Source organism: Lithobates pipiens, unplaced genomic scaffold (genome assembly GCF_037356315.1).
Source record: "Lithobates pipiens isolate NorthernLeopardFrog02 unplaced genomic scaffold, aLitPip1_a1.2 Scaffold_16, whole genome shotgun sequence".
Taxonomy (NCBI): Eukaryota; Metazoa; Chordata; class Amphibia; order Anura; family Ranidae; genus Lithobates; species Lithobates pipiens.
In genome coordinates, this window is record NW_027507748.1 from 207,940,868 (window position 1) to 208,012,956 (window position 72,089).

The following is a 72,089-nucleotide window of genomic DNA, read 5'->3' on the forward strand; positions in this document are numbered from 1 at the left end:
AGATGGACACTTGCTGCTAGTGGGAACAGAGGTGACATTGCAGGCTTTGGTTTCAGGTAAGTGACACATACATTATGCTTTACCTTTGCAGGGAAATAAAGAGGAAGTAAAACCCACCAGGGTTTACTTCCTCTTTAAACTGAACTCACCCAACCTATCAAATATATATATATATATATACATATATATATACATGTGATAGATAATACAGGTATATTGTATACTTATGTGCCTTCTAAAAATGTAAGACATTGGCAAAACACAACGCCACCCACACTAAAAACAATGAAAAGTTATCCTTCTACGCAGGCGCCTGAGCTTACAGACAACCAAGTGATTACAACCCCTCCTCCCGGATTTAGTGACGCCGACATGCATTCATGCCCGCGTGCGTATATCCCCTAACAAACATGGCGAGAAGTTCGTCACAGCAGAAAAAAAATAGACATGAAGTCCCAACGTCGTGACGTTCTTGTCCTGACAGAGCTCCAGCAAGAAGCTGATTGGCCAGAAGAGGTCGGCGTCCAGCGCTGCCTTGGATGTGAGTGGTGGCGGGAGAGAGAGGCGGAGTTTCTGATTGGCTCGGAAAGGTTAGCGCGCGAATAGGCTGATTGTGGTGCCTGGAGTGTGAAGCGGAATTGCGGGCAAGATGTGGAATAACCACGGTGAGTCCTGTGTGCCGGGAAATATCCCATACATTCAGACTGTGTGTGTGAAGGGTTCCGGACTTGTCTAGTTGCCAGTGTGTTCACAGCTCAGGCGCACATTGCGGGACAGTGACGTATTATTATAGAATAGGGGACCCGGTGGTGTTATAACGTCCCTTCATAAAATCTGTGAACTCTATTTATTGCTGTTATGTTTTTTTTTTTTTAACCGTGAAAATAGTAAAACAAAAACATTGGATGAGGTTCGGTCACTTTGTAGTCCTTTATTAAAGTTGTAGTAAACACTCTGCTTTTATTACCTACAGTTAAAGTGGTTGTTTAGTAAATTTTTTAATAAGGCTTACCTGCAGGTAAAAAAAATATCTCCTAAACCTCCCCTCGCAATGCGCCGCTGACTGCAGCAGCGCATGCGCACAGGGGATTCTTGGCTGGAAGCCCAGGAGACGCCGGACCCTGCTGGGAAGAAATCTGCGTGCCACTCACAGCGCTGGAGCCAGATACCCGGAAGAAACACAGAGGGAACATACACGTTAGCTCCCTCGGCGTGGATCGGGGTATGCGGTGCATACTAGCTCATTATGCCTTTTCCTTTGCAGGTGAGTAAGAAAAAAAAAATTCAGCGCGTTTACAACCGCTTTAAGCTTATAAAGCTTGTAGGTAATATTTAATTAAGCCACTACATTTAACTTGTAGGTAAAATGAAAATGTGCATGTTTAGGCGATATGCTAGACTGTGCACCGCTGGGGGCGGGGGCTTCGTTTTAAGCATACTAGCACATTATGACATACTTTTTAAAATGTAAGGTATGTCGTAACGTGCTAGTATGTGGTGCATACTAACACGTTATGATATTGCCACGCTGACAGCGGAGGAGGGGGAAAAAAAAGCAGATCACCGGCTCATCTTAAAGTGGTTGTAAACCCTTACAACACACTTTGACCTACAGGTAAGCCTAGATTAAGGCTTACCTGTAGGTCCAAGAAATATCTCCTTAACCTACACGGTTTAGGAGATATTTGACGAAAGACGGGCACCGCTGTCTACGGCGCACTGAGTGCGGCACAGTCAACGGCGAATATGCCGCGCGATGCATAGTAGTCCATTATGCTTTACCTTTGCAGGGAATGTAAGAGGAAGTAAACTCATCAGGGTTTACTTCTTCTTCTTCTTCTTCTTTAAAGGGACATCGGTCCCAAAAAGGAAGAGGCAATTATGCCTCATTTATGCCATCTAACAGTGCCCACAAGTGCCACCTTTCAATGCCCACAAGTTGTACCCATCACTGCCACCTATAGGTGCCCATCAGTGCCGCCTCATCAGCGTACATCAATGACGGACAAAAATTACCCATTTTAAAATTTTATAACAAAACTAAAAAATATAAAAAAAAAAGGTCTTTTTACTTTTTTATTTTTTGTTAAAAAAATCACACAGGTGATCAAATACAACCAAAAGAAAGCTCTCTTTGGGGAAAAAAATAATAAAAATTGAATTTGGGTACACTGTTGTATGACCGCGCAATTGTCATTCAAAGTGCGACATCGCTGAAAATTGGTCTGGATAGGAGGGGGGTTTAAGTACCCAGTAAGCAAGTGGTTAATTGCTGTTGAGTTTTTTTATTTTTAGCTAAATAAAACAAAAAGGGACCAAAATTTTGAAAAACAAAACTGTTTCATAGTTTGTTATAAAATTTTGAAAACGGGTAATTTTTCTCCTGCACTGATGGGGCAGCACTGATCAGACACTGGTGGGTGGCACAGTGGGCACTGGCAGGTGACACTGGTGGGCACATCGGCGGCTTTCTGAGTGAGGGACCAATGTCCCTCTGACAGAAGCCGGTGATTCGCTTTTTTTTTTTTTTCTTTTTTTTTTTCCCTCACGCTGAGAGCGTGAGGGAAAAAAAAATTCAGATTACCGATCTTCTGTTTACATCACGTGACCAGCTGTCATTGGCTGACAGCGGATCACGCGGTAAAGGGCCAGGATCAACCCACCCCTTACTCGGATCTGTGATCGGCTGTCTCAGACTCGGTGATCACAGAGCGCGACCCGCAGGGTTGCTCAGACAGCGCTTGCTTGGGAGGATTTCCGTGGACACCTTCCCGACAATTAAGGCCCGCGCTGCATCCGTGTTTCGGCTATATCGCAGGTGGCAAGTCGTTTTCTAGAGTTTTTTTGCTTTATCTTTGTCCTATTGCAGAGATTTCCCATCACTTCCTGTCCCATAACCGAAATGAGAGGAAATCCCTCCAAATGAAGGGAATTCCTTGGGGACCCCAGATCACCAGAACTAGTGTCCCCCATTGGAAGGTTTCCTCTCTCTTACTTTACTGGGGACAACCCAAAAATTGTGTTTTTATGTTACTTTAACTCTCAGTGATGATGGTAAACCAGACAAATGGAGTGGGTGAATCTCTGTAAGACCCCTTTTACACTGTCGCTCAAACTGCCCATAAAACGTTGAGTGTTTTTGTGGCATTGGCAGTGCACTTTTTTTTTATTATTATTATTATTATTATTATTTTTTTATGACATGTCTTAAAACTATTTTGCAGCACTTCCCATTTAATCCAATGGATATGGGCGCTTTTTTAAGTGCTCCAAAGATGCTGCTTGCAGGACTTTTTTGTTTTTTCACTGCTCCCGCCAGTGCACCACCCGTGTGAAAGCATACATTTAAATGAAGGGGAAGCTATTTTTAGCGCAAAAGTGCCTCAGTGTGAAAGGGGTCTAACAGGAGCACAGACAGAAATAAACTTACAAGCATTCCAATCCCTCTCTACAAAACTAAAAAAAAGTTTTGCCTTTAGTTATACTTTAAAGTGATTGTAAAATCTTTTTTTTTTTTTTCATACTTCTCTATGTTGCAGCGGATTTGCACAAAGCAGCCCAGATCCTCCTCTTCTTGGGTCCCTCTTCTGCGCTCCTGGCCCTTCCCTCCTGTTGAGTGCCCCCACAGCAAGCAGCTTGCTATGGGGGTACCCAAGCCGGGCTGCAGCTCCATGTGTCCATTCAGACACGGAGCTGTGGTTCCCCCCCGCCCCATCCCCTTTCTTTCCTGATTAGCTAACTGACTTTAACAGTAGCGGGAGTCAATGGTGCTGCTGCTGTGTCTCAGCCATTTAGCAGGGAAATTCCCGGACGGCCAAGAAACTCGTGGACATCACTGGACAGAGATGGGGCTCAGGTAGCTATTAGGGGGACCGCTACACACAAAGGACTTTACACAATCCCTTTAACTTAAAGACAACCTTTTGTGAGCTACCGCAAGGTAAATAAATACTCCTGCATGTGTGATTACTTGTTACTGGTAAGGGCCTCTTCACATATACTGGTATGACCTGCATTTTACCATGCTGGATGAATGCAGGTCCCCGCTAGGACACAATTGTTCTCTGTGTGCCCTGTTTGCACTGCAACGCAGCCTGTGATGCTATGCAGACATGCTGTATGTTATTACAGCACCCTGAAAGGCACTTCATATACCCAGTGAAGTGACTGGCCTCAGGTGATACAGAGATGAAACCTCCTCCCACATAAGTTGTACCTGTTTATCTCCCCATCACCTTTTTTCTCAGTGTCAGGAAAACTTGTCAGAAGTGACGCTTGCTGATGGCAACAGAATGAAGCAGTAGACAGAAATGGCACTTGGTCATGTGGATTGAGAAACGTATACACTATAGCGGGATATGCTTTGTTCATATTTCATTTCTGTGGTTTACAACCACTTGAATGCAGTTTTACTGTGCACTTGCATTGATCTATGCGGCTCAGCACCCGCTCAGTGAAAATGAACCCCAACTCTTGTTTGAATTCATTTAGAAGCATCATAGCAGCCACACAGATTGGAAACAGTGCTAGCTAGAAAGTAATCCTAGCACAGTTCTATCTTCCAAATAAGCAGAGAGAGCGCCGTGATTGAAGGAGAACCAGTCATCCAATTTTAACCATTTTTGACATGCCCGGGCTCTGTTCTGCCCCCCGTAAAGTGGGACTTTACCCGTAACAACTTGATAAAAAAAATTTTTTAAATACTGTTCAGACGTCAGTGGTGCATGCGTTCTGAAAGTCCGGCAGATTCTGCCGGAAATTAGACTCCTGTGTGCATGCACTGGAGTGACATCATCGTGCCTCCGGCCACTCGCAGTGCCGGAGCCGTGAACCCTGAAGAAACAAAGGGGAAAATGTCCGCTCCATCCGCGGTGACCGGGATGCTTAGTTTCTAAGGTAAGCATTTCATAATGAGCTAGTAAGCAATGTATACTAGCTCATTATGCCTTTGCCTTAAAGGTTGTTTGATTTATTTATTTTTCTCTGGGTATACAACCGTTTTAACAGTGTATTCTGTAAATTGCCTCCAGCATTGCTCCTGTTTCTTCTTGCTGAAGGCTGGATTATTCTGAAACCCAGAGCCCCTGAACAGCAGTAAATCTTTAGGCTGTCAGCAGATTGGCCTCTACAAATTTAAGCAGTGCCGAAAAAGAGAGGGCAACTGAGCAGGGTGTGTACAACATGTAGTCCCTCTCACTCGAATGTTGGAGGCGCCACACATCGAACAACTGCTCTTCATGTAGATCTTTGGCTATTTGTTTGCAAGCTTTTGGCGATATGGAAGATGTTCCCCAGGGCGTATCTACACTAGGGACTAGTGGGGCGTTGAAGTCCTTCCTGAAAGTTGGACAATTTTAGAGTGCATCTTATAAAGGTGTCCTGACAGGCATTCGGGGCATAGATGGTTGCTAGCGTCAACTATGTAAGAGGTTTTACACTATTGGAGCCCCTTCTCTTTTATTGGGTGTACCGCTACATCATTCTGATGACCGGAGATCAGTTCAGCAGAAGCTGTGTATGTGACCTATACCATTGCATCTTGTCTTCCTGGGCCAAATAACAGTGGTCGATTACTAAGGCTTATGTGACCTTCCATAATCAGATGGTCCATACTCTGTGGTAAGAGTACATCTTGACCTTCGTGTTGGCTTTTCACATGGTGGAGGATTTTTTTGAATCTACACTCACGAGCACTCCTGTGTGGGTTTTTTTTTTTTGGCTACACATTCTTTGTCAGGGCTCAACAAACCCCGTGCGCCAGGTCGCATTTGCGACTAGAATTAGCGACCTGGGGCGGCACAGCTGGGGGAGTATCCTGTCTCCATGCACCCCTTTGGTGTGATCGCGTTTGGCCAGGCCGCCACCTGCCGGTAATGAGGCCGCAGCTTCGAGGCCTTCTGCGGTCCTATGCTTCCTTCTGAAAACTGGCGCCTTCTTGTGGTGGCCGTTGGTATGACAACCAGCAATGCTAATGGAGCTTCCCCTGCCTGTTTTCACTGCCTGCCCATTTCCTTCCCTTTACTTAGAACCCCTAAACATTATATATATTTTTTATTCTAACACCCTAGAGAATAAATTGGCAGTCGTTGCAATACTGTCTGTCACACCAAATTTGCGCAGCGGACTTACAAGCGCACTTTTTGGGAATTTTTTTTTTTTTATTTAAAAAAATAAGACAACAGTAAAGTTAGCCCAATTTTTTTTTTTTTTATATTGTGAAAGATAATGTTACACCGAGTAAATTGATACCCAACATGTCACGCTTCAAAATTGCGTCCGCTTGTGGAATGGCGACAAACTTTTACACTTTAAAATCTCCATAGGCGATGTTTAAAAAAAATTCTACAGGTTGCATGTTTTGAGTTGCAGAGGAGCGTCTGGGGCTAGAATTATTGCTCTCGCTCTACCGAGCGCAGCGATACCTGCCACATGCATGGTTTGAACACCGTTTTCATATGCTACTCATGTATGTGTTCGCTTCTGCATGTGAGCTTGGCGGGACGGGGTGCATTTAACATAATTTTTCTTGTTGTTTTAACTTTTATAAATTTTTTCACTGTTCTTTTAAAAAAAAATTGACACTTTTATTCCTATTACAAGTAATGTAAAATTCCCTTGTAATAGAAAAAAAGCATGACAGGTCCTCTTAAATATGACATCTGGGGTCAGAGAGACCTCAGATCTTATATTTACACTAAAATGCAATAAAAAAAATAAAAATTGTCATTTTGAAAAAATAAAAATAAATGTCCATCTAAGAGCTATGGGCATTGACTTGAAGGGAGGTTGGGGGGGGGGGGGGGCTACAGACATCATTCAGATATCGGCATTTTCAGCCATCGATTCCCTGGATCATAAGAACGATCATAGTGGCTGTTCCGCCGCTTGATCGTTCTTGCGGGAGGGGGCGTCCCCTCCCGCCGCCCTCCTTTGCTTCTACTGACTCACCGCTTCCATCGGCGAGTCGGTCACAGGATCCGCCGGCCCCCGGATGGTATCCTAGAGATTTCTGGCGGACCAGATGGTCCCCAGAGTCTCTATGATCGTTCAGAGGCCGGGCGCGATGGTATGATGTCACGCCCGGCCTCTGCATTCAAAATAACGGCACCACCTTGGCTGGGAAGCCGTGATCCTTTTTTTTTTTTTTTTTTTAGACTTCCCAGCCTAGAAGTGAGATGTTGGGTCTTCTTGACCCCATATCTCACTGTAAATAGGTCCGATCATGCCATATTCCTATTACAAAGGATGTTTACATTCCTTGTAATAGGAATAAAAGTAATACATTTATTTTTTTAGTGTCAAACTAAAAAAATAAAATGTAAAATTAACTATAAAAAAAAGAATTTAAAGCGCCCCTGTCCCCGCGAGCTCGTACGCAGAAGTGAACGCATACGCCAGTCCCGCCCACATATGAAAACGGTGTTCAAACCACACGTGAGGTATCGCGGTGAACATTAGAGCGCGAGCAATAATTCAAGCCCTAGACCTCCTCTGTTACTCCAAAACATGTAACCAGTAAAAAAAAAATTTGAAGTGTCGCCTATGGGGATTTTTAAATACCAAAGTTTGGCGCCATTCCACGAGCGTGAGCAATTTTAAAGCGTGACATGTTGGGTATCTATTTACTTGGCGTATCTTCATCTTTCACATTATGCAAAAAAAATTGGGCTAACTTTACTGTATTTTTTTGTTTTTTTTAGCATGAAACTTTTTTTTTTTCTGAAAAATTGCTGCACAAATACCGTGCGAGATAAAAAAAAAAAAAGTTGCAACGACCGCCATTGTATTCTCTAGGGTCTTTGCTAAAAAAAATATCATGTTTGGGGGTTATATGTCATTTTCTAGCAAAAAAATTATGAATTTTACATGTAGGAGAGAAATGTCAGAATTGGCCTGGATGGGAAGTGGTTAAAGCCTTTATGATTCACTATTGATGTTGCAGCTTCCTCAATGTATTTAATGTTGTTATACAAGCACAATATTGCCCACACATTTAAGAAAGGTGTGTATATACAGTGGAAACTTGGTTTACAAGTAAGGCCTCATGCACACGAGACGCAGATGAAACCTCTGTTAAAAAAAAGCTGAAACGCGCGTTTAGAAACGCGCGTTTTGCCGCGTTTGCATGGCGCGTTTAGACGCGTTTGCGTTTAAACGCGTTTATAAAGATAACATCATGTAGACCCTCCCCAAGCTCTCAAAGCATTTTTTTTAACTATTTCTGCTATTTTGATCAGAGTGAGCAGCAGCAGCATAGAGAGCAGTTGTACACTTGCATTTGCCGTGTCACTTGCCACGGCACCTGCCACAAGTTGTGGATTGTCCACTTGCCATGTCACTTGCCACAAGTTGGGGATTGTCCACTTGCCACATCACCTGCCACGTCACCTGCCACAAATTGTGGATTGTCCACTTGCCACGTCACTTGCCACGTCACTTGCCACGAGATGTGGATTGTCCACTTTCCACGTCATCTGCCATGCCACCTGCCACAAGCTGTGGATTGTCCACTTGCCACGTCACCAGCCACATCACCTGCCACAAGTTGTGGATTGTCCACTTGCCACGTGACTTGCCACATCACCTGCCACGTCACTTGCCACATCACCTGCCACAAGTTGTGGATTGTCTACTTGGCGCGTCACTTGCCACATCACCTGCCACGTCACCTGCCACAAGTTGTGGATTGTTCACTTGCCACGTCACCTGCCACAAGTTGTGGATTGTCCACTTGCCACGTCACTTGCCACAAGCTGTGGATTGTCCACTTGCCACATCACTTGCCACGTCACCTGCCACGTCACCTGCCACAAGTTTTGGATTGTCCACTTGCCACGTCACTTGCCACATCAGCTGCCACGTCACTTGCCACGAGATGTGGATTGTCCACTTTCCACGTCATCTGCCATGCCACCTGCCACAAGCTGTGGATTGTCCACTTGCCACGTCACCAGCCACATCACCTGCCACAAGTTGTGGATTGTCCACTTGCCACGTGACTTGCCACATCACCTGCCATGTCACTTGCCACATCACCTGCCACAAGTTGTGGATTGTCTACTTGCCGCGTCACTTGCCACATCACCTGCCACGTCACTTGCCACGTTACCTGCCACAAGTTGTGGATTGTTCACCTGCCACAAGTTGTGGATTGTCCACTTGCCACGTCACTTGCCACAAGCTGTGGATTGTCCACTTGCCACGTCACCTGTCACATCACTTGCCACGTCACCTGCCACAAGTTTTGGATTGTCCACTTGCCACGTCACTTGCCACGTCAGCTGCCACGTCACTTGCCACATCACCTGCCACAAGTTGTGGATTGTCCACTTGCCACGTCACTTGCCACGTCACTTGCCACGAGATGTGGATTGTCCACTTGCCATGCCACTTGCCACGTCAGCTGCCACGTCACTTGCCACGTCAGCTGCCACGTCACTTGCAACGTCAGCTGCCACGTCACTTGCCACAAGATGTGGATTGTCCACTTGTCACATCACCTGCCACATCACTTGCCACATCACCTGCCACGTCACCTGCCACAAGTTGTGGATTGTCCACTTGCCACGTCACTTGCCACATCACCTGCCACGTCACTTGCCACAAGATGTGGATTGTCCACTTTCCACGTCACCTGCCATGCCATCTGCCACAAGTTGTGGATTGTCCACTTACCACGTCACCAGCCACATCACCTGCCACAAGTTGTGGATTGTCCACTTGCCACACCACTTTCCACGTCACCTGCCACGTCACCTGGCACAAGTTGTGGATTGTCCACTTGCCACGTCACCAGCCACATCACCTGCCACAAGTTGTGGATTGTCCACTTGCCACGTCTCTTGCCACGTCCCCTGCCACGTCACCTGCCACAAGTGGATTGTCCACTTGCCACATCACCTGCCACAAGTTGTGGATTGTCCACTCGCCACGTCACTTGCCACATCACCTGCCACAAGTGGATTGTCCACTTGCCACGTCACCTGCCACAAGTTATGGATTGTCCACTTGCCACGTCACCTGCCACGTCACTTGCCACAAGATGTGGATTGTCCACTTTCCACGTCACCTGCCACGTCATCTGCCACAAGTTGTGGATTGTCCACTTGCCACGTCACATGCCAGTCACCTGCCACAAGTTGTTGATTTTCCACTTGCCACGTCACCTGCCAAGTCACTTGCCGCATCACCTGCCAGGTCACTTGCCACGTCACCTGCCACAAGTTGTGGATTGTCCACTTTCCACGTCACTTGCCACTTCACCTGCCACGTCACTTGCCACAAGTTGTGGATTGCCCACTTGCCACATCACTTGCCACCTGCCATGTCACTTGCCACAATTTGTGGATTGTCCACTTGCCACGTCACTTGCCACAAGTTGTGGATTGTCCACTTGCAATTGCAATTGTTTAAAATATTTTTCTAATGGTTTTTCATCATTTGCAATAATTTTTGCGATTTTTAATGTAAAAAAAAAGGTCACCTTTAAAAACGCATATAAACGCAAACGCGGCTAAACGCGGGTGCCGCGTTTAGTCGCGTTTAGCCGCGTTTTGCGTCTGAAACGCAGAAATTTTTGTTTCTGAACGCATTTTTTTGCTTCTGGAAAAAAACGAGACTGTGCATGGACACATAGGATAACATTGAATGAGTTCAGGTGCAGTTGAAAAAACTGTCCAACTGCATCTGAACGCGCGTTTAACTGCGTCTCGTGTGCATGAGGCCTAACGCGGTTAACAAGCATTTTGAAAGTTGAGAAACTTTTTTTTAAAAATTAATTCTGACTCTGTTTGCAAGTGTCTCTCAAAATGAGCAGAACTCAAGCTAATGTGGTGTGCAATACCGCATTTGACCAGAGGTGTGGTGGTGCCGGGGACACTCGGAACGGTTGGGAGCCGCTCGGAAATACTCGGCTCCCGAGTGTTTTCTGAGGTTTTCCGAGTTCAGCTGAGCTGTCCCCGAGTATTTCCGAGGCCCTCTGGCGCCCCCCACCTCTGGCCACATGCAGTACTGCATGTAATAGAAGTCAATGTGGAACAAATTATCTTTGTTTCCATCGACTTCTGTGGGGAAACTCGCTTTGATATGCGAGTGCTTTGGATTACAAACATTCTCCTGCAACGGATTATGCTCATAATTAAAGGTTCCACTGTATATATGTTTTTTTTTCGGCTTGTTCCAAACTGTCACATGATTCAGCTCCCCTGTCAGCAGTGGCTGCAGTGCGGAGGAGGGATGACAACGATGGATGGGCCATAGGAGCCTATAGGTGACATCACACACACACACACACTCCAGGCTTTACTAGTAATTACCACATGTTCTGCTCCCTCCCCTGTAGCCGCTGCTGGCTGACATGGGATCATGTGGGCTGAGAATAGGCAAATATATATACTTTCTTTTTACACAGGTTAGTCAGCATATGTGTTAGGAGGGAGAGGGAACATTTTTAAGACTAGTCGGGTTTAGGTTGGAATTCTACTTTTTACAGATTTTTAATGCTTATATTTTTATATATATATATTATTCAATCTCAATTTATCTGTTTTGTTTTGCACACTAGGTGGTTTTGATGGCGGCTATGGTGGCGGCACAGGCGGAGGAGGGTATATGCAATCACCAGGAGGCTTTGGCTCCCCAGCACCTACACAAGGAGAAAAAAAATCTGTGCGTATAAAAAAAAATATATATTATCTAGTATATTTGCTTACTGTCTCCACCTGCAGAAGACTCTTTAGAACGGGGGTTTCAACTTTCTAAACAAAGGGCCAATTTACTGTCCTTCCAATTTTAGGGTGGCCCGACTAGGACCAGTGGGAGTAGAAAATGTCCTGGTGTCCACTGGGAGTAAATCGTGCCATATCTTTTGCGTTGGAGGACTAGTGGCTCATCTATATCAGTGAAAGGAATACGTGCCATTGTTGGTGCCAGTGGGAGGAATAGTGCCCCACTGTTGGTGTCAGTGGATGGAATGGTGCCCCAGGGGCTGGATAAGGGCAGGCAAAGAATGTTGCTTTAGATTAGAACAACAGTTTTATAATCTACATGTAACATCAAAGTTATGTAAAAAATAGTACAGTTGGTTATCTTCAAAATTCTAATGGTTTAAAAGGGAACAATGGGGAAAAAAAATACAAAACTATATTATAATTCACAGCAGTGTCTATTTTTTTTTTTTTCTTTCTTCTGTCTCCTTTTAAAATTCTTATGTGGCCCTATGAACCAGAGCAGTGTTTCTTATGACTGGAAATGTTTTGAAGGTTTAACCACTTGCCGACCGCCGCACGACGATATACGTCGGCAGAATGGCACGGGCAGGCATAAGGGCGTATATATAAGTCCCTGCCATCCCGGACGAGGGGACGGCCATTCATTCATGGCCACCCCCTCGCGATCGCTCCCGACGAATGAAAATCCTCCGTGACATCACTTCCTCTCCTGTAATGTAAAGACAGGAGAGGAAGTGATGTATTCTCTCCTCCGTGTCGGTATTTTTCGTTCCGGCACCGAGGAGAGAGCATCGGTGAGTTGCACCAACACACCACACATACAGTAGAACATGCCAGGCACACTCACACCCCCCCCTTTACCCCCCCGATTACCCCCCCAATTACCCCTGCCCCCCCAGTCACAGTGACACCAATTGCATTTTTTTTTTTTTTTTTTTGCATTGGTGTCATTTGTGACTGTAATAACTGTTAGGGCAGTTAGGGTTAGCCCCCCTTTAGTTCTAATGTACCCCCCTAACCCCCCCCCCAATAAAGGTTTAACCCCGTGATCACCCCCCGTCGCCAGTGTCACTAAGGCTGGGTTCACATTGCAGCGGTTTATGAGAACGGATGTGATTCGCACCGCACTGCAGTGCAAATCACATCCGATCTCTGTGCGATTCGAGTTCAGCCATACAGATAGTATGGCTGAATTCGCATCGCACCCGCCGCAAATTCGCACGGGACCCTTTTTTTGGTCCGCAGCAGAATCTGATCGCATGGGTGTTCACACCATGCGATCCGAGTTTGCAGATCGCACTGCGATATGCGAACTGATCTGGGGGTGTCATTAACATTTCACTGACACTCCCAGCAGTTCGCATAGGGCAGTGTGAACTGCCGCCGGGAGGCATGCGATGCAGGAACCCGCCACGGATTTGTGACGTTCCTGCATCGCTCCAGTGTGAACCCAGCCTAATAAGCGGTCATTTTTCTGATCGCTGTATTAGTGTCACAGGTGACGCTAGTTAGGCAGGTAGGTATTTAGGTTCGCCGCAACTTTTTATAGCGCCAGGGACCCCCATATACTACTACCCCTGATTGCCCCCTAGTTAACCCTTTCACCAGTGATCACCATATAACTGTTACAGGTGACGCTGGTTGGTTAGTTATTTTTTTATAGTTTCAGGGCACCCGCCATTTATTACCTAATAAAGGTTTAACCCCTTGATCACCCGGCGGGTGTCATTTGTGACTGTAATAACTGTTAGGGCAGTTAGGGTTAGCCCCCTTTAGTTCTAAGGTACCCCCCTAACCCCCCCAATAAAGGTTTAACCCCGTGATCACCCCCCGTCGCCAGTGTCACTAAGGCTGGGTTCACATTGCAGCGGTTTGAGAACGGATGTGATTCGCACCTCACTGCAGTGCAAATCACATCCGATCTCTGTGCGATTCGAGTTCAGCCATACAGATAGTATGGCTGAATTCGTGTCGCACCCGCCGCAAACTCGCACGGGACCCTTTTTTTGGTCCGCAGCAGAATCGGATCGCATGGGTGTTCACACCATGCGATCCGAGTTTGCAGATCGCACTGCGATATGCGAACTGATCTGGGGGTGTCATTAACATTTCACTGACACTCCCAGCAGTTCGCATAGGGCAGTGTGAACTGCCGCGGGGAGGCATGCGATGCGGGAACCCGCCGCGGATTCGTGGCGTTCCTGCATCGCTCCAGTGTGAACCCAGCCTAATAAGCGATCATTTTTCTGATCGCTGTATTAGTGTCACAGGTGACGCTAGTTAGGCAGGTAGGTATTTAGGTTCGCCGCAGCTTTTTATAGATCCAGGGACCCCCATATACTACCGCATAAAGCCCCCTGATTGCCCCCTAGTTAACCCTTTCACCAGTGATCACCATATAACGGTTACAGGTGACGCTGGTTGGTTAGTTATTTTTTTATAGTTTCAGGGCACCCGCCATTTATTACCTAGTCTCACTAGTGTACCCCTAAATTTAGGGGTGTCTACTTTCCAAAATGGGGTCATTTGGGGGGGGGGGTTTGTGCCATCTTGGCATTTTATGGCCTTCAAAACTGTAACGCCCTTAGAAAGCCTGAAGGCGGTGCTTGGTTTTCGGGGCCCCGTATGCGGCTAGGCTACCAAAAAGTCCCACATATGTGGTATCCCCGTACTCAGGAGAAGCAGCAGAATTTATTTTGGGGTGTCATTTCACATATGCCCATGGCATGCGTGAGCAATATATCATTTAGTGACAACTTTGTGAAAAAAATAAATTAAAAAAAAAAGTTTGTAATTTTCCCGCAACTTGGGGCAAAATATAAAATATTCCATGGACTCAACATGCCTCTCAGCAAATAGCTTGGGGTGTCTACTTTCTAAAATGGGGTCATTTGTGGGGGTTTTGTGCCATCTTGGCATTTTATGGCCTTCAAAACTGTAATAGGTAGTGAGGATTGAAGTCAAATATTTACGCCCTTAGAAAACCTGAAGGCGGTTCTTGGCTTTCGGGGCCCCGTACGCGGCTAGGCTCCCAAAAAATCCCACACGTGTGGTATCCCTGTACTCAGGAGAAGCAGCAGAATTTATTTTGGGGTGTCATTTCACATATGCCCATAGCATGTGTGAGCAATATATCATTTAGTGACAACTTTGTGTAAAAAAAAAAAAAAAAAAAAAAAAAAAAAAAAAAAAATTTTTTTGTCATTATTCAATCGCTTGAGGCAAAAAAATAAAATATTCAATGGGCTCAACATGCCACTTATCAATTTCCTTAGGGTGTCTACTTTCCAAAATGGGGTCATTTGGGGGGGTTTTGTACTGCCCTGCCATTTTAGCACCTCAAGAAATGAGATAGGCAGTCATAAACTAAAAGCTGCGTAAATTCCAGAAAACGTACCTTAGTTTGTAGATGTGACAACTTTTGCGCAAACCAATAAATATACAGTTATTGACTTTTTTTTTTACCAAAGACATGTGGCTGAATACATTTTGGCCTAAATGTATGACTAAAATTGAGTTTATTGGATTTTTCTAATAACAAAAAGTAGAAAATATCATTTTTTTTCAAAATTTGCGGTCTTTTTCCATTTATATTGCAAAAATAAAAATCGCAGAGGCAATCAAATACCATCAAAAGAAAGCTCTATTTGTGGGAAGAAAAGGACGCAAATTTTGTTTGGGTACAACATTGCATGACCGCGCAATTACCAGTTAAAGCAGCGCAGTGCCAAATTGTAAAAAGACCTCTGGTCATTTACCAGCAAAATGGTCCGGTCTGAAAGTGGTTAAAGTTTATCTAAACTGAAAGGGGGGGGGGGGGGGGGGGCGGGGAGTAATATGCTAATCCTAAGGCTAGGTTCACACCTATGCACTTCTTGGTGCAGGGGTAGGCAACCTTAAAGAGATGAAAAGAAAAACGACCTTAACAATATGGAAGAAGTCAAAGATCACCAGGCACAGTGTCTCGTCCTCACATCTGGTTTAAAGCCCTAGTTGCTGTACTACTAATCATGTGCATTGCACAGCAATCATGGGTTTCATTCGGGTGGTGAGGAGGCAACATATCGCTGCTTCCTCACCACCTGTCAAACACACTCAGCAAGCGTTTCAGGGAAGCAGCAGTGCCTGCTGCACTTGTGAATGAGCCCTTAGTTGCATTTGGCAGTAGCACTCTTGGGGCTTGTTCACCGGTGGGGGGGGGGGGGGGTCTGCTGTTGAGTTTGGGTTTTATAATCCCCAATTCTTACCCCCTTTAGCTGATGCACACATGCTGCAGCAGGAAATAAACCCCTGTTGCTTTTGGTGGCTGCTACCGCCTACCAATCACGACCAGTTCAAGTAAATGGGGCCACTTTGCAAGCGTCCCGCAACTGCATGCTTCTGCGGAGTCCAAGGGGTTAGGACAGTGGGTGAGAGAGCAATATAACGCTGTATGCTTTAACCCCTTGTTTGCTGCACTGCACAAGGTTGCGGGGCACTTCCAGAGCAGCCTCATTTACATGTATGGGTCATGCTACACCCACCAATCATGACAGGGTTTGTAACTCCTGTGACTGCAACGCGTATGCCCCTGGCCACTGCAGCTAAAGAGGGTGGTGAAATGCATCTTTTCAATGGGGTCTTACCCTCCCCCAAACTGCATATATGAATGAATCCTTACTGTTCTGAATCCCACATAAGTCTTCTTTCACACTGATGGGCTGCGGTTTACCAGCACCGTTGGAGCAGCACAAGTGCATCTGCGACTTTCCTGGCTTCGCTGAGCTTTGCTATAGACTTCTATTATATTCTGCAGACGTGGTGCACTTTCTAAAAGTGCACCAAAACCCCTGCATTCAGAAAGTGCACCAAACCTGCAGGTTATAATAGACGTCTATGGCTAAGCACAGCAAACCTGCAGGAAGAGTGGGTAAACCACAGCACATCGCTGTGAAAGCAGCCCTATACTATTATGCCCAATGTATTGCATGTAGCACGGTGCATTTTTGGCTCCATAGAATTGCTTCAAAAAATGCATGAACATGCAGTTTTGGTACATTTTCCTGCTTGATAACGGACACCTCCTAGCAACGGTTCCCAAAAATGCATCAAACACATCATCCGAACATACATAGATGTGAACCTAGCCTTAAATGTGTTGGCTGCATCTATTTTTCTTTAGGGTCCGATTCACAGCATATGCAGTTGGATTGGTTGCATTTTTCTATTTATTTTTATGGCATTCCCACTGCATTAACGGCATACACGTACATTTAATAACTTGTAGTAGAAGTAAAGTTTCTGGTTTTGAATGAACCCTTCATCTGGTGATCTGCCAGAAACACACTTCCTGTCTTAGGTTATGCTCACTCTATTGAGTCTATGGTGGAGCAACAGGCACCTTTTAGATAGCAACCTGTGGAGAGTGTAGCTTTGGGTGTGTTTAATAATAATAAGTGACCAACAAGCCTAACTCCCACTAACACTTTAGGCAGTTAAAGGCACTACTCTCTGGATCCATTCATGGAAACAGTTTTCGATCAATGTACATACAATTTTTTCAATTCCAAGAAAATTTTATAGAATAAATATTTGAGGTACGCTATCAATGCCTTAGCAAAATCTAGTGAGAAAATGGATGGTGGCAGTAGTTTATCTAAAAAAATACTATGCATTCGCTTTCTGGAGGGTGGATTCTATGCTATATTGAGTGAGTATTCATAATTATAAGTTTTCTTTTCCTTTTTTAATTTTTTTATTTCTTGATCACCAGCATAATATTTTTTATTTCAGAGGTCCAGGACACAGCAAATTGTTCCTTGTACAGTTTCCCAGTTGCTGTCTGCCACTCAAAGTGATGAACTCTTCAAGATAGGAGAGGTGGAACTTTCTCAGGTGTGTAAGGATTGGTTGTGTGACAATGAGAATATGTATAATAGGTTAGTCTGGACATGTCTTGAGCCACTTGCCAAACCAGTCATGTATCTGGTATGACGTTAGACTTCAAGTAGTTATACCAGGATGATGGCTTCAGGCATCAATCAGTACTGTTGTTTTTGTTTTTTTAGAGCTGACAGTTGGCTCTTGTAAAAGCAAGCCAGCGGCTAACTAGACACTGGCTTGCTTTTACAAGCAGCAGGAAGGGACACCTGCCATAGCTTTATCAGGCTCTCCCGTACCATTGGGAGTCCCAATTGACAAGCCAGCACTTCCGTCGGCTGATCAGGGAACCAAACAAAGACCTGATTGGCTTTGGTTGGCTATGATAACTCAGAAGCGATGATCTGACATCACTTCTACTTTACCTGGATGTCAATGGCACCATTTTCAAATATCAAAAGCAGATCTCTTCATAAAAAGTACCTGTCACAAAGGAAGTTTTCATTCCTTGACGGTAGTGGCTCTTCCCCTTGCACGCAAACAGCGCTTGTCCCACACATGTGAGATTTCACTGCGAATGTCAGATCATGGGCAGTAGTTCCAGCACCAGACCACTTGTGTAAATATAAAGTGGTACCCTGTAAAGGCTTTTAAAGCATCGCCTGTGGATAGTAAAATATATGCCGTTTGTTGCCATTGCACGGGTGTGCACAGTTTTAAAGTGTGACGTGTATCTATTTACATGGCGTAACATCTTTTATGTTTTACCAAAAAATTGGTTTATGTAAGCTCAATTTGTGGGAAAAAAGGACACCAATTTTGTTTGGGAACCACGTCGCACGACCGTGCAATTGTCAGTTAAAGCGACGCAATGCAGAATCGCAAAAAGGGGCCTGGCCCTTTGGCTGCAAATTGGACTCGGGCTTAAGTGGTTAATGGGAAACTCTATAAAGAGATTTCCAAGCTCAAACTTGATAACCAGCCAGTGACCAACCGAATTGATCTGTCTAACAATATGCGTTAAGAATGGGTTTAGTTACACACATTTTCAAATAATTTATTTGCAACGAATCGGCCTGCCTTGCATTTCAGTTCAAAATCCCTTATTGGCTGGGAGAAAAAGTCAGAAAATGTGGTTTTAGGACGTGGCATCCTATCCTTGTTGAACCACAAAGTTTTAGTTAAGCTGCCACCTACAGGATGATTGGACACTGGCAAGCATAAACACTGTAGGCCAGCCCATGATAACCCCTTCTTCTACCAGCATACCTCAGGACATATTTTCTTAGTCTACTGTGTTAGAGACTAAAGTGTGTGGTGTTTATTTTTTTACACTAGCACTTGGGCCAGGCTTTCGGAGTACTATGTCTGGGCCATTCTAAACTAAACATTAGGGGATAGCCAGCAAGAGAACCTTGGACACTGGGTTCTATGTAGCGCGCTTTCCATAATCCACTTCGATTTTTATATGTGGCGTGCGTTCCAGGTTGTCTTGCCACATACCGTGTCCCTGAAGGCTCCGTGGGCCAAGCACCAGGAGCTACCTCATTTGCAAAGGTCACTGGGGGGCTTTTATACCCCATTCCTGCCGATTTATTTTTTGCCACGTAAATGGTTAATGCTGTGGGGCTGAGCACTGTCGTACTCTGGAGTGTAATGCACCTGCGCTTTTTCCTGCAATACATCATCTGTTAAGCATCTCCCTGCTGCTCCTCCTTGCAATAGCCACATGGAAAATGTTTTCTACTACCTGGTTACTCTGACCTTGGTTCCATCCTACCCTTGCCGACTATTGCTCCACTGGGTGCCTTCAGCTCAGATCTGGAACCGCTTGCAGCATGCCCACTTGTGGTAGTAATGTCTGCAGCCTGTAGTCATGTTGCCTCTAATTTTAGAGTCTATTCTGTTCTCTGGAGTCCCTGTTGGCTTCATGAGGTGGGCTGCATACTCTGCCCTTTTTGTTTAAGGTCTGTTAGAATATTCTAAATTCATAATTCGGCACTTGTAGGTGTTATGTTATATCCATGGCAAGCTTGCAAGACCTATTTTTGCTTTTATGGTTAGTCATAATAAATAGTATATGTGAATGACCTTGATCAAGTGTTCAGTAAAATATATAATCTAAAGCTGAGTTGGTAATACGTTTCTGGTGTATGAGTATGACATTTAAGGTATCTTGGTATAGAATATCGTGAGAAGACAAAAATAGACATGTATCTACGTAGCCAGAGGTAATATGTGTTCATATTATGTAGATGTTTGGTTATATAACATTACATGTTCAGCACATTATTTTAAGTAGTGTTACATGTGGGCTCCTCCTTGTATAGACAGATTGCTGAAGTTAGCAGAAATGAATGTGGCTCGGCAGGCCACAACATGCTTCAGCTCCAGAGGTGGTCGGTGAGCTTCAGTGCTCCGGGGTATACATATGACCGGGCTACTGCTGTCTGGATCACAGTATACCAGGCCAACAGCTACCCTGTAACTGTGCAGGAGTAGGTCTATGATGGAATGTCTCCCAGCTCTTCGGGACTGGCAAGTACGGCTCTCCCTGCCTCGGTGGGGTGAGCGGCTGGGCATTCCCTGGGGGGTAAATTCGGCGCCACCTCACCTCCCTATCTTCTCTTCCCAAGTCCCTATCCCCCTCCTTCCCCCCTCTAAAGGGGGGTGGCTGCATGCGCTGCAGGCGGTATGTGTGTGATTCGCTGTTTTCTCACATGTGGGGGCTCTGTGCTGCTGGCGTTGGTCCTGGTCTGGGGGGTCCCAAAAGGTGTTTGTGGAGGTTGTTCTGGCTGTAGGCAGGCAGCACATTTTTAATTTTTTGTTCTGTCACTGCATGGTGCTGTCCGGCGGCCATCTTGGATGTGGGAAAGCTGTTATTCCCCTGGTGAGCTTCAGCAGCCATCTTCTTTAGGATCTCATTTTCTTGATGGCAGAGCGATTTTTTTTTTTTAATTTTTTTTATTTTTTTTCCCCCCTGATGGCAAACTTGAAATGTACTCCCCTTCAAAGTCTAGGATGCAGTGTTTGCATCCTTTACCGGCCTTTGTCATCTTCTCCCCAGGTGCTTTTTCATCCTTGATTGTTTGGTGGGGGGTGACATTGACTGATTACCATGGGCATGCAAGAGGCATTCTAGCACAACCAATGTGTGCTGGGAATACACACACACACATTAAACTGGATATTGCACCACAAAATTCAGAGGGCGAACATCTGTGCATTGCGATGTTCTAAAATACAGGTTCTTTGCAGTGTGTTGGAACATCATACAAAATGGCAGTGCCTTGCAGCAAAAACAAATGTTTAACTGTACTTTGCCTCAATGTGAAAAGTTGGGAATCCAGCCCTTATGTCATAGACCACAGTTAGTACCTGGAAATTTTTTTTTTTTTTTTTTTTCTCCCCAAAATTTTGCCAAGTTGGAATTTGGTGTTTTGTTGGGCGACGTTAAGAGTGATGTTGTTGAATCATTTGGAAGGATGCCAAAAATTTCAAGATCTCATGCCTCTTCATAAACTTCTCACATCAAAAGCAATGTGTAGCTTCATTAGGATGGCTCCAAGCTCCTTGCTGACAGTTAAAAGTGCAACATCTTTGGCCATCTTGATTGGCAAGCCTAGGATGATGTTACTCCCATACATGTATGGGAGAGATAATGCATCCTGGCACAAAGGCATGCTGAGAATGTACACAGAGCTGTTCATGCACAAGAGGGCTGCGAGCAGGCAAGTTGGATTTTGCTGCAGATGAGACCTAGTATGTCTCCTTTATAGTAAAAAGAGCCTACCTGCTTTCAGCATCAAGAGTTTCACTTTAATATGTATAGTTTTCAGCCTAACTAGGTAGAACATTGTTAGAGCTTTTAGCAAACCAATAGGTGTTCTGTCAATGTAAGTAACGTTTGTTTTTTATGTGTTTTTTATTTTTCTAAAATTTGTTTGTTTTTTCAGGTTACAATAGTGGGCATCGTGAGACATGCAGAAAAAGCACCAACAAACATCTTGTATAAAGTAGATGACATGACTGCAGCACCCATGGATGTCAGACAATGGGTGGATACAGATGTAAGAACATAATTGATCTCATGGGAATGGTGTGTGTGTGTGTGTGTGTGTGTGTGTGTGTGTAGTGAGATATTTGTGTAGACACTATATTGTCAAAAGTATTGGGACAGCCGTCTTTACATTAATTTTTATGGCATCCGAGTCTTAGTCCGTAGGGTTCAATATTGAGTTGGCTCACCCTTTGCTTTGGGCTTGGCGCCTTCGTTTCAGTGAAGGAAACTCTTAAGGCATCAGCATACCAAGACATTTTGGACAATTTCTCACTCCCAACTTTGTGGGAACAGTTTGGGGGATAGCCCCCCCTTCTTCCATGACTGTTTTACCAGTGCACAAAGCCGATAGAACACCTATGGGCTGAATTGGAATGAAGACTGCGAAAGAGAGGTTCTATTGGGTTTGGTGTCTCCCCTATAGCCGTTTTTTTTTTTTTTTTTTAATCTATATATGTGTGTATATCCACAACACAGCACGCCCCATTCACAAAGCGCTGCAAGGCTCCACTGCCTGTTTCCCTTACCTTGAATGACGGATCTGCCTCGGGTGGCTGAAATCGCGGGCACCCTAGAAAGGTAAGTGCTTATTAAAAGTCAGCAGCTACAGTGTTTGCAGCTGCTGACTTTACATTTTTTTTGTTTTTTTTTTCACTGGCCCACCCCTTTAAGGTTCCTAAGAGCACAGTGGCCTCCATAATCCTTAAATGGAGGATGTTTTGGGACGACCAGAGCCCTTCCTAGAGCTGGCCAAACTGAGCTATCGGGGGAGAAGAGCCTTGGTGAAAGAGGTAAAGAACAACCCAAAGATCACTGTGATTGAGCTCCAGAGATGCAGTCAGGAGATGGGAGAAAATTGTAGAAAGTCAACATCACTGCAGCCATCCACCAGTTGGGTCTTTATGGCAGAGTGGCCCGACAGAAGCATCTCCTTAGTGCAAGACACATGAAAGCCCGCATGGAGTTTGCTAAAAACACCTGAAAGACTCAGGTGGTGAGAAATAAGATTCTTTGGTCTGAGACCAAGATAGAACTTTTTGGCCTTAATTCTAAGCGGTATGTGTGGAGAAAACCAGGCACTACTCATCGCCTGTCCAATACAGTCCCAACAGAGAAGCATGATGGTGGCAGCATCATGCTGTGGGGGTGTTTTTCAGCTGCAGGTACAGGACGACTGGTTGCAATCAAGGGAAAGATGAATTCGGCCAAATACAGGGATATCCTGGACCTAAACCTTCTCCAGAGTGCTCAGGACCTCAGACTGGGCCAAAGGTTTACCTTCCAACAAGACGATGACCCTAAGCACACAGCTAAAATAATGGAGTGGCTTCACAACAACTCCGTGACTGTTCTTGAATGGCCCAGCCAGAGCCCTGACTTAAAACCAATTGAGCATCTCTGGAGAGACCTAAAAATGTCTGTCCACCAACGTTTACCATCCAACCTGACAGAACTGGAGAGGATCTGCAAGGAGGAATGGCAGAAGATCCCCAAATCCAGGTGTGACAAACTTGTTGCATCTTTCCCAAAAAGACTCATGGCTGTATTAGATTAAAAGGGTGCTTCTACTAAATACTGAGCAAAGGGTCTGAATATGAGCTTAAATGATTTTAGCAAATGGCTGCAATATAACAGAGTGAAAAATTTAAGGGGGTCTGAATACTTTCCATCCCCACTGTGTATATACTGTAAATCTGTACTTGCCAAATACGCTGCAGAAACCTCCCTCCACTAAGTCTGGCTGCATCCATTAGAACTGTGGGCAGCCGAAGCTGCTTCCTGTTCACTTTTTGGATTCACAAACAGGCACACCTCCATCTTTGCATCTCTCATTGGACCTCTTATGACTCATCTCTCCTCCCCTCCTGGCAAACTCTCATGAGAGAGCTGTGCATGATGTCTGGTGTTTGATAGCTGCTGGGTCCCCCATATTCCCCCCGGGCTTTGACATCACAGCTGAATTTTGGCAGCTAGTCTCTCTGCATTCAGTTACATATGTAAGTTTCAAAGTTACACTACCGGCTCAGTATGAAGCCTGCCTGTGCCACCTGCCAAAAAAAATAAATAAATCGGCATAATAGACCATCGGCTGCCCTGATTTCTAAATATCGGCATCAGCCATAGAAAAACCCATATCGGTCAACCTCCTAGTTATCTACCAAAGTGGAGAATGTTGTGAAAAATTTGACAGGCTGCCCGTTTTTTTTTTTTTTTTTTTTTTTTGACAGCTGAGTGAGCAGAGAACTCTCTACACTTGTTGCATGAATGAATCCGGAAATTCTGCATAGAGATCGTGAGGGGGGGATGAATCGAGATCACGATTCTTTTAACGATGTGCTCACCTTCGCTCCCAATTCTAAGGGCTATGTTCAAGAGGAGTGCACTAGTTCTTACTGATTTTTGGGTTATATTGTCACCTACAGAACCATTTATACCCTGGCATACCAAACAATTGTAAAGAGAGATGGTGTAGAAATGTCCCTAAACCTCTGAGTAAAATATATATTGATTGTTAAATGATGCACTTGTTTTTAAATTTAGGTACCTATGACTGGGATTGCCTGACAGGGTACTGCTACAGAAAAAGTAACGTGCAAGATCAAAAATGCTTAAATCCAAAATCAAAAAATGCCCAAAATTTTGTGGTGTTAGATAGGGATGCACCGAATGGTTTTTTTTTGGTGCCGAAACCAATACCGAAACAGCATCGAAACCAAAAATGGCTTTTTTATATATATATATATATATATATATATATATATATATATATATATATATATATATATATATATATATATATATATATATATTAAAAAAAATTATTTATATAAAATTGCCTTATAGTATTATTCATTATAGTATTCATATTCAACTGAATCATTAATTTTATGAATAAAAGAATAGTCCAGTAATGTAAAATAACAGTACTTTAATAAAGCAACCCAAATAAATTGGACAGTGGACACACAAGATAAAATCATAAAATCAAATCAAATACAAAATTAAATTATAAGTTACTACAGCATATCCTGCAGTGTAGACTGCAGTCAGTGCACATTGAACCATAACAACAAAATAAATAAAAAAAATGAAATAAAATAATATAAAAATAAAATTACTAAGACTAAGAAGACTTAAAGTCTTAGACTTTATTAATTTTCAACTTAAATCAGAAGAACTAGTAGTAATTCAGTTCTCTCTCCCTAAGGTGTCAGCGGCTGCATATGCGATAAAAGTGTATGTTGTAGCTGCGGGTTACATACATAGTCATACAGTAGACCACACTGTTTTCTGGCCCCCGGGTATGAGCGGAGACATCCTGGAACACAGTCTACAGTCTGGTCTACAGCAGCGGTGCCCAGGCAATTACAGCAAGCAATGTAGACTAGTCTGTTTCTGGCAGTCTCCGCCCATATCTGGAACACAGTGTGGTATAGTACTGGAATATGTAGACAGCCACAGATACAGGACATACAGTTTTGCACATGCAGCGGGCTGAAAGCTTAGGGAGAGACAATCAATGACTGACAGTTTTGTCCCAACAACAAACTATAAAGAATAACAATGGCAGAAGGCTGTTCTGTTTCACAGTAATATATAAGTACCGTATATACTCGAGTATAGGCCGACCCGAATATAAGCCGAGGCCCCCAATTTACCCCCAAAAAAACTGGCAAACTTATTGACTCGTGTATAAGCCGAGGGTGAGACATGCCTGTCCATCCCTGTGTGTGTGTCCGTCCATCCCTGTGTGTGTGTCCGTCCATCCCTGTGTGTCCGTCCATCCCTGTGTGTCCGTCCATCCATCCCTGTGTGTGTGTGTGTGTCCATCCATCCATCCATCCATCCCTGTGTGTGTGTCCATCCATCCATCCATCCCTGTGTGTGTGTGTGTCCATCCATCCATCCATCCCTGTGTGTGTGTGTGTCCATCCATCCATCCATCCCTGTGTGTGTGTGTGTCTCCATCCATCCATCCATCCCTGTGTGTGTGTGTGTGTGTATCCATCCATCCCTGTGTGTGTGTGTCTCCATCCATCCATCCCTGTGTGTGTGTGTCCGTGTGTGTGTGTGTCCAGCCTACCTGTGTCCCGAGCCTCCGTCCCGTGCCTTGCCTCCTTGCCTCCGTCCCGTGCCGTGCCTTGCCTCCGTCCCGTGCCGTGCCTTGCCTCCGTCCCGTGCCGTGCCTTGCCTCCGTCCCGTGCCGTGCCTTGCCTCGGTCCCGTGCCGTGCCTTGCCTCCGTCCCGTGCCCTCTTCGTCGGCGCCTCGGCGGCCATTGTAAAATTCAAAAGCCGCGCCTCCGCCTTCGCCTGTGATAGGCGGAACACTGAATTTCCCAGCAGCCTGTGTTCCGCCTATCACGGACATCGTCTCATCCTCGTCCGTAGTACGAGGATGAGACGATGTCCGTGATAGGCGGAACACAGGCTGCTGGGAAATTCAGTGTTCCGCCTATCACAGGCGAAGGCGGAGCCGGAGGCGCGGCTTTTGAATTATAGAATGGCCGCTGTCTGTCTGCTCGACACGCTGATCGAGCAGGCAGACAGCGATGACTCGAGTATAAGCCGAGGGGGGCACTTTCAGCCTCAAAAAAGAGGCTGAAAATCTCGGCTTATACTCGAGTATATACGGTATGCTAAATGCAATAAATATTTTCAACCTGAGAGAACCGTAGTAATTTTATTTTTTCCCCCTAAGTTCTCTCCCTAAGGTGTCAGCGGCTGCATGTGCGATAAAAGTGTATGTATGTAGCTGCGGGTTACATACATAGTCATACAGTAGACCACACTGTTTTCCGGCCCCCGGGTATGAGCAGAGACATCCTGGCACAGTCTACAGTCTGGTCTACAGCTGCGGTTCTCAGGCAATCACAGCAAGCAATGTAGACTAGTCTGTTTCTGGAAGTCTCCGCCCATATCTGGAACACAGTGTGGTATAGTGTATAGTACTGGAATATGTAGACCGCCACAGATACAGGACATACAGTTTTGCACATGCAGCGGGCTGAAAGCTTAGGGAGAGACATAGTTTGGCCCAACAGCAACAAACTATGTATGGTGTGCGTGTGTGTGTGTGTGTGTGTGTGTGTGTGTGTGTGTGTGTGTGTGTGCGCAGTAATAAAACTGGAGATCTCTTAAATTGAAGAAGTGCAAAAAACTGTAGAACTACTACAATGAACAAGCAACTAATGGCAGTATGGCACAACTAGACAACTGGAACATACTGGTAGTCAGTCATGCTATGTTGTATGTTCCAATTGTCCAATAGTACAGTCCAATGCCAATTCATTTACTATGTTCAACAACATGGTAAAGGAATTGGTCTATGCTACGGATTTATAAATCTATTTCAGTAAAAGTGGCAGATTTCGCTTTAAGAACAAAAGTTGCTCCGCTTTCTCACAGGAGAGACAGTTTCTCTTCTCATCAAGAATATGAGATGCTAGACTGAATAGTCTCTCACTCTCTGTACTGGTGCTTGGGGCAGATAAATATCTGCACGCAATCTGTGCAAGCAAAGGAAAACGTTGTTTGTTGATGCGCCAGTACACAAGGGGATTGTCACTTCTGGGGATAGGCTGTTCAGCTAAATAAATGTCCAGCTGTTGGGTAGCTGCACTTGTTGTTGCACTGCTATGGACCGGGGTGCATTCATGTAGAATTTCTTAAAACATATCGGATATGGAGGGAGTGTGTTCCTCTTCACTTGTATACAACCGTTTCTTCTCACTTTCCTCTGTGCTACACCTCAAAACTCCTTCACCGGATGCTTCCACCACCTCCATCTGTGTCTGTATCATTTCCCGTGCACGCTGCTTTTTCTCAACATTAAAATAATGCTCTTTAAATCAAGGATCTAGAACTATTGCAATGCAGTACAGAGGGTTGGACTCTGTGTCTTGAAACCGGTTGGTAACGGCCTCCAGTAGAGTGGTTTTAGCCGTTTTTACGCCATGGTCTGTTTTCTCTTTTCCTAGCAGACGCTTCAGTGCAGCAATCAAGGGAATATCTTCAGAAATGGAAGCATTAGTTGAGCTTATTTCTTTTGTTAACTGTTCAAATGGAGATAGAAGAGACAAACTATTTTCAACTAACATCCACTGATGTGCACTCAATGTTGCCGGCAGCTCGTAATCTGCAATGTATGCAGCTAAAACACGCTTTTGTTCAAAAAGACTTTGCAGCATATGGTAGGTGCTGTTCCAACGAGTGGCTACATCTTGCTGCAGTCGTTTCGGTGGCATTCCAAACTGTATCTGCAAAGCTTGTAATCTGGAATAAGCAAGCAGAGAATGCTTAAAGTGACCCACAATATTTCTTCCTTTTGATACAATATCAGATATGGTGCGCTGACTCAGCAATCCTTCATTCACAGCCAATTGCAGCGTGTGTGCCATACACGGTATGCTTTTAAGTTCACTGTCCTCCATTGCCTTTGCCATGTTCCGCGCATTATCTCGGACAATCAAATGCACTTTAGACTTCTCAATGTGCCAAGTGTCAAGCATGAATTTTAAAGTGTCAGCTATTGCTGCTGCAGTATGTGATCCAACAAACTCACGTGCGTTAAGTAGGATGTTTTGCAATTGAAATTTGTCATTATCCACTGCGCTGTCAGGCTAAGCATGCTCGTTGGACTGACGTCTGAACTCCAAATGTCGGTAGTAAAACTGATTGCTATGATGTCGGTAGTCATGAGCTCTTGAACGTGTTTTCTAACACTGCAAAACAATTCAGGTAGACAGGTATCTGCAAAGTAGCGTCTGCTTGGTAGTGAGTAATGCGGCTCAATATGTTGCATGAGCCTACGGAATCCAATGTCCTCCACAACAGAGAATGGCTGGTCGTCTAATGCAATAAATTCCATAATTTTATCTGTTATGGCACGAGCTTTGGGACTGTCACTTGCTAATTTTTTAACCTTTTCAAAGACCGTGGCCACAGATGGTGTTGAGCCTGAGTCACTTTTTGGAAGTGGCACTGTTTTCTTGTTATCTGAATGCTGAACTGGATGTCATGTTTTTCAGGTGGTGTGTCAAACCTGTTGTTGAAAAATGCCTTGGCACTGTACCCCCTCTTGAAATTTCTGCTGAGCAAAGACTACAGATTGCAAATTTGGGGTCTTTATCAGAAACTTTAAAATATTTCCACACTGCAGACATGGTCCACCTTTTGGTAGCGCAGAATAATAGCATAGAATGATCTATAGTGGGAGTGAAATCTGAGGGGGAAAAGAAAAAATAGGACGAAATTAATTTAAAAGCTAAACCCCAGGAGGCAGCTTTAAAAAATAACAAACTATCACTTTTTTTTTTTAAACGCTGCAGCTCTTGCCATGCAAGGTAGTTAATATGTCTGCATTGCAGTACATTTGACTTGTACCAAAAAGATAATATAATTGCACTGATTAAATTTAATTGCAAATGGAATGGATTGCTTGCATGCAAATTGCAATTGCATGCTATATTTAATTTTTTTGAGCTATTCTGTAGTATAATATACTATAACTTCATGCGCTTGTTGTTGTCATTGCATTTGTCACCGTAGTATTAACTAAGTTGTACATGATTTGTTGAAACATGACAGTACACAATAAAATATATAATATATAGTTATTAAATATAATATATTATATTGCGTACTGTCATGTTTTAAAAAATCATGTGCTTGCTGTCATGTCAGTGTGCTATACTATACCAAAATGACAAATTCAATGACAACAAGGGCATACATTTTTATAGTATACTAGTACTACAGAATAAATAGCATGCCATTCCATTTCAAATCAGTTTTATATAACATATTTTTTTGGCTACGTCAGATGTACTGTAGTGCAGACATATTTAATACCATACTGCATGGCACAAAGGCGTAAGTAATACATGTTGTTTGACTGCTATGACAGTTTCAGTAGTATAGTAAAATAAATTAGTTGGATTGTTTGGCAGTTTAAGGCAAAAAGGCAATGCCTTGCTCACCGGCGAATAGTAGTAATGGTAGCCATCCAGGAGGGACAGTGCCCACTCTTGTACTTCAGTATGCTAGGTGCAGCCCTCTATGAAGCCGTCTCTCGGGTCCCGGCAGCGTCTCTCGGGTCCCGGCAGCGTCTCTCGGGTCCCGGCAGCGTCTCTCGGGTCCCGGCAGCGTCTCTCGGGTCCCGGCAGCGTCTCTCGGGTCCCGGCAGCGTCTCTCGGGTCCCGGCAGCGTCTCTCGGGTCCCGGCAGCGTCTCTCGGGTCCCGGCAGCGTCTCTCGGGTCCCGGCAGCGTCTCTCGGGTCCCGGCAGCGTCTCTCGGGTCCCGGCAGCGTCTCTCGGGTCCCGGCAGCGTCTCTCGGGTCCCGGCAGCGTCTCTCGGGTCCCGGCAGCGTCTCTCGGGTCCCGGCAGCGTCTCTCGGGTCCCGGCAGCGTCTCTCGGGTCCCGGCAGCGTCTCTCGGGTCCCGGCAGCGTCTCACAAGCACGAGGAGCGTCCGCGGGGAAGGTGCCAGCGTCTCAGCAGGGAACGTGCTTACGAGTGCGGCGTCTTATCCGCGAGGAACGTGCAAGCCGCCTACAGAACGAGTTATGTCATCCGAAGTTTCTCCCACCGCTACTGCGCATGCACGATTTTCGGCGCCATTATTGGCAAGAATTCTCTTTTGGCAAAATGCGGAAAAGGCCATTTTCGGCCGATATGTTTCGGCGGCCGAAATTTCGGTGCATCCCTAGTGTTAGACCTTCTGTCTGGTGTGTGAAAAAAGTCTGTGTGAATTGGCCAAAGAAAAAGGAAATAATTGTTAATGTGCTTGTCCTCCACAAAACCAACCAACAGGAGGAGAAAATAAAAAAAAGTGAATGAAATAAGAATGCACTTTGAAATGTTAGACCCTCTGTGTCTCAAATTTGTGTAGCCCAGGAATTGGAAAAAAGGGTGTTAAAGTAATATTAAAAGATAACATTGTTGTTTTATAGAAATGTAGTATTTCTTTTTTATGGCCCTTCCACCCTCAACTGTGTTGGACCCTCAGTGGTAAAAACGTATTCTAATTTTCCACATATATAAAAAAGCGTGTAAACAAATCTAATCACGTGAGTATTAAAGAAGAGAAATGAAATAAAATTAAATGTAAATTTTAGTGCCAAAAGTAGAAAGTTTTTCCTTTTTAACAATATATTGATACCATTTCATAAACACCTAATGTTGCTGTAACAAACACATGTGTTTTCACTGGGTTTGACCCCCCTGCAAAATCGCAATCTATATGGGCTTGATTAAATCCACTATATACGAGTAAAAAAAGTCATACAATTTGATTGCACAGAAAAATAAGTAAATTAATAGAAAATAATAAAAAAAGTGCTCTATTCGTCTCAGATCAGGGCCGTTGTAGCTTGTTTACATCGGCACCTGCTACACATCCGCTACTGTTGCACGTTTTTCCATTTGTAAATGTGAGTATATTACTATTTTGAATAAATCAGTTTATAAAACAATATCACGCTATGGGCATTCCTCTCTTCTATATGGGATAATCTACAAAACCATTGTGGCTAGCTTGATATAACCCGATGGCTCTCAACTCCTGTCTTCAGGACCCACTAACGGGCCAGATTTCAAGTATTACCTTTGGGGAGATGCAGACTAGAATACTGCAGTCACTAAGCAGCAAATTATATTACCTGTGATGTATTTTAGTTATCTTGCAAACCTGGCCTGTTAGTGGGTCCTGAGGACAGGAGTTGAGAACCACTGCTATAACCTCTCCTACTCCAAGCATGTCTTCGTTTTTTCCTCGTGTCTCGGTGTCTCTTCTCTACTAAAAAAAAGTCTTAATAGTTTGCTAGCTAATTTTTTTTTTTTTTATTCAATCAAGACGCCTGTTCAAGCTGCTCTAACTATTCTCTATATGCAGCCATCTGAATTGGCGTTTCGACAGGCGTAGCTTTGGAGGCTCTATGCTGGACACTACTAAACTGGATGTTGCCTGAAATGTTATTTTTGGGCACTGGGCTCTGCATTTTGGCACTTTTCAGAACTGCATGTACTGTTGACCTGCAGAGTGCTTCCATCTGTTTGCTGCATGAGGGTTTATTGCAGAAAGATGGCTTGCTGTTGTACAGTTACATGGCGCTATGACTGTGGAGCTTGGAAAATACAAAGATCAATGTGGTTGCTGCACTCTGTGTGACAGCGTTACCAGATTATTAAAACGTGTACATTGTTGGCTAGAAGACCATTTTACATCAATATAGCCCTTTTAGGTTTAAAAACAAAAAAAACTATTCAGATGTATCCATGTCATTTGCCATTACTGTTTTAACGTTTTTATATTTTTCTTTTGTGCAGGACATTTTACCAAAATTACTTTTTTTTTTTTTTTTTTTTTTTCTTATGCAATACCTTTTTTATACTTTTTGTCTTGTCTAGTATCTTTTTACACATCAGGGTGTTTTTTTTTTGTTTTGTTTTGTTTTTTTTCTCTTCAGGAAGCGAGCTGTGAAAGTGTAGTTGTACCTCCTGGAAGTTATGTAAAAGTATCAGGTCACCTTCGTTCCTTTCAGGTAATCTATCTGTGCATGTATTTAGATTTAATGCATTGTTAAAGGCTATCTCCACCTTTTAACAGATTACACCTGTATTTAGTATGTAACGTGTTGCTGACCAGCACTTTCAGTCTATTGATACTTTCTGTAGCTCAGTAACGAAGCCTATAGAGTACAGTCAGAGTTGTAGGAAGTGTCTGCAGGTGCCTGACATTGCACCTGTGGTGTTTAAAACAACAAAAAAACACAATTCTACCTGCAAAAAAAACATTTGCAGTCTATTTTCCATAAAAAAAAAAAAAAAACCGTTTGGCCTGGCTGCACTTGATCGTCTGGTTTCAGGATCTTTATGGCTAAATCACACTAGCCTCTGTTACAGCAGTTTTTAACAAAGGGTTCACTGCTGCGCCAATCATAAAATCTCACTACTTTTTTGGGGGGGAGGGGGGGTGTGTTTTCCCTGAAGCAACTTTATTGAAACGTCTCACAGTGGCATTTCATTAGGTTGTATTGGCCTGGTACTTTGTTGCATTGAAAAAAATGACTGCCTACAATATTTTTTTTAATGCAACACCGTGGTGTTCCCCAGGCCCATAAAAGACCAGGTATTTTGCCTTGTCTTGCAGTGGGACTGCACTGGAATAGCCATCTAACACAGTCCCACCCCACCTGGTGTGAATCGACCCCCAAAGGTCACCAGAACAGATAAGTAAATCCATGGTTTTGACTTTAACTACTTCCAGACCAGCCGCCGCAGTTATACTGCCACTGCCGCGGGGTCTGGATAGCAGGCTCGCACCCGCTGCCACTCGTGATCATGACCAGGAGACACAGAACAGGGATGAGTGTGTAAACACACACTTCCCTGTTCTATTCTGATAGATCGTGTGTTCCTATTGGCTAGGAATCACGATGTGTCACTTCCTGTAGTTGGTCCCTCCCCCTTCAGTTAGAATCATGTAGCAAGGAACACAGTTAACCCCTTCACTGGCAGTGACATTTTTACAGTAATTGATGCATTTTTAATCACACTGATTACTGTATTAATGCCAATGGTTCCAAAAATTGTCCAATATGTCTGCCATAATGTCACGGTCACAATAAAAATCGCAGATCACCTCCCTTACTAGTAAAAAATTATAAAAATACTATAAATCCCCTATTTTGTAGACGCTCTAACTTTTGCACAAACCTATCAATATATGCTTATTGCGATTATTTTTGGTTAAAAAAAACATGTAGAATAATACATATCTGCCTAAACTGAGAAAAAAATTAGCTTTTTTAAAAAAAATAAAAGGGGATATTAGAGGAAAAAGTACAAAATGTTGTGTTTTTGTTTTTAAAAATTGTCGCTTTTTTTTTTTTTTTTTAACGTGAAAAATAAAAACCGCAGAGGCGATTGGATACCATAAAAAGAGCTCTATTTATGGGGAAAAAAAGGAAGCCAGTTTTGTTTGGGTACGTCGTCACATGACCACACAATTGCCAGTCACACTGCCGAATTGCAAAAAACAGCTCTGGTCAGGAAGGGGGTAAATTCTTCCGGGACTGAAGTGGTTAAGCTAACTTTTAAAGAGGACCACTATGGCATCCTCCCACAGTTCTCTCAGTGCAAGAAAAGTTTATTTCCAGTAACCAGCCCATTGGGCCAGAAAACAAACTTGCCTCTTTAGCATTGATTTTATTTAGCCTTTTTCATTATGCTTTTGCATTGCAATATATTTCAATCGTTTTTTTTTTTTTTTCTGTTTGTAGAATAAGAAGAGTGTAGTTGCTTTTAAGATTGCTCCTGTTGAAGACATGAATGAGTTTGTGTCGCATATGTTGGAAGTTGTTCATTCTCATATGAGTCTCAATGCTCAGGTAAGTTCAGGTTTCATTTGGGGTCTTTTTTTTTTTTTCCCCCTATTCTGTTGGCAATGGACTTCTGCTCAAAAGTTAAAGCTACAATAATAGGGCTGACATACTTGCCTTTTCAGGAAAAAGTTATGATCCAGACGTCCTTTAGTGCTGACAACAAGCCTTTGGTTATGTGATCTTTGCTAATGGGGAAGGTCAGTGTTCAGAGTCCTAGGCTTTTGGAAATGTGTCTTGCTTGAAGGAAGGGAAATTATATTAAACCCTTCTGTTACTCATTAACTATTCCCCCCCCCCCCCCCCCCCCCAAGACCTTTTTATTTTTCCTTAACCTTTTTTACTTGGTTTTGGCTCACTAACAGAGGTTAGAAGATATGTAAGAAATCTGTGGCCTCACTTGGGAGACTTCATGTGTCAGTGACAATGTTATCCAGAGAGGAAGTGAGGGGAAAATCTCTGAGGCCACGAATAGCAATTGAATCCTAACATGTTCTGACTTCTAACCCTTACCCACTTTATCCATAATTCCAAGTTCTACTTTCACCAAGACATTTTATTTCACATTAGAAATTGTTTGTTGAACAGTACACAGTGCTTTGAGGTTTTTTTCTTTTCCCTTTTTCAATAGCCTGGAGGTGCTGGGTCATCTTTGGCACTTAATACACCTGGCCGTGCGAGCAGTGACACAGGTGGCAGCTTTTCTGGAGGAAATGATATGCATACAAATGGACTGACACCTCATCAGAGCCAGGTTTGATAACCCATAGCTTAGCATTTTTATAAGCATTTCTGTCTGTTTAGCTATCTGGTGACAACAGGATTCAATACATTTGACATGGTAATTTTTTATAAATTATGTTTGTGGTTTTGGTTGTTGTAACGCTAGACTAAAAATGCAAACTTTTTTTTTTTTTTTTTTCTCTTGTATTAGATTTTGAATCTTATAAGAAGCTGTAAAGGAAGTGAAGGCATGGGCTTTGAAGACCTGAAGTCAAGACTGCATGGAATGAATGTGAATACTATCAAGTGAGTATGGGAAATATGGTGCTAACATTGGACTCCCTGTACAGCATCTGGGCATTTGTACATGAATATAAAAATTGTTGCTAGCATATATGAAGTTTTCTTTTGCTAAAAGAACAGTGATCTGGACTTGACTGTTCTGAAAACACAAAACACTGGGATAACTCGGGCTGTGTTCTTACATGTACCTGCCATGCAGGTTATGTTGTGGAAATGGGCAAATCCAAGATCATGCTTGGTTTGGCTACCCACTCTATGCTATCTGGTTGAAGTATTAAACTGTAAAGTACCTGATTCATAGGGTGTAAAAGGAAATGTGCCATGCTGTTAGTAATGGCTTAAACTTGGTAATATAGCATATATCAATCCCATCTTCTATGCATCAGTATCTAATGTATAACTATAAAATAAATCAAGTGTGTTACTTGAATCCTATATTGATATAAAAAAACAAGACATCCCTAACACATGGGTGCTCAACCTGTGGCCTTCCAGCTGTTGCAGAACAAGTCCCATCATGCCTCTGCATTCAGGAGTCTTTGAGATAACTGTCAGCCCTGCAATGCCTCATGGGACTTTTAATTCTGCAACAACTGGAGGGCCACAGGTTGAGCACTCATGTCCTAACACAATGGTGAGAAATACTTTGCTCAGTGATATGCACTTAGAACTGTGAGGCCCCGCTACTTTGAAAATGTAGGAGAAAGCAACACTGGGTTCTCAAGATTAGTGTGAGGGGTTCCAGAATGTCAGTTCAGAGTGGATAGATATTTTTATTTTATTTTTTTTTCTCCAAGTTTTCTGATTTCTGGACCAGGGTCTGGAGCTCAGAATCTTCGAAGAGCTATGGGTGGGATAAAGTCTCCAACCCAGTGTCCAGGTCTTACCGGAGACCATCAAGCTGATGGTGCAGCTGTGCATACCTGTAGGAAGCCATGACCGTACAATAGATTGCTGCTCCACCCAAGAGAGAGGAGGTCTCAGGATAGGAGTCATGAGACTGCAATCCTTCCCTAGGTGTCAGGTTGCATAGAGCAGCCAGAGCATGTGTGTCCGACAGTGTGGGTGCAGTCGATGACGGAACATCAGGGAGCTGCAAGAGAGCTGGGGCACAGTGTTCGATGGCCTGGAGGACCAAGGCAAAAGGCCTGAGCTGTGGTGCTGCTGGAGAGAGCCAGAAGGCCGCTCCAGCCCCCTCCACAGCCTAGCTCTCCAGGGGGGGGGGGGGTCAGAGAGCCCTTGACTGAGGCACCGCCTCTCTTCTCACAGAGCTGTGAGTGTTTGAGCTGGTGGGGGACAGATGCAGCATTGGACTGAGGTAAGTATGATTCAGGAAAAAAAAAACAAATCCCATGCACTTTTTTTTTTTTTTTTTTTTTTTAATAACCCTGCGGCTGCCAGGGTTTTTTCACACACAGTACGGTGTCTGCAACCACCAGGATTGTGTGTAAAACTGACAGGCAGACTCATGCCTCTCAGTTGGTTGCATTAGGGTGGCTATACTGGGCTCCGCTTGCCCATCTGTGGGCCCGGGGCCAACATGGCAGGTGGAAGGATGACGTGTATGACATCACTTCTGGGTCAGCTTTGGTGTCCCTGTCACATTTTTAATCACAATTGCGCTGTCATGCAGCAATGTAGCCATATGAAATTTTCATCTTTCACCCTTTTTTTTTTTTTTTTTCCTTTTTTTTTTCTCTCCACACAAACAGCTTACTTTTGGTGGTATTTAATCACCACTGTTCTTTTTTTATTTTTTTGCCAAACAAACTAAAAAAAGACCGAAAATTTGGGGGAAAAAGGAAAAAAGTAAATTTTTTAGCTTCTGTTATAAAATTTAGCAAACCGATCATTTTTTTTTTTTTTTTTTTTTCCTTCTCCTTAAATGATGAGCACTGGTGGGCACTGCCCTGATTATCAGTGCACATGTGCACTTTCACACTAGCTAGTTACTGTGACAGCATGAGGAAAAGAATGTTGATAACCGACACAGCTAGTCTCTTAGCCATTGGGTTGTTACGCCAACTTTGGGAGAATACTAGGCATTACATGTTATGTAAAACACAGAACTTTCCAGTTTCGCCCAAGATGTGGTCCCTTAGGTAACAACCCTCCAGCCTGCCATGCAGTCATCGGTTTTATTTTGCCTAGTGAAGGAGAAGGACCTAGGAACCCTGATGGGCTCATCGGTCCGTCATTTTTTTTTTCTGCAGAAGCTTGGCTTTTTGCGCACGATGATAGATCCCTGATCTGCTATCAACAGCCGGCTTGTAGTCTCCCCAGCCTGGCCATCGAGCGTGTGCAGATCGCAGCTCCGAGCTAGGCCGGCCACGACGAAACCTTCAGCTCCAGAGGTGGTTGGTGAGCTTTTATGCTCCGGGGCACACATATGACTGGGCTACTGATGTCTGCGTCACAGTGTGCCGGGCCAACAGCCACCCTGTACTGATCAGAGTGGGTCTGTAATGGAATGTCTCCCAGCTCTTCAGGACTGGTAAGTACAACTCTCCCTGCCGCGGTGAGGCCGAGCAGCTGGGCATTCCCTGGGAGGTTGATTCGGGGGTCCCTCACCTCCCTCTGTTCTCTCCCTGTCCCTATGTTCCCTCCCCCTCCCTGTGGGGGATGCTGCAGAGCGGGGTGTGTATCTGGGGGGGGGGGGCAATGCACTGGCTGGCTGTGTCCCGAGTCCTATATTTTCATATCCCTGGAAGGTGCCTGCGAGGCTGTACCTGTGTCCTTTGCAGCGCTGTTTCACCGCCATTTGTTTTTCTCTGTCCCTCATGGTTTTTGCATTAGCGGCCATCTTAGGTGTGGGCAAGGGAAAGCATACTCTCCTGGGCTTCGGTGGCCATTTTCCCTGTGATTTGTCCTTGTACTGGATGCCGGCGGCCATTTTCTGGAAGCCTGAACACGTTTTCTGCGTTCTCTGGCGGCCCCTGTGCTCTGGCGGCCATTTTCCCTGTGTTTTTATGTCCTTATACTGGACGTTGGGCGGCCATTTTCTTTGAGCCTGAGCACATTGCGAAGCGGTTTCAGCACCATTAGCAGCAGCTTCCACTGACACAGAGCTGATTCCTCTGCACCTGGGAGCCAACAGACCACAGGCACTACCTTCTGGATAGCGCTGAACCTTTCAGGGTGGTGAGTCCTGCGGGAAAGAGCCCCTCAGTCAGCAGCAGTAAGGAGGGTGGGACTGTCACTGTCCTAAGTCCCCTTCGGGTGGCAGACAGGGTAGGGTCAGCATGGCTTCAGAAACTGGTGTTTCTTACCCCGAAATCCAGGCAATTGCAATCGGTTCGCCTGCGGAATGCGCAGTGCCTTTTGGACACCTTGTCGGCGGTCCTCAATTCGTTTGTTTCCAAGATGGAGGCGGTGCGTGGGCGCAAAGGTGCTAAAAAGTGCGTGCCCCCCCATAACCCTTGGGGAGAGCTGACTCGGGCCCTGCTGGGGCTGGTGACCCCTGCTCTGTTGTTTTCAGATGACGCTGACCAGGACCGTTCTGACGGTGAGGATGAGTACCCGTCCGGGTCCGTGCGCGACAAAGAGCTTGTTGGAGCACTTATCACAGCTGTGCGTGATACCCTGAAAATTCAGGAGCCAGCAGATCCCTCTGCTGATGTAGCGGTCCTTTTTGGGTCCCGTAAGCCAGCCCGTTCACCTAAGGTTTCCGTATCTGACTTATTTTGACAAGTTTGTTTTACAAGGAATGGGGTCGACCGCAACAGACCTTTTCGGTCCCCAAATACATGGCGGTGCGTTACTCCTTTTGAAGAGAGCCTTTTCAAAAAGTGGTCGGCTCCTCCGGTCGTGGACCCCCCAGTATCCAGGTTAAACAAAGTAACCACAATCCCGGTAGAGGGGACTCCTGCATTTAAGGATCCCACAGACAGGAAGGCCGAGGCAGTGGCTCGTTCCTTCTTTACAGTTGTGGGGTCAGCCTTGCGAACAGTACTGGCGTCAGCAGTGGTGCTGAGGCGCCTGATTTGGTTGAAATGCTGGTCAGCTGACCAGGCATTCAAGAAAGCCCTGACGGATCTTCCCTTTCTTGGCGACCGACTTTTTGGAGCCTCTTTGGATGACATTAAGGATGCCACTGGTGGTAAGTACACTACTCCCACAGGCCAGGAAGGCTAAGGAGTCATGCCGTAGCCAAGGGCCCTCCTTTTCCACTCACAAACTGCTTTTTCGTCCGCCCGGAGCTTCGGCCAAATGTCCCCAGCCCGACGGGACGACCACGGAAGGACAAACGTCCCCGGAGTCGCAAGCCTGCGAACAAAAGTGCTACCGCATGAAGGTTTGCCCCACCCATGTCTCGGGTGGGGGGTCGCCTTTGGGATTTTGCAGGCCAGTGGTCCTCTTGACTGTCTGACCAATGGGTTTGTGATCTGATTTCCTCAGGCTACAAGATAGTTTCTCTATTGGCTGCTAAACAGATTCCTTCCCTCCAGCATTCCCGTTCTCCCGGCTCGCCAGGAGGCCCTCTTGTGGGCCATAAGGCACATGCTGAATCGCGCGGTGATTGTACCTGTTCTGGAATCGGAACAGTTCCAAGGGTTCTACTCAAACCTGTTTGTAGTACCCAAGAAGAAAGGGGTACGTCCAATCTTGGATCTAAAAGCCCTCAATCACTTTGTGAAAGTGTAGAGGTTCATAATGGAATCAGTTCGCTCAGTAGTCGCTGCACTCCATCAAGGGGACTCCCTGACGTCCTTAGACATCCAGGATGCGTACCTGCTCATACCCATATGCTTCTGGCATCAAAAGTTTCTGCGGTTTGCAGTCGGGAAAGCCCACTACCAGTTTGTGGCTCTCCCTTTTGGTTTGGAATCGCCCCCCGAGTCTTTACCAAGGTATTGGCTCCAGTTTTGGCATTGCTGTGGCAACGTGGGATCACGATTGTGGGATACCTAGACTATCTGTCGGGTGGAAGCATTCAGGTGACTGAGCTGCTGCCCAATTGCCTCCCCCCCACATTGCTTTACAATCAGGGAAGACACCCAGGGTCTTTTATGCTGGCCATACTCTATGTGAAAAATCGTTCAAACTCCTTTTAATGACCAAACTTTGATCGGTAAATTATTCAATGGTCATAATTTGGGTTTTTCGTTCGGTTTGTCACATACGCTTAGTGCAAACAGTTCAGGCGAAAAATGCATTAACCTTTCAATTTATCGTTCAGTAGAATTTTCCAACCTGTTCCTTCGATTTTTTTCAGCTCTGAAAACTTAAAACGAATTTTCTATTTGTGATCATTTACTGGACAAAAAGGAACAAACGTTCCAAATTACATTTTTTATAACAATTTTTTTTGGGCTAGTGTAAGACTTATGGGAAAATATAGGGTAGTTAAGCTTGTCACTATTTCATGGCTGCATGCAAATTTAAGGTTTGACATGTTGAGTATCTATTTAGTTGGTGCAACTTTTTGTAAATTTTACTAAAAAATTGGGTAAGGGCCGGTTCACACTGCAGGCGAGGCGACTCCGACTTGCCTCGCCGCGACCTGCCGCGGCCTCAGCGGCGACTTGCAAATGACTTCTGTATGGAAGTCAATGCAAGTCGCCCCGAGGTCGCCCAAAAGTAGTACAGGAACCTTTTTTCTGAGTCCGAGCGACTCGAGTCGCTCCTCTCAGAACGGTTCCATTGTACAGAACGGGGGCGACTTGCGAGTCGTGTCGCCTCGCATCGCCCGCTGTGTGAACCGGCTCGAACTTATTGCGTTTGTATGCCCTAAAATCAACCACCTCCCGCCCGCGCTATAGCCGCAAAATGGCTACGGAGCGGGCCTTAATTGCCCGGAGGGCATCCATGTACTTCCTCCTGAGACTGCGCAGCGCCCTCTGTGACCAGCCAGTCAGAGACTTGGCTGATCACATATCGGAATAAGGGCCAATCCCAGCCCCTTACCACATGATGTAGAAGATCGTCAGACTTCAGTCCCGATCACAGAGAGCCACTGCTGCTATGCAGTGCCACCTACCAGTGCATATCAGTGCCGCCTCATCAGCGCACATTAGTGAAGGAGAAAAATTACTTGTTTTTTTTTCTCATTTTAACGAACTATGAAACGGTTTATATTTTTTTTAAAGAATTTTCGGTCTTTTTTTTTTTCTGCTGGGAAAAAACAAAACAAACCCCAGCAGTAATTTAAATGCCACCAAAAGAAAGCTCTATTTGTGTAAAAGAAAAATGATAAAAATTTCATTTGGGTACAGTGTTGCCTGGCCATGCAATTGTCAATTCAAAACGTGAGCGTGCTGAAAGCAAGTGGTTAACTTCAGTGTGTTTTGCGTTTTCCTAGACTTTTGCAGTGATATTGTGTGATTTAAAAAAAGAAAAAAAAACGACCACTATTTTATTTTCTAGGGTGTGTGTGCTTTCATAAATTGTTTTGGGGGTTTCTGTAATCTTCTGGCCTAAAATAATTTTTTTTAAATGTGTGCAGAAATGGCTCTGGCAGAAAGAGGTTTAAAGCTGCATATGGGAGACATGAAGATGTGTTAATACGTATGGTACTCTCCCCCTCATACACTTTTCTGTTACAGCAGTTTTTGGCGTGTCTAAATTATGACAGTAGTTCAACAGATTTCTTTTTGACCAATGCTGCTCATTACACTCTATAATCTAACAGACCTGGTCAGACACACCCTTTCTACAAGGCATAACTGCTCATTTAATGTAAGTCTAGGGGAAGGTAAAAAAAGCATTTATACTTGTCAGATCCTCCACTCTGGAGGTGGCATGGCATGTCTGTTGGTTTCCTGACATCCAGTGCATAAGGACCCTGGATTAGTCTAGAAAGATGTCTTTTAACTTAGACCACTGAAGCATAGGCTGAGAATTGGGTAAGTAAATCTGCTTTCCCATGCCCCATAGACCTAGGGATGCACACCCACGACAAGGGGGAACTTTCTAGTTTCCTTGAGTTCAGCTTTAACCACTTGAATATCATGTCTATATATTTTTTACACGTTTTTGCTAGAAAATTACTTGGATATATAATTTTTTATATTCTTTTTAGCAAAGACCCTAGAGAATAAAATGGTGGTCATTGCAATTTATGTCATGCGGTATTTGCACAGCTTTTTTCAAATGCCATTTTATGGGGGCGGGGTGCACTTTTTTAATGAATTTTAATTTTAAAAAAAAGTTACCCAATTTTTTTTGTTAAGTTATTCGTGGCAACAGTTGAGCTTGGGTAAAAGATTCTTCAGTTCACCCCAACCGCACACCCTTTAGCTGCAGGGACCAGGGGTGTACACATTTCGCAGGTGTAGCAGGAGTTATACGCCCTATCATGATTAGTGGGTGTAGCATCTGCCAAGCATGACCTACCTATTCAAGTGATTGAGGCTGCTCTGCAAGTGCCCTGCAGCCTTGTGCAGTACAGCAAACAAGGGGTTAAAGCTGGCAATGTTGTTGCTGTTGCTGTTTGGTTTTTATTTTTATTTTTTATTTAAAAGTAATGCACTTGTATCATAAAACCATCAAAATCATCTTTAATTAAAAGAATCTCAATTTTGCAGAGTGCCACAGTGCTGCATCCCACCATCCCAGGGTCACCGTCTTGGCATTAGAGTATAGTTGCCGTGTTGCCACTCCCCGACCTAGTCATAGGGGAAGTGACAATACAATCACGGGAGGATGTCTACTGATGCCCTCCCACATTTGAAACCCACGCTGTAGCCATCTTTCGGCTATAGCGCAGGTGGAAAGTGGTTAAATATCCTCTTTTTGAGATTATACCTGTTCAGCATTTTGTCTCTATTAACACGTAATTTTTTTTTTTTTTATATAGACAAGCTTTGGAGTTTCTTAGCAATGAAGGTCATATTTATTCCACCGTGGATGATGACCATTATAAGTCAACGGATGGTGATTAATCAAATGGGAGCCAAGAAGAAACCAATAGTAACCTTAGAGATGTTTTGGTTGATTGCGAGAACAGACGACGACAGTTGGTCATTGCTGGTATTTGTTTTGCTTTTAGCAAGCTAAGCATAGTATATTGTCCACCCCTTTTATTACTGAAATATACACACTTGATTACATATAAACCCTGGGAGGGAAATGGTGTACATTTTGTTGCTTATGTTCATACATCTGGACCATATCCACGTAAAACTACCAGTTAATTTTAAGTGCAAAGAAAAAAATGTTTTCTCTACTGGTGTTTGCATCAGCATAAAAGAATAGAATTTTATATCTGCTAGGTATGAGAATGTTTACTGAACTGGCTAAGTTAAGTGAATGCCATTATTCATAGCGAGAACAGCTATTTTCAAGGGTCTCACCATGAATATTCACCTTCTTTGTAAAAGATTATATTGTGTATCCAGTTAAGCTGTTTCCTTAAAGTTTATCTGGGAACCATGTATATGCAGCTATACTGGTATTGTGTGGGTAGTTTAACTCGATATGCTACCAAAAGCTAAAATTTCCATTTAGATTTGGAACCACCTTTTTAATGTCTGTCTAATTTCTCTAATCTATTCTGTACAGACTGTATTCAAGGATATCGCTTATAGCTGTGTTGTACTATGACACAAGGATTTTTCTTAATTTTAATATTTGTGTAGTTTCAGTTGAACATTAGTCTTTAAAATATATGTAAATAAAACATGTAAAATAAATTTGGATGATATGAATAAATTGGTCTCTTCTGTTCATTTGTAGTTTATTTGTAACCACCCCATCCAGGTGAATAGCGTTGGAGGGGCCTAGCTCCCAGTTATCTTCAGCTCTTATCTGTCATTGTCTGGAGTGTGGGTGGGCTCCTTTCTAGCCAGCACCCCACAGGACTACACTTCCTAGCAGCCTGAGCGCCTCACATACATTTAATGTGTTTGCGGGGCCTAGATCTACAGGCAGGGACTTCCAACAAACAGATTCTCAATATTTTTCTAGAGGATTGACCTCTTTAGTGTACCCTTCTTTGTAAGGATATTGTGATACGCTAGAGCAAGGTCAAGCTTTTTTTATTCTAGACCAGGGAGGACGAGTGGAGTTTGAAGGGGTGCTTTCACATGGTGTATGCTTCAGCATGTGTGCATGGTTCAGTACTAGGGAGTGTGACCAGAATAGAACACTGGTAGAGCCTGCTACTCTACTAGTTTCCTTTTTTTTTTTGGAGACTATCCATTGATGGCTATTGTTATGATCATCATTTTACAGCTGGGGGGGGGGGGGGGGGGTTGGGGGGTTGGGGTGGAAATGCAATTACCAATTAACCACTTCAACTCCAGAAGATTTTACCCCCTTCCTGACCAGAGCACTTTTTGCGATTGGGCGCTGCGTCTCTAACTGACAATTGTGCAACGTTGTATCCAAACAAAAAATTTACGTCTTTTCCCCCACAAATGGAGCTTTCTTTTGGTGGTATTTGATCACCTTTGCGTTTTTTTATTTTTTGCGCTATAAACAATCGTAAATTTTGGGTAAAAAAAGCAATATTTTATACTTTTTGCTATAATATCCCCAAAAATATGTATAAAAAAAAATTCCTCAGTTTAGGCTGATGGGTATTCTTCTACATATTTTTGGTAAAAAATAAAATAAAATCGCAAATGGCGTATATTGATTGGTTTGCGCAAAAGTTATAGCGTCTACAATATAGGGGATAGTTTTATGGCATTTTTTTTTTATTCTTTATTAGTAATGGCGGCGATCTGCGACAGGGAGCAGTAAAACTGTCGTGACACAAGGCAGAACGGGGAAATGCTTTGTTTACATAGGCATCTCCCCATTCTGCCTCTCCACACCATAATTGCATGGAGTTCTCGGGACCCGTGGGCACGCTCCCACAGCGGGGTGCCCAAAAGGCAGCAAATTTTAAATGACGTACCTGTACGCCCAGTTGCCTGCCTGTGCCATTCTGCCAACGTACATCTGCGTGCGTGGTCAGCAAGCAGTTAAAACTCAGTCTGTTCTGAAAAAAATTAAAATGGGGTATAATCCACTTGGATGCACTAAGTAGTGGTCATATGTACAGTTGTACTTTTGCAATTTTTTGGGGTTTTAATGTTTTTAGACCTTGGTCATGAAGGGGTTAAACATGGTGATTTTATTGAAGTAAGTTGAAGAGTTCTCCTAAGGTCCGGTTCACACGGAGGCAGCACGACTTACAGCGTGGCTGCCTCAGGCGACCCAGACACGACCGCTGCGGTGACTTGCAAAACTACTTCTGTATAGAAATCAATGCAAGTTGCCTCAAGTCGCCCCCAAAGTCGCACAGGAACCTTTTTCTAAGTCGGAGCGACTTGTGTCGCTCCGATTAGAACGGTTCCATTGTACAGAACGGGACGCTACTTGTCAGGCTGCTAAGTCGCATGACAAGTCGCCCTAGTGTGAACCGACCCTACAGAGTGCTTTGTGTAAATTTAAAAACACTTTGGGGTTTATTTACTAAAGCTGGGGAATGCAAAATTAGGTTTTCTTCTGCATAGAAACCAGCTTCCAGTTTTTATTGCCAAAACTGAATTGAACAAGCTGAGGTTAGAAGCTGATTCGTTTCTATGCAGAAATTAGCCTAATTTTGTGCACTCCAGCTTTTTAATAAACTCCTTTTGTGTTGTGTTTACATTGAGTGTTGTCACAGCACACCCATTCAATGTAGGGGGGCCAGCAAAGCGATCATGGCTCTGCCCAGCCTTCCACACAGCAGTCAATTACTGCTATAGTGATCAACTGCAGGTTGATTGAAGCCAGCAATAGATAATTAACCACTTGTTACCCAGGCCAATCCTGACATTTCTCTCCTACGTGTAAAAAAATTGTATTTATTTTTTTTCTCTTTAGTTCATTGGTGAACACAGAATCTTCATCTTGACCTTAGGGTTATCACCCCTTTAGGAGAGGACTAGGCAGAAAGTGCTAAAAACAGCAACACTTGCACAGTACCACCCAGGGGGCATTCCTACTTGCTATAACCCCTCACACTGCATCCAGCAGCTCAGGTTGTGTTTTTTTTTTTTTAATGCCTAGTATAGAAGGACCTGGCTCCCAGTGGGGACCATTGGTCCTGGGAATTTTTTTATTTTTTCTCAATTTTTGATTCCTGTGATCTAAAATCAACAGCTGGACTGGATAATATAGATCCTGGTAGTCTCCCCTGCTTGGCCATCATACGTGAGCAGGCCCTAGCTACATGCTAGGTCGGCCAGGACATGCCCCGTCTGATCCAGGGTCAGCCGGTGAGCTATATGCTCCGGGGCACACATATGACAGGGCTACTGCTGTCTGCGTCACAGTAGGCCGTGGCCGACAGCCACCCTGTACTGTTTGGGTGATGGGTCTGTCTGTGGAATGCATCCAGCAGTCCCTGCAGGAGGGGTAAGTATGGTTCCACCTGTCTCGGCAGGATGGAGCAGCTGGGCATTCCCTGGGAGGTCAACTAGGGGGTCTCTCACTCTCCCTTTCTTCTCTCCCTGTCCCTTCCCTCCTCCCCATGCTTTGGGCCTCTGTGTGACTGGGCAAATGGGGATGCGTTGCACGTAACTGGCCTGGGGTCCTCCAGGGGTGGGCTCTGGGTCCTGGCAGGGGGCTGCTCTGGGTGTTGGGGGCCCGCTCATTGTCTTCCCTGTTTCTGGGCCACGGTGGGGTGTTTGTGCTGTGTTTTGACATGTGGGGAGGCAGCCATGGGCTCTGCGTCTATTTTCCTGGGGCCGCGGACAATTTATTTTTTATATTTTTGTAGCTACAGCCAGTTTTTGCCTTTCAGCCATTTTCTGGACGTTTGCCTGCCATTTTCTCAGCACCCTCAGACGTTTTTGCTGAGGTGGCTGGTGGCCATTTTCTAGTAGCCTCAGGTAGTTTTGCCTTTAGCGCTCGGTGCTTGTTTCCTTCTAGAACCGTGCTTTTCACACACACACACCTCGTGGATGACAGAGGAGAGCGGACAGCGGCAGCTCAGTACCTGGGTCAGGGTGGTGAGTCCTGTGGGGAGCCCCTCAGTCTGTGGCAGCTAGGAGGATGGGCATTTTGTGTGACTTGCCTTAGGTCCCTAAGTCGTGACAGGCGAGTGTGGGTCAGCATGGCGTTGGAAGCTGGCGCTTCTTCCCCAGACATCCCTGTTATTGTAAATGGTTGCCCTGCACCTGCGTTGCCTATGGCGATCCTGGAGGCCTTTGTTGCGTGCTGGCGCAAGGGGGGTAAAAACGCCCCCTCCCCCCACTGTCCTCTGGGGAAAGCTCTGATTCAGACTCTGGCCCTGCTGTGACAGGCGGCCCCTGTTCTGACGTGTCAAGAGGATGTGGACCGGACAGTGAGGATGACTGTGTCCAGGTAAGCGCAGGAAAAGGTGCTTGTAGGAGCACTTATTACAGCGGTGCAGGATACCCTAAGGATGGAGTATACGGCGGGGGCATCTACAGAGGTGTCGGTCCTTTTTGGGTTCCACAAGCCGGCCCGCACAACTAAGGTGTTTCCTTACCCAACTTATTTTGATAAGTTTATTTACAAGGAGTGGGGAAAACCGCAGCGGCCTTTTCAGTCCCAAAACGCATGGCGATGCGTTACCCCTACCTCAGTGGGATTTGAATCTGGTGCTCTGTGCTTCAGAAACCTCTGTTTGAAAACATCCCCTTATTGACACTCTCTCAGAAAGTAGTCTTTCTAGTGGCTATTACATCTGCCAGGAGGGTTTCTGAGTTGGCGGCCTTGTCTTGCAAGTCTCCCTACTTGATCCTCCACAAGGATAAAGCGGTGCTGCGTCCGCAGCCTTTGTTTCTGCCAAAGGTTGTTTCGGCTTTTCATCTAAATGAGAACATTGTGCGTCCGTCCTTATGTTCTCGGCCGTCGCACCCCAAAGAGGTGGCTTTGCATTCCTTGGCCGGGGCTCTGCGGGTGTATCTGTCTGCTACGGCTCCTTTTCGGAGGTCGGACTTGCTGTTTGTATCAGTGGCTGGTCCGAAGAAGGGACTGGCAGGCAATTGGTGCCTCTTGGGATTTCCGACATCGAGCGTCGGTTTCCCAGGTGTGTAAGACGGCAGCCTGGTCGTTTTTCAAGTTTGATGTGAGCGCATCTTTGGATGCTTGCCTCGGCTGCAAGGTTTTTGCAGGCGGCTGTTTAGGGTTGCAACTCCTCCGTTGAGGAGCTCTGGTTGTTATGGCTGGAGTTATTTTCTTGCCGTTCCCACCCATTTGACACTGCTTCGGGACGTCCCTAAGGTCAAGATGAAGATGCTGTGTCCGTCAATGAACGAAAGAAAATTGGATTTCTCTTATGTTCACCGACCAACGCGGCTCCTCTCTGTAATTAACTGGGTTGTATAGCCTGCCATTAGGAGAACTGGGCAAAATTGCTACACAATACACAACTTTTAATCCTGCCCCAGGGGGGCGGACCCTGTGCTATCAACCCTCCTCGCTGCTCCCAGCAGCTTCAGTTTTTATTTTGCCTAGTAAGGAGAATGACCTGGGAACCCTGCAGGCCCTCTCAGTCCATGTTTTTGCTGCTTTTTGCGCAAGATGAAAGATCCTGAGATCTTCTATCCAACTGCCGGCTGGGTGACAGGCTGGTTAATGATATCCTTGTAGTCTCCCCAGTCCGGCCATCGAGCGTGAGCAGGCCGCAGCTAAGGCTCGGCAGGCCACGGCATGCCTCAGCTCCAGAGGTGGTCGGTGAGCTTCAATGATCCGGGGTATACATATGACCAGGCTGCTGCTGTCTGGATCTCAGTATACCGGGCCAACAGCTACCCTGTAACTGCGCAGGAGTAGGTCTGTGATGGAATATCTCCCTGCTCTTCCGGACTGGTAAGTACGGCTCTCCCTGCTTTGGTGGGGTGAGCGGCTGGGCATTCCCTGGGGGGTCGATTCGGGGGCCACCTCACTTCCCTATATTCTCTCCCAAGTCCCTATCACCCCTCTTCCCCCCCCCCCCCCCGAGGGGGGTGGCTGCATGCGCTGCGGGCGATGTGTGTGTTCGCTGGTTTCTCACCTGTGGGCACTCTGTGAGGCTGGCGTTGGTCCTGGTCCCGGTCTGGGGGGTCCCAAAAGTGTTTGTGGAGGTTGTTCTGGCTGTAGGCAGGTAGCACATTTCTAGTTTTGTTCTGTCACCGCATGGCGCTGTCTGGCGGCCATCTTGGATGTGGGAAAGCCTGTATTCCCCTGGTGAGCTTCAGCAGCCATCTTCTTTAGGATCTCCTATTTAGTTACATTGGCGGACATTTTCTTGAAGCCTGAGCGCTCTTTTCACCACAGTTCTCTTGTGGCAGCATTACATGCGCTCTCACTTGCTGTTTCCTGTGTCCACTGTGTGTACAGGATGCTGGATGGCTCCTTGCTGAATGCTGAAGCTAGCTCTGCAGAGCGTTTCACCGCTGTTATAAGCAGCTGCTGCTGACACAGTTTTTTCCTCTCTGCAACTGGGAACCTCCTAGGGACTACAGGCACTGCTAATGGCATTCACAGAACGCCCAAGGGTGGTGAGACCAACTCTTGCAAGGCCTCAAGTAAGTTTGTGACGCAGCCCAGGATATTCTGCCTCTGTTATCCAAGGCTTCAGTGTCAGCTGTGGTGCTGAGGTGCCTAATTTGGCTGAAATGCTGGTCGGCTGACCAGGCATCCTAAAAAGCCCTGACGGATCTTCCCTCCCTTGGCGAGCTGCTCTTTGGAGCCTCGTTGGATGACATTATTAAGAATGCCACTGGTGGTAAGAGTACTCTACTCCCACAGGCCAGGAAGGCCAAGGAGCCTCGCCGCAGGCAAGGGCCCTCTTTTTCCGCTTAAAAGCGGCTTTTTGGTCCGCCCGATGCTTCGCAAAACGCCCCCCAGCCCGACAGGACGCCCACGGACGGTCAGAAGTGTCTCTGGAACCACAAGCCTGCGACCAAAAGTGCTACCGCATGAAGGTTTGCCCCCACCTACTTATCGGGTGGGGGATCATCTTTGGGAGTTTGCAGCCCGGTGGACCTCCTGTTATCCGACCAATGGGTCTGCGATCTGATTTCCAAAGGCTACAAGGGACTTGCTGAATCGGGGTGATTGTACCAGTTCCGGAATTGGGACGCTTCCAGGGGTTCTACTCAAATCTGTTTGGACGTACCCCTTCCTTCTTGGGAACCACAATCTTGGACTTAAAAGCCCTCAATCACTTTGTAAAGGTGCAGAGTTTCAGAATGGAATCGGTTCGCTCAGTTGTCGCTGGACTTCCTGGCGTCCTTGGACATCCAGGATGCTTACCTGCACATGCCCATTTGCCTTCGGCATCAAAAATTTCTGCGTTTGGCAGTAGGGGAAGCCCACTACCAGTTTGTGGCTCTTCCTTTTGGCCTGGCATCAGCCATCCGAGTCTTTACCAAAGTACTGACTCCAGTTTTGGCGTTGCTGAGGCAGCGCGGGATCGCGATCATGGGTTACCTAGACGATCTCCTGAGAGCATCTTCCACCTCAGAATTAGAGGAGGATGTGGCGATCACCATGTAGACCCTGCAAGAATTTGGGTGGCTGTTGAACCTAAAGAAGTCGGTGGTTGTACCAACTCGGCGTCTAGTACCTGGGGTTACTGTTGGACTCCAGGGAAGCGAGGGTTTTTCTCCCCTCAGACAAATTGTTGACTCTCAGATCTGGGGTCAAACTACTGATGAACCGCAAGTGATCATCGCTCTGCTTTTGAATGCGGCTGCTGGGGCTCATGGTAGCCTCCTTCGAGGCAGTACCTTGCCAGAGTCCTGCAGAAGGAGATCTTGACAAAATGAAACAAATCTCTGTTGTCCCTGGATCGGCGGATCCAAGTGAGCCAGCCAGTCAGGGACTCCCTGATCTGGTGGTTGAGGTCCCCGGTGATTCAGTCTGGGAAATCGTTCCTTCCGCTGAAATGGACAGTGATCACTACGGACTCCAGTCTATCCGGCTGGGATGAAGTAATGGGGATTCAGTCGGCTCAGGGGCTCTGGTCGACGGAAGAATCCAAGTTGCTGATCAATCTGCTCGAATTGAAAGCGATCGGGCTGTGTCTCCACACATGGTCGATGTGTCTTCAGGGGCATCTGACAAGGATACAGTCGGACAACGGCGCGGCCGTGACGTACATAAATCACCAAGGGGGAACAAGGAGCTCAGCCACTGCTCGGGAGGTCGCTCACATACTTCGGTGGGCAGAGCGACACGTTCTGGCCCTGTCGGCCATTTACATCCCAGGGGTGGAAAATTGGCAGGTGGACTATCTGAGTCGACAGATGCTAGACCCAGGAGAGTGGGCATTGCACCCAGAGATATTCAGGCTGCTGTGCTTTAAGTGGGGCACACCAGATGTGGATCTATTGGCCTCCCATCTCAATCGGAAGGTGCCCAGATTTGTGTCCAGGATGAGAGGTCCGTGGGTAGACGCGTCAGACGCGCCGGTGGCTCCGTGGGATCAGTACCGGCTGATCTACGCCTTTCCTCCACTGAAACTATTGCCACGTCTGCTTCGCAGAGTGGAAGCCGAGGGGATTCCAGTAATCCTGGTTGTCCCAGATTGGCCTCAGCAGCTCTGGTACGCAGACCTGGTGCTTCTGGTGGCAGTCACTCCCTGGCGACTGCCACTGCGAAAGGACCTCCTATCTCAAGGTCCAATCTTTCACCCTGCTTTACCATCGCTGGCTTTAACAGCATGGCTATTGAGGGCCAGGTGCTGAGGAACCGGGGTCTGTCAGACTCTGTGATTCCAACTATGCTGAGGGCATGGAAATCGGCCCTGGCTGTCTTTTTTTTCAGCGACCCCTGGCGTCTCACTCATTAGTGAGTACCTTTGTTTAGGGGGTACGACATGTAGTCCCTCCGGTGCGTCCTCCGTTACCCCCATGGGATTTGAACCTGGTATTGTCGGCGCTTCAGAAGCCGCCGTTTGAGAATATCAGGGAGATTCCCCTGTTGACCCTTTCACAGAAGGTGGTTTTTCTAGTGGCCATCACATCGGCCAGGAGGGTTTTGGAATTGGCGGCCTTGTCCTGCAGGTCACCTTATCTGGTCATCCACAGGGATAAGGTGGTGTTGCGTCCGCAACCGTCCTTTCTACCAAAGGTGGTTTCAGCTTTTCATATCAATGAGGACATTGTATTACCATTGTTGTCTCCTAAGCTGAAGCACCCCAAGTAGGTGACCCTTCACGCTCTCGATGTGGTTAGAGCACTGAAGGTGTACTTGTCTGCCACAGCTCCCTTTCGGAAGTCACACTCACTGTTTGTTTCGGTGGCTGGTCCTAAGAAAGGCATGGCGGTCTCGTTGGCCACCATTTCCAGGTGGATCAGACAGATTGTAGTCCAAGCCTATGCCTTGAAGGGACAGGTGCCCCCCCCTATCCAGTCACGGCCCACTCTACAAGAGCAATCGGAACATCTTGGGCCTTCCGACACCAAATGTCTGATGCTCAGGTGTGTCAGGCGGCGACCTGGTCGTCTGTCCATACATTTACCAAGTTCTACCAGGCAGACGTCAGTGCATCGGCTGATGCCTGTTTTGGCCGCAAAGTTTTGCAGGCGGCCGTGTAGTTGCAATTGAGTTTTTCCCTGGTTTTTCGATAAAAACGCAGTACTGTTTTGTTAATGCACTGTTGCATTACTTCCGCAATGTTGCAGTCTTGGGGATCACTCCTGTTGAGTATACCCGGTTATATGGTGGTGTTTTTCCACACTGCTTTTTTTTTTTGTGGGTTTAGTTTCACTAGTTCCCACTTGCCATGGTGGATGAAGTTTTTATGCTGTGTTTTCCCACCCCTCGTTTGGCACTGCTTGGGGACGTCCCAGTTAGTTACAGAGAGGAGCTGTGTCGGTCGGTCGGTGAATATAAGAGAAAATAGGATTTTTTGGTTCACCGTAAAATCCTTTTCTCTGTAATCTACGTTATACTGCTTGTTGACGTACTGAATCTGCTGGGAGCAGTGAGGAGGGTTGATAGCACAGGGTCCGCCCCCCTGGGGCGGGATTAAAAGTTCTGTGTATTGTGGGATAGATTTATGGCATTTTTATTATTTTTTTTTTTTACTAGTAATGGCGGCGATCAGCGTTTTTTTTATATTGTGACTACGAGATTACGGCGGACACATCGGACATTTTTGACACATTTTTGGGACCATTGTCATTTATACAGAAATCACTGCTATACAAATGCAATGATTCCTGTGTAAATGACACTGGCAGGGAAGTGGTTAACCGGTGAGTGGCAGTGTAGGGGTTAAGTGTTCCTAGGGGTGTGTTACTAACTGTTGGGGGCTGGGCTTTCTTTTAGTGAACACTGATCTCTGCTCCAATCACATGGAGCAGAGATCAGCGTCACTTGTTGCTAGGCAGAACGGGGAGATGCGGTTTACAACGGCATCTCCCAGTTCAGCCGTCCCGTGAGACGATCGCGGGTATGCCCGTGGTGATCGAGTCCACGGGACCTGCGACCGGACTCATGGGGGTCCCGACCGACCGGCACGCGAGCGTGTCACCGGTGGCGCGTGTGCGATGGCAGGGCGGCAAATTTAAAGGGACGTACAGGTACACCCATTTGCCGGCCTGTGCCATTCCGCCGATCGGGAAGTGGTTAATAAACCCCAAATAAAAATATGAATCTAAATTTCCTACCAAATTATAACCCTATCTGACCTGAATAAAATATGCATACCGTATATACTCGAGTATAAGCCGAGATTTTCAGCCTCTTTTTTGAGGCTGAAAGTGCCCCCCTCGGCTTATACTCGAGTCATCGCTGTCTGCCCGCTCGATCAGCGTGTCGAGCAGACAGACAGCGGCCATTCTAGAATTCAAAAGCCGCGCCTCCGGCTCCGCCTTCGCCTGTGATAGGCGGAACACTGAATTTCCCAGCAGCCTGTGTTCCGCCTATCACGGGCATCGTCTCATCCTCGTACTACGGACGAGGATGAGACGATGCCCGTGATAGGCGGAACACAGGCTGCTGGGAAATTGAGTGTTCCGCCTATCACGGACATCCGATAGGCGGAACAGCAGTCAGTGGGAAATTGAGTGTTCCGCCTATCACCGACGGAGGCGCGGCTTTTGAATCCTAGAATGGCCGCCGACGAAGAGCTGAAGGACGGAGGCTCGGGACGGGACGGGACGGGACGGGACGCAGGCTGGACGGACACAGGCAGGCTGCACGGACACACGCGCACGCACGCACACGCACGCACGCACGCGCACGCGCACGCACACGCACGCGCACGCACGCACACGCACGCACGCGCACGCACGCACATGGACACACACACACACACACACACACGGATGCATGGACACACACACACACACACGGATGCATGGACACACACACAGGGATGGATGGACCCACAGGGATGGACGGACACACAGGGATGGACAGGCATGTCTCACCCTCGGCTTATACACGAGTCAATAATTTTTTCCAGTTTTTTGGGGGTAAATTGGGGGCCTCGGCTTATATTCGGGTCGGCCTATACTCGAGTATATACGGTAATACAGTAAGTTACACATCGGAAAAACCCTCTTGGACTTCAGAATAGTAACGCTCCTTTACATAAGTCAAAATTGCTACATATTAACAGACTTTGATTATTTTTCGGGGGAAAAAAAAATTCAAGGGGGTACACAAATTATATACATATGGTGTGTGTGTGTTTGGTTTAAAAAAAAAATAAAAAAATTCTTAATACAGAAGAGAATAAAATATACTATATGCTTCCAAAAAAAAAGTCCTATGCCCCTCCTACACATATGCATGCAATCAATGTAGTATACTTTAGAGTAGACTACAAATCCTAAAATATTTGCTGTACTTGAAACATTGCCACAATGGGGTTATGCCAGTTCTGAGCCACACTAAATGCAATATGGTGCCGAAACATTGACATTATTATACAGGATTTATATAGCGCCAATAGTTTACGCAGCACTTTACAATATATAAAAGGAGGCAATACAAGAGGATTAAGAGGTACCTGCTCAGAAGAGTTTACAATCTAATAGGGTGTGGCAGGTGGTACAAAAGGTTGTAACTGTGGGGAAATGAGCTGATGGAAGTGGTAGGAAATTAGTTGGAGACATGATAGGCTTCCCTGAAGAGATGAGTTTTCAGGGATTGCCTGAAGGTAGCAAGAGTAGGGGATAGCCGGTCCAGTGGAGGTAGTGAGTTCCAGAGGATGGGAGAGGCTCTGGAAAAATCCTGGAGACAAGCAAGCTTGAGAGTAAGAGGTCTTGAGAAGAGCGGAGAGGATGATTTGGGTGATATTTTTGGTGATGTAGCTCGGGGCAGAGTTGTGAATGGCTTTGTATGTTGTGGTTAGTATTTTGAATTTAATTCGCTGGGTGATTGGGAGCCAGTGTAGGGATTGGAGGAGAGGGTTGGCAGACACTGAGCGGTTGGTAAGGTGGATAAGTCTGGCAGCAGCATTCATGATGGACTGAAGAGGGGATAACCTATGAAGAGGCAGGCCAATGAGAAGGGAGTTGCAATAGTCAAGGCGAGAGATAACGAAGGAGTGAATGAGGAGCCTGGTGTCGGAGTCTAGGATTACACCGCGTACCCTGGCGTGAGGGGAGGGACTGATGGTTGCATTGTTGATTTTGATGGAAAAGTCCAAAAAGACATACCCCATACGATGTCCTCGTGAACTAAATAAGCTGTGTTGTAGTGAGCCAGCTCCATAGCATTGCTCTTCTTGGAATTCCTTGTGATCACATTTATTTTATGCTTGAATACTTCAGCCTTGATAAAAGTGTTCTAGGTTTTTTTTTTTTTTTTTTAAATAAATCCTTCCATTATGATTCACACTATGTGGAGGCCCTTATTTTCTTTTATGAATCAAGTTCATGATTGTTTTGGTGAACGAGACCGATCTTCAGTGACTGTCCTTCAGAGTTCCAACTTCCATTCATACGCTCGTTTGACTCTGCTGCTGGCAGCAGAGTCCACAGTCTCTGGTAAGAGTATATACCAGGGATATGCAATTAGCGGACCTCCAGGTGTTGCAAAACTACAACTCCCATCATGTCTCTGCCTCTGGGTGTCATGCTTGTGGCTGTGAGAGTCTTGCTATGCCTCATGGGACTTGTAGTTCTGCAACAGCTGGAGGTCCGCTAATTGCATATCACTGGTATATACCTTCTTCCCCTGGGTGGCGGATACACAATCCTGGGTGACCCCTTAGCAGATGATGGCTCATTCATGTCTCTACTGAACAGACTTTAATCTTCAGTCTTCTGCTCATTTGAACGGTTTCATGTGGATGGTGGTGATTTTTCACCTTGGTCCAGCAAAACCTTATTTACAGTCTGCTTCTAAAATTTGAACTGTCTGAACCCATGATGGCTACTTGTGCTATATATGTATTTTTTTTTTTTTTTTTTTTTTATAATTCTTTATTTTTCAAATTTAGCAAAACATCTCGTTTTTTACAAAATTCAGTCCTTTTAACATTATCTCCAATATAAATCCCTTTTTTACCCCCCTCCCGCTCCCTCCCTACCCCTCTCACTCGGTCCTTCCATTGTTAGGGGTCGCTAACATTCAAGTAACTTCCAGTAGTTGTCAGATTTTCTAAATTGTAACCAATGTCTCCACTTATTCAGATACCTCTCCTCTGCATTTTCTGACTTATATATCGTAGCTTCAATATTTCTTATTTTTTCCAGTCTCTCTACCCATTCCTTCATTGTGGGGGGATCCTGGCTTTTCCATTTCCGTGGGATCAAGGCTTTGGCAGAGTTCAACAGACAGGGGGTCAAGGTCTGGCCATATTCTTCCTCTCTAACTACTGTGCCATGAAATAGGCACACCCAGGGATCGCTTCTAATCCTTTCACCTGTTACATTAAAGCTTGCTTCTATTATTTTCCCCCAGTATGCTTGTATTTTAGGACAGTCCCACCATAAGTGAGCAAAGGATCCCACCGTCGAGCATCCTCTCCAGCACCTAGGGGAATTTTCCTTGCTGATCTTATTTCCTTGCTGTGGAGTTATATACCACCTAGTCAGGAGTTTATAGGACATCTCCCTAGTTTGTGAATCTATCGCTACCGAATACGTACGTCTCAATATTTTATTTCTCTGTTCATCACTACTTAGAGAGCCTATTTCCCATTCCCATTTCCCCAGGTATTCAGGATATTTATTTCCCGCTTCTTCTATCAAAATTTTGTATATTTTTGTAGTTCTTTTTACCAGGCTATTCCGGTTCGCAAATAATTTTTCTAAGGGCCTCAACTTCTCCTTACCCCTCAGAGGATGAGGTAAGGACTGGGCAAAGTAGTATAATTGTGAATATCTCCATTTATCTAAGGGTTTATGTCCCCATTTCCCAATGATTTCTTCATATGTGCATAATCTATCCCCTACCATAACCTCGTGTAATCTAACACTGTCTTTCCTAGCCCACCTACTAAAATATATGTACTCCTCCTGCCCTGGTCTAAAAAAAATATTATCCAACAACGGAATAAATGGTGAGTTATGTGACCACCCATGTCTCTTGTTTATTGTGTCCCAAATCCACAGTGTATTTTTCGTGAGTGTACTTGTATTTACCGCTAACTCTCTAGTTTTTGCTGGTATCCATATTAATTCTCCTAAATTCTTTGTGCTTAAATTAATTTCTAATTCTGCCCAGTCCTTACCCCCTCCATTATATATCCAGTCCGTAACACGTGATATCATAATAGCCTCGTAGTACTTCTTAAAATCGGGTAGGGCCAGCCCCCCTCTCTCTTTACTTCTAGTCAGGATATGAGATGCCACCCTCGCTACCTTTCCCCTCCATATGAATCTTCTGATCATAGTTTTAAGTTTATTTAAGTACGCTGGGGATAATAAAATAGGAATCATTTGGCAAGTATATGTAAATATCGGTAAAATAAACATCTTTATAACATTTACTCTTCCCATCCACGAGAGGGCTCTGTATTGAATCTTACTCAGTTGTTGCTTAATCTTATTAAGAAGAGGGATATAGTTAGCCTCAAACAGGCCTCCTATTTTTGCTGTCAAATTAATTCCCAGATACCCTAGTTCTTTTGAGCACCATCTAAACGGCAGCTTCCCCTGGAGCGCCTTTTGTTCAGCTGTTGATAGATTTAAGTTTAATATCTCAGACTTCGACATATTCACTTTGAAGTTTGAGACCTCCCCGAATTTCATAAGTTCTTTCATAGTTCCCGGGATAGAAATCCTCGGGTTAGTCATATAGAGTAAAAGATCGTCGGCGAAGCCTGCTATCTTATACTCCTTGTCCAATACTTTAATTCCCTGGATATCTTGGTTTTTTCTAATGGTTGCCAGGAGGGGCTCTAATACCATTATAAAAAGAAGCGGGGAGAGGGGGCAGCCCTGACGCGTCCCATTGAATAGCTCAAGGGGGCGAGAAAGGGATCCATTAACTCTTATTCTGGCTTTAGGGTGGTCATATAGGGCCTTTATCCATCTTCTCATCTTTTCACCTATTCCAAAGTGCCTTATTACCTCAAACAGGAAGCCCCAGCTAACCCTGTCGAATGCTTTTTCAGCATCAATCGATACAAGTACCGTAGGGGCTCCCTGTCTGATTGCCTCCTGCATCAACACAATGGTTTTCAGGGTATTGTCTCTCCCTTCTCTCCCTTGAACAAAACCCACCTGATCTTTCTGGACCCAATGCGGCACATATGGCCTCAATCGCTCCGCAATAATTTTTGAAAACAACTTAATGTCTGAGTTCAAGAGAGATATTGGCCTATAACTTTCAACTGCCATAGGATCTTTGGCCTCCTTCAGGATTAATGCCATATGTGCCAGCATTGTTTCATCCCTAAACTTGCCTCTCCCCTCCCCCACCACATTAAAGTACTCACATAATTTTGGCGCGAGTTGTTTTTGGAATTTCTTATAATATAAAATCGGAAACCCATCCAGACCCGGACATCCCCCCACTGCTGTATTTTTAATCGCTATTTCAACTTCCTCAATCTTAATTGGGGACTCTAGTGAGGCCATGTCCTCTTGCGTTAGTTTATGTAAATCTAACCCCCTCAGGTAGTCACCTATTTCCTCTCGGGTCGCGCCCCCCCTACTATTTCCAATATTATAGAGGGCACTGTAATATGCATGAAACGTATCCATTATCTTATCCGGCATAATTTGTACATCTCCCTTCTTGTCCCTTACTCTTGAGATAAAGGTTCTATTTTTTTTTTCCTTCACCCTCCTGGCCAGCCATTTACCTGATTTATTTCCCCAGAGATATCTCTCCTTTTCTAACGCATGATAAGCAGCCTTCCTCTCTTGCTCCAAACGTTCTTCCAACTCACTCTTCATCCTTTTCAGCTCCTGACTCTCCGGGCTACCCTCCGTCCTCCTACTCTGTTCCCCTCTCTGTATCTCCTCATACAATAACCGCTTCTTTTTCTCCCTCTCTTTCTTCTTTCCCGCTCCAATCCCGATTAGTATACCTCTAATTACAACTTTATGAGACTCCCACAATATTGGGACAGAGACTCCCGGAGTATCATTCAACCTAAAAAATTGTTCCATTTCCTGTTCGATCTTATTTATTGATTCCTTATCCTGAAGCAATAGTTCATTAAGCCTCCAGCTTGTCCCCGGCACACGTACTCCCCTAATCTCTAACTGAATTATTACTGGCGCATGGTCCGAGATCGTTATTGATTTTATTTCGGCCTTCCTTAGTGCTGATAGGAGCTGATACTCTAAAAAGATGTAATCAATTCTGGAGAACGTACCGTGTACCGGGGAGAAGCAGGTGAAGTCCTTATCCCTTGGATGTAGTGCCCTCCAAGCATCTTGTAATTGAAAGCTTGCCAAAGCCTTTACAAACTTTCTCTGTTTATCATTGGGTGGCCTACTTCCTCCTTCCCTGACCTTCTCCTTCTTCACATCCATGTTCCAATTCAGGTCGCCTGCTAGAATCAGGTTCCCTTCCTTAAAATCTTCTATCTTTTTTAACAACTTCCTTAGGAATTTATCAGCATTCTTATTCGGGGCATATACATTTACAATAGTACATTTCATATTCAATAACATCCCTTTTACACACAAATATCTCCCTTCTGGGTCCACTAAACGCTTTTCTAGGTCAAATCTCGTTGCTTTACCAAAGCCAATCGCCACTCCTCTGGAGTAAGGAGAAGGGGAATCCGCATATATCCACACCGGAAAATCCCCTGTGTTTATCTTAATTCCTGAAATATGTGTTATATGTGTTTCCTGAAGGCATACTATGTTTGCTCCCATATGCCTTAACTCATCATTAATCCTATATCTTTTCCTTTTTGTATTTAAACCCCTTACATTATAAGTAACAACATTCAATAATTCCATATTTTGTTGCGAATATTAATTTCCTCTTTATCTGACACGTCCAGTGGACCCAGCTGGATCTACTCCTACAGCTCTAAGGAAGGATCGAGTGAGAGCCCCCAAAAAAAAAGAAAAAAAAAAGAAAAAGAAAGAGCATCTCTTTTAAATGTGAGGTTTGTTCTACAGGTGACGATCTTCCATAGCCTCCCGGGAGTATCCCTCCTTCCTCCGTGTCTTGCCTCCCTTCCTCCTGCACTTCCTCCTGTCTTCCCGCATCCCCCTGTGCCACCCCTCCATTTTTCTGGGTCTCCGAAGATTTAGCGGGGATGTTCTTCTCTGTTCTACTTTCCCCCCCTCTCTGCTTACTAGCTCCCACCCGCACCGGTTTCTCCGCTCTAGGGCTCCCAATCTCCTCTTCTCTTATGGTAGAATTTGCCGCCATATATTTCTGGATCCCTACCGGGCTTGAGACTGGGGTAATTGATTTCGTCTTACTTGATTTCCCCTTCATGATGTACAAAAAAAAAAAACCCCCGGGGGGATTCCCCAATAGCCGCCAAATCTACGTCTGTCTCCACGTTAATTCATACTAATTCCAACAACACTATATACCCCAGAGCAATATCAAGTAAAAGTCCGGGTGAAGTCCATAAGTAAATTTTTACCAACCACCTGTAATAAGAAAAAAAAAAAAAGGAAGAAGGAGGGTCCGCTTAATCCGTGGAAGGTTTTACGTTCAGGTACCCCGTCGTAATCTCCAATGTTGCCAAGACCCCAATTAAGCAAGTTCACACTGAGCAATAACAGTCACTATTGTTCTCCTCCAGCTCTCTGTTTTTTTTCATCTCAGGGCCGGCATAAGGCAATGATCACTATGGGTACTTTGGTTACTCCTTCCCACTCAGTCTATAGGACGGTTCCCTTTTCCCCTTCCTTTTCCTCTCCCTTTTTCCACTGTTTACTAAGAGAAAGCTCACCGACCATAGAATCTTCACCAGAACCGGAGCTTCAACAATGCAAGAACTCCTTAGCACTCAAATAAGATCTTCAGCATAATTTCCATATCAGGTACAGGTACTTCTCTTCCAGAGTTCCCTATGGGGGGTCACAACCAAGTCCTTACATTTCCTGTGACATTCTCCAGACCACTGATATCCTCCCCCTGTCGCTGCTACCACACTCCACTCACGGATAACAACATGCAAGATTACTATATAGCTGTGTTGAGCCCTCGCAGGCTAATAGGCTTACCACCTCCCTGGTTCAGTCCAGAATTGCCTGTCTCAGCCTTCACCGACAGCTTTTACTCTCTCAGAAGGTCCGGTCTCTTCACCTCTATGCTGCTTGGGGAGTGCTGGCAGGGGGGACGAGGTTCCACAGGAATGCAGGTTACTCAGCAAGCGTGTACCGAATGTATGGCGAGCGGGGGGCGGCGGTGCTGTGCCTCATGTCCCCGGCGTCTTTATCACCTTGTCCAGTCCGCTCAGCTCCTCCGTCGTACTACACCTCGCATCCGGGTTTGCGGGCCAGTATGCTAGTCTCGTGCTTGCAATCAGCACGCTGCGGTCCGTGTAGCGGGGAGGCGAGGGAGAGCGGGGAGGACGCGGAGGATCGAGCTCCGAGGCCACGCCCCCTACGTCATGACGCTGTCACGCCCCCACATGTGTAATCGGGTGGAAGGGGGGTGTGCCATACATTGATTGCAGCCGTGCTATATATGTATTTGATTTACACTTTATGATATGGTTGTTTCAGCACTTTTGCACTTTATTATTTGTGTGCCAGTGTTATTAGTCACACAGTTTACAATTTATATGCATTCATTTCAATTGTATATATGCACCGTTGTTTATAGGTTAGTTTATACCTACAATATGTTTCACTTATAGCGACGCACTTTTTTATTGTGGTTCCCACAATTGATCAGATTGTAGTGCTAGCAGCTATTACTTTATGTATGATAGCGCAGTAATTTTTTAATTAAAAAAAAAAGACAACTCGTTATTCTTTACGTCTGTAGGAGCAATCCTATTAATGGTCTTGTGATGATATACTGTGTATCAGGCATCACTAAATGGTGGACCACGGTCTGGATCCAGACCGCTGCAGTCCTGCCATTTAGGAGCTGTTCTGCTCAGCGGCCATCACCGCCCCTGCTGTCATTCTCACAGAGCTAACCGTAGGAGTCAGGACAGCTCTGGCTGGAGGTTGGGGGTGCTAAGTTAACAAACAGGTGATTGGTTGCTAGGATGCAGGGCAGTCCTAGCAACCAATCATTACCTTGCAGCTCTCATCCTCTCTCCAGACCTACTGTGCCTCCTGCCCTCTGCCCTGTCTGTGTAAGGCTGAGGAAGTAATGTGGAGGGGGCGGGGCTGCGGACAGTGATGTGAAGAGGAGGAAACTGTAAAGCAGGGGTAGGGAACCTGTGGCTCTTTTGATGGCTGCATCTGGCTCTCACCTCTCAATCCACAGATTGCGTGGTGTGCCGATCCATGGATTGAGCCCATAGAAAAGGCTGCAGCTTCTGCCTGCCTGTGTAGTAGTGAGCAAGCAGACAATCGTAGGGGAAATGTGCATATTACAGTGGGGGAGATGACGTGGATATTACAGTTATAATTGAAATTAGTAGATTAATCGATAAAAATAAAAAAAATATTAGTTTTAAACATATTGTATGGCTTTCGTGGAATTACATTTTAAAATATGTGGCATTCCTGGCTCTCAGCCAAAAAGGTTCCCTACCCCTGCTGTAAAGGGACTGAGGATGCTCATGTAAGAATTGTGATATGAGGCTGCGTTCGGACATGCGTACATCACGGGTAGGGCATCCCATTCATACTAATGGACTGCCCTATTCATGACAAATGCAGGGGGGAAAAGTCCAGACCCCCCCCCTTTTATTTTTTTATTGTGTCACACCGAGCCCCATGGTGCTGCAGCATTGTGTGACTTGACACGCACAAAAATGTGCTATAAAAGAATTAATGGAACCCCACACAGTGCAGCATGTTTCTCTGAGATTGGCAATGCACGTCTCTGAATGAATGAATGAATGAAATACTTGTATAGCGCACAATGCGAACTGAATCGCCTCTAGGCGCTGTCTCTCCCCTCTTTGTTGATGGGTGTGATTGAACTTGTACAAGAGATCCAAGATCTTCTCTACTCTTCCGAAATCCAGCATACAGAGCTTCGATGTAATCCATAGCTGCACAATCTTTTTTTCCCATTCGCAAATTACGGATCGCTTCAGCTGCTGGGCCTCTAAGACTCTCACTTAACCGCTGTCACTTTACAGCTTCTGGAACACTCCATTCTTCTATTGCCTGAATGGCCTGACACATCCATGTCTCAAACTCCTCTGTCTGGAGTTGGCAATTGCCCTGAAAAGAACCGGAGCCTCCTATAGCCTTAGTTTGCATTGCCGGAGCCATTTTTCACCAAACTCTCAACTAGCTGGCTCATACCTGTATAGAACGAGGCGGGAGGAGCACTAACCCCACAGGAATCTGCACCAACTGGCCCTGTGTTCCCCCCACTGGCTTGCGGTTGCCCCTCTGTGACATCGTCCCCCACTTGCAGTGGGATCACACGAGCAACTACCCCTTCCGCTAGGGGCACCTCTTCCCAGAAACAGGTATTTCTTCCTGCCACTCCATCAACACCCAAACATAGTCCAGATTAAACCCTACCTTCACATCCAGAATGTAGGCCCTCTGCTCTAGAACTAAGGCTCTCGCCCACTGTCAGATCTCTTTCTCAGTGCACTCACTTCCTAAGATCTCAAACAATGCTGAGCTCCTTGGGCTCTCCCCCAGATGACTGCAGCAGCGTCCATCTCTTTCTCCCGCAATGCCTCGTGACTAGGGCCTGCAGCAGGGAACATCCCAGACAAGCCCCCAAATGACACTGCCCCAATGGGGGTTGCTTGCAATTGCATGTTCGTCTGCGCCACCTTAACTCTGTGAATATTCCAGCCCTCCTGACAGCCTAGGTCAGTGACGACGAACCTTGGCACCCCAGATGTTTTGGAACTACCTTTCCCATGATCAAATACAATGCAGAGTGCATGAGCATCATGGAAATGTAGTTCCAAAACATCTGGGGTGCCAAGGTTCACCATCACTGGTCTAGGTTCAGACATGATGTGTATACCTTTTAAATAACACATTGCCACAAGGTAGATTTATTAGCTCTCTGAGATTTTACTTAAGCAAGATTAAAGTCTTGTAACAGGGTATTAGACAAATCCTGGATAAACAGCCAAGACTGAATGGATCTAAAAAAGGGTTACTCTATATCGGGGGGTTGGGTACCATCGCTCTCGACCTACCTGTTGACCGCCGGCAGGTGACAGGTAGATTGTGAAACACTCTCTACTTGGCCAACCCCCACTTGCGTGTTGCTTTCAGGTAAGTAGAGGGGGGAGGGGCATTACGTTCCTCAACACAGAGCCCCTCCTCTGCCCCTTCTAATGGCGATCTCTGCAGGCGCCCTGAGTTCTTCCTACTGCCTTCCCACTAACTGTTGCTCCCTGTCAACTGCTGCTCCCCGGCAGGCTGTCAGCACTAAGAAGGGGCAGAGGACACTGCAATGGGGGGGGGGGGAGAATAATATTGTAAGGAATGATAAAAAAAAAAAATGCTGATACCGCCCACTGCTCTGCTGACACCATCCAAACACTGTTCACTGCCCTGTGACACCATCCACTGCCCTACTGACACCATCCACAAACTCCACTGCCCTACTGACACCGTCTGCTCTACTGACGCCATCCACACACTGTCTACTGCCCTACTGACACCATCCACTCATTGTCTACTGCCACCATCCATACACACTGTCCACTGCCCTATTGACTAACACAGTCCACTTTTAAGTAAGCTAGCCATATAGATTTACAGTGACATTTGTTTTATTATATTTTTCGACGTTTTTCATACTATTTAGTTAGGCTGTGATAGTTAAATTCCTTTTTTTTTTTTTTTTTTTAAGCGCGCTGAACCCCAGTGATCTTTGATTGCTTTCATGTTGTTCAGGTAGATCTCCACCTCCCAAAGTTTGCCTACCCCTGCTGTAAATAATACCACTGCTAAAGGGGAACCCCAGGCTGACCTATTATACTTTTAATCCTAATGAGAGATTAAGTAATATAGGTACTAGTGGTGTGTCCCTTTTTAACCACTTCAGCCCTGGAAGATTTTACCCCCTTCCTGACCAGAGCACTTTTTGCGATTTGGCACTGCGTTGCTTTAACTGACAATTGCGTGGTCGTGCAACGTTGTACCCAAACAAAATTGTTGATTTTTTTTCACACAAATAGAGCTTTCTTTTTGGGGCTATAAACAAAAAAAGTGTGACAATTTGGAAAAAAATTCAGTATTTTTTACTTTGTTATAATTAATATCCCCAAAAAATATATAAAAAATTTTTTTTCCTCAATTTAGGTCGATATCTATTCTTAAAAAAACAAAAAAAAAAACAAAAAACCTCAATAAGCATATATTACATGGTTTGAGCAAAAGGTATAGCATCTACAAAATAGGGGATAGTTTTATGGCATTTTTATTATTCTTTTTTTTTATTATTAGTAATGGCCGGCGGTCTGCGATTTTTGTTGTGAATGTGACATTATAGCATTTTGACACTATTTTGGAACCATTGTCATTTATACAGCGATCAGTGCTATACAAATGCACTGATTACTGGGTAAATGACACTGGCAGCGAAGGGGTTAAACACTAGGGGGCGATCAAGGGGTTAAGTGTGTCCTAGGTAGTGATTTTAACTGTGGGGGGATGAGCTACCAAGGACATGACAGCGATCACTGCTCCCGATGACAGGGAGCAGTAGATCTCTGTCATGACACAAGGTAGAACGGGAAAATGCCTTGTTTACATAGGCATCTCTCCGTTCCACTTCTCCACACCGCAATCGCGGGCCGCCGGTGAACATCGAGTTCCTGGGACTTACTGGCACACTCCCGCGGCGTGCGCGCTCCACTGTCAGCACACGCCCGAAAGGCAGCAAATTTAAAAGGACGTAGCTGTACGCCCATTTGCCTGCCTGCCTGCCATTCTTCCAACATATGTGTGTGTGCAGCGGACGACAAGCAGTTAAATAGCGATGGAATAGCAGTTTTCAAAATGCAAGGCCTTGCAGTTATCTTCACCGGCAGTTGGAGCTCAAAGAAACGACATCTAAATGTGGCACAGTGATATGCAGTCAAGAAAAAGCAGCTGAGACTGACCAATAGTAATCCAGATATAAGGTGTCTGTATACAGTGTCCTGTGGAGTATGCTAGTGTTTGGTACTGGATTTGTGGGCAGGTGTCCGCTCACCAATCTAGAGACACTTCCTGAAGAGCAATCCAAATCAATTCTTGCTTGTGCAGAATGGACTGAGATGACAGACTGGCTGCTGGAACAGTGAATCATCTGGTCCTGCCGTTTACAGTGATGCTGCAGTGGTGCCCCTCGTGTAGCAAGCGGCATTAGACCCACCTGGGTCAGAGCTGGGAGGGACGTGTTGTCGCGTTGTAGGCCGCAGCCCTCTCTCACAGTGAAGGAAGTGTTTACTTGAGATACGGGAAGCAAGAGAGCTTGGGCCTGGTCTGCTGATCCCTTTATGGACTTTCCCAGAGTTCTTTCCCTGGAGCAGATGGCTTGCTGGGAGGTGTAGTTCATGCATAGTTCTACAGATCAAGGATGTCTGTTCAGGAGACTACAGTTCCTACAATACTCTCTGCTTGGTTTAGGAATATGATGCATGTAATCTGAGCCCAGCACTAGAGGAACACAGAGACGACATTCTAAGAAGGGAGAGGGTAAATCTGCAGTGCCAGATAACTGTAGTCCGCTGTCAGCTACATCCACTTACATGGACTTTTATTTGAAGGACTAATTTGTCTATTTCTTTATATGTTGAGTTTTTTCTATGTTTATTTACTTACTGTTTTGGTTATATGTTTGCGCTACTGTGGATTATTATTGGTTTGTTACTAATGATTTTTCATTTTTATGAATATATTTAGAGTACCAAGTAGCAGCTTTGATAGGAGTATCACTGGATAAAGAATTGTATCACTTTAAAAGCAAATTTTGCAATTAATTGTATAATAAAAATATGTATATGTTTGCAGACACCCTGTTATAATGGTTCCTAAGTTAATCTTTAGTTTTTTCTCATGTGAAGTCAGTAGATTGAAGTTCAGCTGTGTATTTCACCACGTTTTGTTAGATTATGTATTTATGTTCTGTTGTGTCTTTGTCGGTGCCGTCTTTTCATCAGTAAACTTCATGACATTTCTTTCGGACTGATAATTTTAGTAATAAAGATAGTCTCTAGCTTATTGTTATTGCAAATAGATAAAAATGTAAAGTGAAACAAAGCTACCCATACACTTCTCATATACCTTCCGTAATCTCTTTTTCTTTCTTTCCTTTTCTCCTCGTTTCTTTTAAATATATTACCCCACTGGAATAAGCAAATGGGCACATTTAAAATTGTTTTTACATTTCGTATAACTGGTATCTAGGTTATATCATATTTGTAATATGAAACCCTCAACACATATCTACCAGTGTATACCTCGGTTCACAAACACTTCTGTTCACGAACAACTTGGCTCGCGAACAGAAGAGTTCACAAAAATTTGCTTTGGTACGTGAACTCCACTTCGGTTCACGAACACAAGCCGTGGCCATCTTCCCTGCTCTGACACATGGTCATGACTTCCTGTAGGTGGGATCGCCGTGACAGAGAGACTCTGAAAGTGTACTATGAAGACACAGTATTGAGAAGCTTTTTGGCACATACTATACATTCCTGTGCTCACTTGCTGTAAAGCTTTTTTGTGTGCTTTTTATCACGTACTGTACAGGACATTCAGTATGGCTCCAAAGAAAATTCAGAGCAAGCATGATGGTAAGACGAAAGTGTGATGCAGTAATGAAGGTGACAAGACTGTTCAGAGCGGTAATGAAGGCGACACGAATGTGCAGAGCGGTAATGGAGGCGACACGAATGTGCAGAGCGGCAATGGAGGCGACACGAATGTGCAGAGCGGTAATGGAGGTGACACGAATGTGCAGAGCAGTAATGGAGGCGACAAGGCCTGCGGCTAAGAGACAAATAGGAGAGGAAACCCCTGAAGGAGATCTCCCCAATGTCTTTATGGAGAGGGAACTCTCCCTCCAAACTATAACCGCCTCCCACCTGCCTTCCTCCACGCCAGAAGTCGTCTCAAGCAAGGTTAGCGTTAGTGTTCTCTCTGTTCATACTGTCCTGTATTTTGTTTCATATTTTTGTGGTTCAAAAACAAACAAAAAATGTCCAGAATGGATTAAGACGTGGAACGAATTAAAGCGGTAGTAAACCCGCTAATGTATTTTTTATTTTTTTTATTTTTTACCACCTGCAAAGCAAAAGGCATAATGAGCTAGTATGCACCGCATACTATCTCATTATGAAATACTTACCTTAGAACGAGGCCCCAACATCTGGCCCGATCCACGCCGAGGGAGCTGACATGCTCCCTCTGCGTTTCTTTCGGGTATCGCGGCTCCGGCGCTGTGAGTGGCCGGAGCCGCGATATCGTCACTCGCATACGCGCGGGAGATTTCATCTCGGCCAGTCGGCCACTGACAGATTTTCAGCCAAGAATCCCCCTTGTGCGCATGCACCGCTGCAGTCAGCGGCGCATACTGAGGGGAATATCTCCTAAACCGTACAGGTTTAGGAGATATTTTTTTTACCTACAGGTAAGCCTTATTATAGGCTTTCCTGTAGGTAAAAGTGAAAAAAAAAAAAAGTATACAACCACTTTAAGTTTGTGAACCAAGGTATCACTGTAATAAGTGTTCAGCTAAAAAAATGGTTGGTTTATAACCACTTGGAAGGTCAGGTAAATTCCCTGTGTGTGTTTTTTTTTTTAGCAGCAATTAGAAACAAAATAATTTGTAAAAATTCCTTGATGTTATTATCCAAAACACAAGTTAAACATCATTGGGTGCAAAATATGTTTAAAATAAGAGCTCTGGTGTACAAAGTGCAGAACAGATTCAGGTAGAGGAAGGTACATACTTAATTTACAATTCCTTTTATAAAGTCATTATACTATATTCAAATAGATTTCCATAACATTTAATTCATTTGACCATATGATATACACAATACCCCAATGCATTTCAACCTTGGAAAAAAATTATTACGGTCTTCTTCAGGGGGGTTCTTTTCACTTTTCTGCAAGTATATCGAAAAGGACAAATTTTAACATTTCATTATATTGATTTATATGAGTTGCTTTCCCTTTAAGACAACCTGTAATATTTTTTTTTTAAATTTAATTATTTTTTATTGAATTTCAAAAGCAAGATTAACAATAATACTCACAGCTCTTAACCACTTTCAGACCGGACCATTTTGCTGGTCAATGACCAGAGGTCTTTTTACAATTTGGCACTGCGCTGCTTTAACTGGTAATTGCGCGGTCATGCAATGTTGTACCCAAACAAAATTTGCGTCCTTTTTTCCCCACAAATAGAGCTTTCTTTTAAAGGTATTTGACTGACTCTGCAATTTTTATTTTTTGCGATATAAACGTAAAAAGACCGCAAATTTTGAAAAAAAATGATATTTTCTACTTTTTGTTATTAGAAAAATCCAATAAACTCAATTTTAGTCATACATTTAGGCCAAAATGTATTCAGCCACATGTCTTTGGTAAAAAAAAAGTCAATAACTGTATATTTATTGGTTTGCGCAAAAGTTGTCACATCTACAAACTAAGGTAAATTTTCTGGAATTTATGCAGCTTTTAGTTTGACTGCCTATCTCATTTCTTGAGGTGCTAAAATGGCAGGGCAGTACAAACCCCCACCAAATGACCCCATTTTGGAAAGTAGACACCCTAAGGAAATTGATAAGAGGCATGTTGAGCCCATTGAATATTTAATTTTTTTGCCTCAAGCGATTGAATAATGACAAAAAAAAAATTATTATTTTTTTTACACAAAGTTGTCACTAAATGATATATTGCTCACACATGCCATGGTTATATGTGGAATTGTACCCTAAAATACATTCTGCTGCTTCTCCTGAGTACGGGGATACCACATGTGGTCGACTTTTTGGAAGCCTAGCCGCGTAAGGGGCCCGAAAACCAAGCACCGCCTTCAGGATTTCTAAGGGCATACATTTGTAATTTCACTCCTCACTACCTATCACAGTTTTGAAGGCCATAAAATGCCAAGATGGCACAAAACACCACAAATGACCCCATTTTAGAAAGTAGACACCCCAAGCTATTTGCTGAGAGGCATGTTGAGTCCATGGAATATTTTATATTTTGCCACAAGTTGCGGGAAAATTACAAACTTTTATTTATTTTTTTCACAAAGTTGTCACTAAATGATATATTGCTCACACATGCCATGGGCATATGTGAAATGACACCCCAAAATAAATTCTGCTGCTTCTCCTGAGTACGGGGATACCACATGTGTGGGATTTTTTGGGAGCCTAGCCGCGTACGGGGCCCCGAAAGCCAAGAACCGCCTTCAGGCTTTCTAAGGGCGTAAATTTTTGATTTCATTCCTCACCACCTATTACAGTTTTGAAGGCCATAAAATGCCAAGATGGCACAAAACCCCCCCAAATGACCCCATTTTAGAAAGTAGACACCCCAAGCTATTTGCTGAGAGGCATGTTGAGTCCATGGAATATTTTATATTTTGCCACAAGTTGCGGGAATATTACAAATTTTAATTTTTTTTTTTTTTCACAAAGTTGTCACTAAATTATATATTGCTCACACATGCCATGGGCATATGTGAAATGACACCCCAAAATAAATTCTGCTGCTTCTCCTGAGTACGGAGATACCACATGTGTGGGACTTTTTGGGAGCCTAGCCGCGTACGGGGCCCCGAAAACCAAGCACCGCCTTCAGGATTTCTAAGGGTGTAAATTTTTGATTTCACTCCTCACTACCTATCGCAGTTTTGAAGGCCATAAAATACCAAGATGGCACAAACCCCCCCCCCCCCCCAAATGACCCCATTTTGGAAAGTAGACACCCCTAAATTTAGGGGTACACTAGTGAGACTCACAGGTAAAAAAGCACCTAGGCTGTCTGCGACTGTATCAAAACGCTACAAAAAAAACTGTTAGCGATCGCAGGGATCAGGCCTGACTCTGCGAATGCTGCAGTTATGTGTGTTGTGTTTTGTAAGTGACAGTGATCGATCGATACTGCACTTGGGTGGGCTGGGCTTGGCGGAGGGGCTAAACGCAGGTTCTAGCAGGTATCTGGGCTGATCCCGCTAACAATGCGTTTTGGGAAACCTAAACTGCTGGCGACGCTAATATAGATCTGATCAGATACTATACTACTAAGGGAGGTGTATGCTTTGCGCGTGGGTGTTAGCGGTACTGGCACTAACCTGACGCTGCCTGGGGCGACGCAGACCTTATCTGACCCTCAAACTTATATCACCCGCCGGGTGATCAGGGGGTTAAACCTTTATTAGGTAATAAATGGCCGGTGCCCTGAAACTATAAAAAAATAACTAACCAACCAGCGTCACCTGTAACAGTTATATGGTGATCACTGGTGAAAGGGTTAACTAGGGGGCAATCAGGGGGCTTTATGCGGTAGTATATGGGGGTCCCTGGTGCTATAAAAAGCTGCGGCGAACCTAAATACCTACCTGCCTAACTAGCGTCACCTGTGGCACTAATACAGCGATCAGAAAAACTATCGCTTATTAGGCTGGGTTCACACTGGAGC

The 72,089-nt window shown here is 45.0% G+C and overlaps 1 protein-coding gene across 1 annotated transcript; it reads left to right on the plus strand.

Annotated features, from left to right (window-relative positions):
* The first annotated feature begins 512 nt into the window (after positions 1-512).
* RPA2 (replication protein A2) lies at positions 513-43,704 on the plus strand. Its single transcript, XM_077480941.1, has 9 exons — positions 513-665; positions 11,564-11,667; positions 17,502-17,603; positions 21,545-21,658; positions 32,113-32,187; positions 33,928-34,035; positions 34,658-34,780; positions 34,961-35,055; positions 42,851-43,704. Exons 1-9 carry the CDS (start codon positions 650-652, stop codon positions 42,933-42,935), a joined length of 822 nt encoding a protein of 273 aa, XP_077337067.1. The 5' UTR covers positions 513-649; the 3' UTR covers positions 42,936-43,704.
* The last annotated feature ends 28,385 nt before the right edge of the window (positions 43,705-72,089 follow it).

Bases quoted from the DNA above. Each gene is read 5' to 3' on its own strand.
- RPA2 (XM_077480941.1), top strand. The intron at 34,036-34,657 runs GTAAGTTCAGGT...CTTTTTCAATAG, and splicing joins ATATGAGTCTCAATGCTCAG to CCTGGAGGTGCTGGGTCATC. The intron at 35,056-42,850 runs GTGAGTATGGGA...TTTTTTATATAG, and splicing joins ATGAATGTGAATACTATCAA to ACAAGCTTTGGAGTTTCTTA.